The 70,166-nt window shown below is 45.4% G+C and overlaps 4 protein-coding genes across 5 annotated transcripts; 2 read left to right on the top strand and 2 right to left on the bottom strand.

Annotated features, from left to right (window-relative positions):
• Nucleotides 1-9,454: 9,454 nt before the first annotated feature.
• Nucleotides 9,455-13,562, top strand: GIP (gastric inhibitory polypeptide; the record flags this gene model as incomplete). The annotated part of the gene is made up of 5 exons (XM_082861584.1): nt 9,455-9,540; nt 11,000-11,146; nt 11,705-11,794; nt 12,541-12,642; nt 13,553-13,562. 5 exons carry the CDS (start codon nt 9,455-9,457, stop codon nt 13,560-13,562), a joined length of 435 nt encoding a protein of 144 aa, XP_082717710.1.
• Nucleotides 13,563-18,001: 4,439 nt separating this feature from the next.
• Nucleotides 18,002-25,629, top strand: SNF8 (SNF8 subunit of ESCRT-II). Its single transcript, XM_082861050.1, has 8 exons — nt 18,002-18,101; nt 18,462-18,512; nt 19,995-20,133; nt 21,271-21,375; nt 22,009-22,081; nt 23,031-23,172; nt 24,238-24,312; nt 25,357-25,629. Exons 1-8 carry the CDS (start codon nt 18,048-18,050, stop codon nt 25,492-25,494), a joined length of 777 nt encoding a protein of 258 aa, XP_082717176.1. The 5' UTR covers nt 18,002-18,047; the 3' UTR covers nt 25,495-25,629.
• A 126-nt stretch (nt 25,630-25,755) lies between these two features.
• On the bottom strand, nt 25,756-41,864 carry UBE2Z (ubiquitin conjugating enzyme E2 Z). Its single transcript, XM_082861049.1, has 7 exons — nt 41,454-41,864; nt 39,396-39,468; nt 37,279-37,466; nt 34,833-34,944; nt 32,124-32,236; nt 31,242-31,332; nt 25,756-29,263 (listed from the first exon to the last, which is right to left on the bottom strand). Exons 1-7 carry the CDS (start codon nt 41,765-41,767, stop codon nt 29,093-29,095), a joined length of 1,062 nt encoding a protein of 353 aa, XP_082717175.1. The 5' UTR covers nt 41,768-41,864; the 3' UTR covers nt 25,756-29,092.
• Nucleotides 41,865-51,035: 9,171 nt separating this feature from the next.
• ATP5MC1 (ATP synthase membrane subunit c locus 1) lies at nt 51,036-53,884 on the bottom strand. 2 transcript variants are annotated; one of them, XM_082860616.1, is made up of 5 exons: nt 53,785-53,884; nt 53,151-53,198; nt 52,150-52,227; nt 51,574-51,752; nt 51,036-51,253 (listed from the first exon to the last, which is right to left on the bottom strand). In XM_082860616.1, exons 2-5 carry the CDS (start codon nt 53,187-53,189, stop codon nt 51,139-51,141), a joined length of 411 nt encoding a protein of 136 aa, XP_082716742.1. In that variant the 5' UTR covers nt 53,190-53,198; nt 53,785-53,884; the 3' UTR covers nt 51,036-51,138. The 2 variants fall into 2 exon arrangements, with proteins under 2 accessions (XP_082716742.1, XP_082716741.1); XM_082860615.1 differs by having other exon boundaries at nt 53,715-53,799.
• Between the last annotated feature and the right edge of the window lie 16,282 nt (nt 53,885-70,166).

Below are 70,166 nucleotides of genomic sequence, written 5' to 3'. Positions count from 1 at the left end.
GTGGGTTATAGATGAAAGTGGTTAAGAGAGTAAACCCTAAAAGTCTCAACATAATGAAAAAAATTTTTTCCTTTTTTTAAAATTTTCTATCTTTATGAGATGATGGACATTCACTGAACTTACTGTGGTAATCATTTCATGATGTATGTAAGTCAAATCATTATGCTGGACACCTTGAATTTATCCAGTGCTGTATGTCACTATACCTCTAAAACTGGAAGAGAAAAATAAAAATGAAAAAAAAAAAATAAAAGACACACCACAGACTGGGAGAAAATTTTTGTAAATCATATATCTGTCAAAGGACTTGTATCCAAAGAACTGTCAAAGGAACTCTCAAAACTCAATAACAAGAAAACAAACACGCCTCCCCGCAAAAATTGGCAAAAGATTTGAGCAGACATTTCACCAAAGAAGATATACAGATGGCTAATAAACCCACGAAAAGATACTCAACATCATTAGCCATCAGAGAAATGCAAACTAAAGTCACAGTGAGGTACCACTACATACTTATTAGAATGGCTAAAATTTAAGACTGACCATATCCGGTTTTGGCAAGATGGTGGAAGAACTGGAAACTTCATGCAGCTGTTGGGAATATAAAACATTACAACCACTTCAAAAACAGTCTGGCAGTGTCTTAACAAGTTAAATATACCCTAATCCTAGGTATTTACCCAAGAAAAATAAAAGCATTATGTCCATACAAAGACTTGTCCACAAGGGTTCAGAGCAGTTGTTTTTTTTTTTGCAGTACGCGGGCCTCTCCCTGCTGTGGCCTCTCCCGCCGCGGAGCACAGGCTCTGGATGCGCAGGCTCAGCAGCCATGGCTCACGGGGCCCAGCGGCTCTGCAGCATGTGGGATCCTCCTGGACCGGGGCACGAACCCGTGTCCCCTGCATCAGCAGGCGGACTCCCAACCACTGTGCCACCTCGGAAGCCCCTTTCATAGCAGTTTTATTTGTAATAGCCAAAAGCTGGAAATAACCTAAATGTCTAACAACAGGTAAATGGATAAACAAACTAATATAGCCATACGATCGAAGAATATTACTCAGCAATAAAAAAGAATGAACATCCTGCCACAATGTAATTGAATCTCAAAATAAGTATGCTAAATGAAAGAAGCCAGACAAGAAGAGTACATACTGTATGATTCCATTTATATAAAATTCAAGAAAATACAGACAGATCTACAGTGACAGAAAGCAGTTCAGCGACTGGACAGAGTAAATAGTAAGAGCGAGAGGCTCAAAGAAACTTCTGAAGACAGCAGATATGTTCCTTACCTTAGCTGGACTGATGGTTTCATGGGAGAAGACACATGTCAAAACAATCATTTGTACACTTTAAATTAAATATGTGAGTTAATTATGTGTCAGTTTTACCTCAACAATGCCATTAAAAAAATCCCAGCACTGTGGAGGGAGTGGTAACTTGGAAAAATGACCATTTTCCATCATCATAGTAAAGATAAGTTCACACAAGAATCATCAAAGGTGTTAAATAAGTCTGAGGGTGGGGGAAGCCTGATGAGGAAGAGGGTATGTGCATTGTCCTAACATGTCTCCGTGTACACTGCTTATTAGTTTAAGGAGAAAAATAGTAACTGTACAGTGGGAAAATCCAACAAAACTTTGGGTGATCAAAATTATCGTCAGTTATGGGAAGGCGGAAGGCGGAAACATTGTTCCTCCAGGTGCAATACCTCGAAAAGGACACACTTTCATTTTCTAGTGTTCTGGTCAGGATGCATAACCTGAATCTCAGACAAAACCAAATGGAGAAACATTCTATAACGTGACTGGTCTATACTCTTAAAAATGTCAGTATCATGAAAGAAAGAAAGGCTGAGAAACTGATTAAAGGAGAATAAAGAGACATAATTAAATGCAATACGTGAGCCTGGACCTGATCTAAGAATGGAGGAAAAATACCTGAAAGGATGTTATTGGGAGAACTGAAAAAATTGTAATATGGACTGTATGATTTATATCAATGTTAAATGTCTCGAATTTCGTAACTGTACTTATTGTGGTTAGATAAGTGAATATCCTTGTTTGTAGGAAATGTGGGTGAAAATATTAACTGGTAAAGGAGCATGATGGACATAACCTACTCTCAAATGTTTAAAAGATACATAATAGAATGATAGAAGAAGAGTGGCAACATATTGAAAGTTGGTGAATCTGTGGGTATATTGGAGTTCTCCATATTATTTTTGCAACTTCCCTGTAAGTTTTAACTTATTTCAAAATAGAAGGTTTTAAAAATCTCCAGACAAATGACACAACAGAGTCTCTGGGAATGACACTGAGGCACTAGGATTTTAAAACTCTTTCCAGGTAGGGTTGCCAAATTTGGCAAATAACAGTACAGGATGCTCACTTAAATCCGAATTTCAGATAAACCACAATCTTAACATTTTTTAGTATAAATACCTCCCATGCAGTATTGCTGCCTACCCAAGGAAGTACCCTCTTGGAATGCAATTCTTCTTTTATTTCATTTTATTTTTTTTATTTGGCTGCGCCAGGTCTTAGTTGTGGCAAGTAGGATCTTCGTTGTTGGCATGCGGGATCTTTTTTAGTTGTGGCATGCGGGCTCTTAGTCGAGGCATGCAGGATCTAGTTCCCTGACCAGGGATCGAACCCGGGCCCCCTGCATTGGGAGCGCAGAGTCTTAACCACTGGGCCCCCAGGGAAGTCCCTGAAATTCATTCTGATACCTGTCCTCTGCTAGTCTTGTAGCATATCAGAGACATTAACTTGCATTATCCTCCTTCAATATCTAACATCATCTCCGTTTCTACTCTTGCAGTGAGATAGGGACTGAGATAAATATAAATAGATATTAAATGGCCAGAGTTTATAATGATGAAAAGAAACACTTAATGAATCTAGCATCTTCTATACTAATGATAATGATGGTCAACATTTTTTAACGTTGATTATGCATATGGTAGCCAACCTCTAAGGTGGCCCCCAATGACCCCGCCTCCTGGTATTCACAGCCTTGTGTAATCCCTCCCACATTGTGCCAGGGTTGGTCTGTGTGACCAATAGCATACAGATGAAGCGATGGTATGTTGCTTCTGGATTTAGGTTTTAAAAGACATTTAGGCTTTCATCTTAGGTGCATGCCCTGCCTCTGGGGGAAAGAAGCCATGCGGCCAGCAGCCTTATGAAGAAGTCCACGTGGTGAGGAACTGACGCCTTCAGCCTACAGTCATGGGAGTGAGCTTGGAAGGTGATCTACAGCCCCAGGTGAGTCTTCCTTTGAGACTGCAGCTCAGCTGACATGAGAGACCCTGAGCTAGAACCACCCAGCTAAGCCGCTCCCAGATTCCTGATCCCCAGAAATGTGAGAAATAAATGTTCTTTGTTTTAAACTGCTAAAATTTGGAGTAATTTGTTACACAGCAAAAGATAACTAAGGTATCAAGATATAATGTAACATAATGTATCATCTAAGTATACATGCTTCCCAAGATAATTCTTTGAAGCAGGAACTATGACATTCCCCATTTTGCAGGAAGGTAAACTAAAGCACAGAAAGGGCACGTTGCTCCAAATCACCCTACCAGGAAGGATAGATGGATCTGTCTCCAAAGCCCTCCCTCACCCCTACTCAGGAATTTCAGAGCCTTCCACGATTCTGATGCTGGGCTGAATCAGCCTGACCTTATTATTTCATCTTATTTAATTCTCACCATAGAGTGAGATAGGGGAGGTAATTCCAGAGAAAACCACCAGCCAACACTGGCAGGAAGCCCTCAAGTTAACAGGACACACACTTTACACTTACCTATAAGCTAGGCAGAGCAGATTTTGTTTTCTTAACCCCAGTTTAGAGACAAGTAAGCTAAGACTCTGAGTGGGTAAGGCCTTCGCCCAGACAAAGCCAAACAACCCCGGGAGTGGTGAGCAGGTAGAGCTGGGCTTGAATACTTCTACTCCTCTCTCCATCCTACCAGGCTACTCCCTAATCTAACTAATGAGGGGCATGTTTTCTGAAGTTGCAGAAGGCCCTCCCCATACACACTGCAGGAATGTGTGTGTGTTGTGTTGATGGGAGGGTGGGGGGGCTCACTGGGGACCCTGGAAACTACTTCATCCTTCATGTCCCCGTTCGAGGAAAAGCAAGGGAAAGCTCTCACTTTTCACCCCTCTCTTCACTCTTCACCCCTCTCTTCCTTTCCCTGGGGTGTGCTCCCACCTGGGAGAGAGAGGGAATGCTGCTCTCTCTGGGAGGGCCAGTCCTTTGGCCTTTTACCTAAATGCCAATCCTTTCCCTCCCTGGAACTGAGAACCTGTGTCCACCCCCTCCCAATTCTAACTCTTCACTGCTGTTCTCCCGTGGATTAGGCTGCAATTACTAAGGACTGAGCTCTTTTCTCGACAAACAAAACAGACCAAAACCAAAACAAAACAAAAGACAAAACAAACATACAAAAAGCAACCCTTTGAAAACAGCAAGAGGGACTGGGGTTAAAGCTAAGAGGGGACTTCCAAACCGATCCCCTGTAGCAGATGGTCAAGAGAGGCTGTAGGTAGTATTAGGTTGGCCAAAAAGTGCCTTTGGTTTTTTAAGTAAAAATAAAAGACACATTTTTCATTTTCACCAAGAACTTTATTGAGCAACGTATTCACCCTTTTGTTCCACTACCTTCTGCCATTTTTCAGGCAACTTCATAATTCCATTGTCCCAAAACTTTTTATCTTTTGAGCAAAGAACTTTTCCAGGTGCCTTTTACAGTCTTCCAGGGAACTGAATTTTTTTTTTCATTAAGAGGAATTTGTAAAGACCTAAATAAATGGAAATCTGAAGGCGCAAAGTCTGGTGTATGTGGCGGATGAATCAGAACTTCCCAGCCAAGCTGTAACAGTTTTTGCCTGATCATCAAAGAAACATGCAGTTTGCGTTATCCTGATGGAAGATTATGCGTTTTCTGTTGACTAATTCCGGATGCTTTTCGTCGAGTGCTGCTTTCAGTTGGTCTAATTGGGAGCAGTACTTGTTGGAATTAATTGCTTGGTTTTCCAGAAAGAGCTCATAATAGAGGTCCAATCCCACCATATACACAACATCACCTCCTTTGGATGAAGACCGGCCTTTGGTGTGGTTGGTGGTGGTTCATTTCGCTTGCCCCACCATTTCTTCCATTCCACATTGCTGTACAGTATCCACTTTTCATCACCCGTCACAATTTGTTTTAAAATGGAACGTTTTCCTTACGTTTAAGTAAAGAATTGCATGCGGAAATAGGGTCAAGAAGGTTTTTTTCACTTAACTTATGTGGAACCCAAACATCAAAGTGATTAACCTAACCAAGGCGGTGCAAATGATTTTCAACACTTGATTTCGATATTTTGAGTATGTCGGCTATCTCCCGCGTGGTATAGCGTTGATTGTTCTCAATTAATATCTCGATTTGATTGCTGTCAACTTCAACTGGTCTACCTGACCGTGGAGCCTCATCCAACGGAAAATCTCCAGCATGAAACTTCACAAACCACTTGTGACACTTTCGATCACTCACAGCACCTTCTCCATACACTGCACAAATCTTTTTTTGCATTTCAGTTGCATTTTTACCTTTCTTGAAATAATAAAGCACGATATGCCAAAAATGTTGCTTTTTTCTTCGCACAAAAATTCACCAATTTTGGTGTCTTTTTTTAAAAGCACGCTGATATGACACCTGTCACATAAAATCTAACAAAATTGTTTTGAATGAAGTTAAAGACAATTAAGCACTACTAGAGCCATCTTATGGAAAAAACTGAATGAAACTTTTGGACCACCCAATACATACTTTCTTTAAGATCCTTCTGGAAAGTATCTCTCTTGACCGGAGTGGTACTGGAGGCTGAGTGGGTAATAATGTCTGGGACTACCCCCGTGTTTGCGATGTGACAGGGGAGGAAAGATGGAGGTGGTCCTTCTAGGAATCAGGAGAGACCAGATGACTCAGCAGAGTTTGTCAGGGCTCCAGTCACCTCTTGTCTCCTCTTCAGGAGAAGAATAAAATCTGCCACCTGGTGTAAGTGAGCTCTGAGAGGGATGTCTGCTTTCTGAGTCAGCCGGTGAGCTCGAAGAGCAAGTGAACTTCTAAAGCAGAGTCCACGGCAGGGAGGCTGCGGCCAGCCCTCTGGATCACCTTGTCTTGGCTTCAGAGACTGGCCTGGAATGTCTGTGGTGGCCCTGTGGGCCTTGAGGACATGGTGAGTCACCTCTGTGAGCTGGAAGAGCCAGCAAGCCTCCAAAGCTCTTCTGCTGCTCCAGCTCCCGGGGCGCCTCAGTCCAGATGCCAGGAGGGTCTGGGAAGCAGCACCCTGGGTTCTCCTGCAACAGGACTGCCATCACCCCCTCCTGCGCTGATTCCCTGACTTCCCTGGCTCCGCAGACACCCCAGCCCCACAGACGTTCTCCACCTCTCTGGGCCATCAGTCTTTGTATCTGGGCTTCCAAACAGTGAGGAGCATTTCCTGCTTCCCCATCCCCTGTGTCCATCTGATCCCTCACATCCTAGAAATTCTCCTCTGTGGACTGAGGCTCTGCTCACTCCCTGCCCTGCCCCCACCCCTGCACTGCACTGGACTCCACACACCAGGGCACCACCCATCGTGGCATCGACAGGCTGGTTGGGTTGCCAGTTGGGTTTATTGAACTATTTTAAGTCCAGCAGGCCCTTCTGATCTTCAGAAACTTCCCAAGGCCATCTTTCCCATTCCCTGGCCTCCCAATACGCCGTGCGGGGTTGGGGCTCTAGGTTCCCCTGGGAGTTTGGTATCTTCTCTGATCTCCTTCCCTGGTCCTCCCCACATCTGTCCCTCCCCCAGGACCCAGGCCACATTTCTCCCTAATCTGTCCATTGTTGGGCATGAGAGCCCCACATCAAAGGGAAACAGGGAAGGGGGCTGCAGAGAGGTCGCTTCCAAGAGGAAGTGGGCTAGGGACCAAAAGTGCAGCTGGCCTTCAGAGCAGCTCACCCCCAAACGAATCCCCAGAGCACCAGGCAGGGGTTCAGGGCTGCTGGGACCCATCCCAGAACCTTCCTTGACTCTGGTTTGGCGTGAGGCTTACGGGTCCCAGGATGATGTCCACACGTTTTGGATATGCTGTGCCTCCGGCAGTGGGGCTCAGGTTTCGCACCAACCCTTTCGAGGCCATTTACTGTGCTGCTCAGCAGGAAGCAGGACCACAAGCAGCCTCCGCACCCTCTTTGGAGGCCAAATCTGAGTTGGTGTCTAATCTCTGCCCATTGATAGCTAGGAGATGGAATCTGGAGAGCTTGCCCAGAGAGAAGTTTTTCGAGACGGTGGAAAATGGCTGGTGGGTCAGGGAGGTTTCCAGGAAGCAGAGGTGAGTGACCATCCTAGTCAGCTACCTCTCATCCCACACAAGCACTTAATTTCATGCTGGACCGGCTCCCAGGCTGGGGAGTTGACCTGGAAAGGAAAGTGGCCTTTACTCAGCCCCGCAGCTAACAGGCAGGGCAGGAGCGGGGCTGTTTAGGGTTCAAAGTACCCACAGAGAGTGGAGAGGGAAGAGCCTGGGAAGGAGGCCTTGGGGGTCGGCCAAACGTGCAGGCTGTGCCCCGCCCCTTCCAGACTGAGAGCGCTTGGGGACAGAGCCATGCACTAAGTGCTTGGAGAAAGGCAAAGGGTGCACCTCAAGGAGTCTCCAGTCTGAGGGCCCCGGGTCTGATCGAGGCACAGCGCAGCCTCAGAGGCCCCACTCTGATGGCAAAACACAGGGGCACATACTTCTCTCTTACAGGAGAGCAGAGCATTGGAGGAGAGAGGCTTGGACCTCATAAATCCTTACAGTTAGAGTTGTAGCTGGCCCGCCTTCCTCTGCGTCCCCACGGTGTACATGTGCCTCTTTTCCCCACCCTGCCTGCCCCTCAGCAGGAAGGCAGCTTGAGTAGAAGTTCTCAGTTCACCGGCTACCACCAGGAAACCCCCATCCTTCATGTTCCCTCAACCCTCTGCTCCATCACTCTCCCGCCCTTTCCCCAGGCAGCTGGACACCCCCTAGATATCGAGCTGGAGACACTGCCACATTGACAAAGCCGCGGGCCACTGTGGCCCCTCTCTCTCTGACCCAGGAGTAGTCTAATGTCTATGGCAGTGCCCTCCCCCCAAGTTAGTGTCACCTTACCCAAGCCTGCCCTCACCAAGGGCACCCATACTTTCTAACCGAGGGCACCTATAAAGGAAGTGGAGGAATACTGCGCTTCCCTGCCCAGAAGGGAGGAGGGGGAAGAAGAAAAGGGGCACTTAAGGTACCCTGCCCACAGGCCAGGTCCAGAGAGCAGCTGGAGATACCCAAATGTTAATTACCAATTAGCGCAGTTCAGGTGGAAAGGGCAACTCTATTACGTGTAAAATGGACTTAATGTGGCAGGAGCTGTGGGATTAATTTCTTGAGATAAGATGCTTTTAGGCTAATCAGTAGGTCTGTGATATCTGGATATAAAGGAGCCGGGGCAGACATTCTTGAGACAGGTTCCAAAGAGCCAGAAGGGAGGAGGAGACCCCTGCCCTATCTTTCTTCTGGGAGAGCCGGAAAGGAAGGCTGGTAAGAGCGCAGCTGGGATGGGGGTGGACGTGGACGTGGACAGGACACTGGAGAGGAGGTGGGTCTTGGCACCCCTGAGGTGTTTGGCACCCTAGCCCCTCACTTTCTTTTCCTCTGTGAAAGAAAGAAAAGGTGGGGCTGAGGGTTCCTTTAACACCCAGGTGACAACGCAGGAAAATCCACACATCTGTAGAGCTAGCTTTGGTGTTCAGGGCTTGGGAGGAAGGCTCCTAACTGTTCTTCGTCTCTGCTGAAGATGCCCTGATGAAACGGGGCTTGCCCTCGGTAGAAACGTCGGACATCCCTAAGTGGGGATAGTGAAGGCTGGGGGGTAGGGGTTCTACTTATGGTTTTCACTCAGGCCAAGAGGGCTGCGATGATTTAGGTGACAGCCAATCTGAGAGCTGGAAGGCTGGCTGGTATGAACTTTGGAGGCTCTGAAGGGAGAATCTTGCCAGTCCACATGCCTGTGATGTCTAGCCACAGGGGCCAGGAAGGGGGCTGTCCCTGCACACAGGCCTTCACTGCTTTTTCCTGCCAGGATCACCCCCCTGCTGCCCTCCTCCCACCCCACTCAGACTCCACCTAAAAAACAAGAAGCAGGTCCACTCTCATCCAGGCTCCATATCCCTTCTAATGTCCCTTCTAACTCTAATGCCAGCTCCTCCCACCATCCCCAAGGTGTTGCTCTAGCCTCGTAGAAAAGCTCCAACTCCCGGGGCACAGGGACCCCCAGCTTTCAGACTCCCCACAGGCTCTGGGGCACCAGGAGTGTGCGGCCATATCGCCTGCTTCCTCAGCACAGGGCTTCCACCTCATGCTGGTCCTTTTCTCTCTTAGCTCAGGAAATAACCATTGGAAGATGCTGGCCATGAAGACCTTCTCTCTACTGCTGGTGTCCCTGCTCCTGGCATTGGTGCTAGGAGAGAAGGAAGAAGATCACTCCAGGTTGGGGTGAGAAGGAAGGGGTCAGGTGCCGGGGAGGAGGCTCGGGGGGTGACTGGGTTCTATTTTCAAGGGGGAGGTGAGAAAGGGAGGAATCCCAGGCCAAGAGGAAAAATGCTCGACGGAAAAAAACTTTTCAGCAGTCTGAGTGCAGAGTGAGGCTAGAACCAGGGAGTCTTTTTTTTTTTTTTTTTTTTTTTTTTGCGGTACGCGGGCCTCTCACTGTTGTGGCCTCTCCCGTTGCGGCGCACAGGTTCCGGACACGCAGGCTCAGCGGCCATGGCTCACGGGCCCAGCCGCTCCGCGGCACATGGGATCTTCCCGGACTGGGGCACGAACCCGCGTCCCTTGCATCGGCAGGCGGACTCCCAACCACTGCGCCACCAGGAAGCCCCAGGGAGTCTTTTTTACGAGCTACTGTTGTAGCTGGAGAGAGTGTGCTTAGATCTCTGGAAGGACTTCTCAGTGGTTAAGTGTCTGAAGTGGATGATAGCATCTCCCTTCCTAATGAAAGCCTTAACCAGTCACTTATGTGTGCATTTGATCAAATTTTACAGCAGGCTTCCTGTGTGCCAGGCACAAGGGACATACCTGAAGAGTGGTCCACAAATGCCACCTGCCCTCGTGGAGCATATAGGCCCAAGGGGAAAGCAGACGAAGAACCATCTAGGCAAAGCTTCAAACTGTCATGAGCGCTGTGAGGAAAAGGCAGGGAAGATTATGAATGAATATAGCAGGGAGTTCTGTTTGTGTGTTCGGGAGGCCGAGAGACGTGTCTGAGTAGAGTTAGGCCTTCTCATATGCAAGGACAAGCCATATGCCCCTGTCAAGTTGGCTAAGTTTGAGATGCAGCTGTCACACGTATACAAGGACAGGCAACATCATGCAGAACTTAAAGACCATAGACCTGGACCCAGACTACCTGGGGTAAACCCTGGATCATACCTACACTGTATGCTAAGTTAATCTCTTTCCACGGCGGTTTCCTCACTTACCAAAGGGAGATATACATAGTGTCTACCTCCTTGGGGTGGTGCGAGGATTTAGTAAGTTTCTGTATTAGAGGGCTTGTAGAGGACCTGACTCATAGTAAGTACCGTTATATGAGAGCTCACTATTAGGAAACTGAGAACCAAAGAACTGAATCTGGTGGGGCCAGGGCAAGAGGAGCAAAGGAGAAAACTGTGGCTCAGTCCTTAGAGATGAGGGGGACCCCTGATCTTTGCCCAGAAGCAGAGCCTCAAACACTGAGGATGCTGGAAGTGGGTGCTTGAGCTGAGGATAAAGCCCCGGGGGCTTGATGCATGGACAAGAGGGTGTGTCCATAAAAACTGACTCCCTAGAAATGGGCTGCTTCCTTTCCAAATAGCAGCCTCCTGCTGGTGACAATCATTTATCTTCGCACCCTCTGCTCCTTCTGTGGCATCCTGGTTTCCCTCTCTCTCCCCTCCCTGCCCCTCAGGTTCCACACTAAGGCCGGCGGCTCCCAACCACGAGCCCCCAGGTACGCCGAAGGCACTTTCATCAGTGACTATAGCATCGCCATGGACAAGATCCGCCAACAAGATTTTGTGAACTGGCTGCTGGCGCAGAAGGGGAAGAAGAGCGAGTGAGTCATGCGTGCCCTTCCCTGCTCCCTGTGCCCCCGTGTGATGCACAAGGCCAGGTGGCACTTTTCGCTTAGGTGCTGCTGGGGAGCTGGACCGCATGGCGGCCCTGCCTGGGACCCTGGCTCAGGCAGCAGTCTGGTCGGGGGTTGGCGCAGGATTTGGGCAACTTTCCAATCCTTTTCTTCTAAGAGGAGCGGTCGGGAAGATGTGTGGGACTCACAGAGGATCCCCGGGGGGCTGGGGATGAACCAGGGGAGCTGAACTGCTGCCAATGACTACTTGGTGGCGGCAGCTTCAGACTTTGGAAATAAGATAAACTGCTTTCATCGTTCTTCTCTATGCAAAATCTTCTCCCCTGCCCTCACTGTTTGGCCAGCATGGTAGCTCCTGAAAAGCTTGTCACTGATAGCTGAAGACAAGCAGCGGGGAGGCTGAGTAGAGAAAGAGGTCCCCTCTGCTCCTTGGGTCGAGGTACCAACAGATTGGAGCTTCTCTGGGCTGGAGAACATCTGGAGTCCCGCCTGGCCCCACCCACTCCCTAATCTTTATTTTACCAGCTGGAAACACAACATCACCCAGAGGGAGGCCCGGGCCCTAGAGCTGGCCCATCAATCTAACAGGAAGGAGGAGGCAAGGGCGCAGCAGGGGTGAGTCAGCCCACAGGGGAAGGGGAAGGGGGTCGGGGGGGTGCCTCTTGACCCCACCTCATTGTTCCCTCTCCCAGACTCCAGAGCAGGGCTAGGCCCCAGATAAGCATCCCCTTCTACTCAGAGTTCAAAGAGGGGTCTTCACAGAACTCCTGGAGGACAGCCCAAGCCTAAGGGAAAGCCTGGGAGGAATGGGGGTGGGGGTCCTGGGAGGGAATCTGGGGCCAGAGTTTCTAAGGTGGATGACTTAGTGTGCAGAGTCACCAAGTCCAGGAGTGGGGCACAAAAGAGACCTCGGAGACTGGCTTCTCCACTTCTGCCTGCCAAACTTCAGGAAGGCTTTTGTGAAACTGGGACCCTCTGAAGGCCAGTCCCCTGCAATCAGTTACCCCGTCTCTGTAGGAAGCTGAGGAATTGATGACACAGATCCTTCTAAAGAGTGAATATTCCCAAAGTAATCTCTTGGGGTTTTGGAATGCACTCTGGGACACTTGGAGAGGTGGATGGGTGGGATGTCTCCCACCAGAATTGTTTGTCTTTGCCTGTATGGAAGAGCCTATATTCCCTGGCCGACAGGTCTGGGTGGAGCTTTGAAAGCTGAGACAACTGAGAGGCAGCTGTGTTGACTCGTACACCCCACCCCCACCCCACCTTGTCCCACCACGTTGGAGTCCCAGGTCCGGTATTTACTCTCTCTGGGTGGTGCCCAGGCTAAAGGCGCCTGCCTGAGGCTTTCTCCTTTGTAGCTCCCTACCCAAGAACCCCAGTGATGACGGTTTGCTAAAGGATTTACTGATTCGAGAGCTGCTGTCCTGGATCGTGGATCAGATGGAGCTCTGCAGGCTCAGGTGGGAGTTTGGTAGCTTTGGGCATCTTGCATAGTGGTTGTGAGCTCGCACTCTGGGGTCAGACACGGGTTCAGATCTTCACCTCAACACATGCTGACAAATTACTTAGACTCTCTGAACCTTGGGGTTTTTGTGAAAATTGGGGCTACTTAAACCACTTCATGGGATTTGGTGGGGTTTAAATGAGATAATTCGAGGAAAAGGCTGAAATCAACATCTGCAGAGTACTAAGAGTTTGGTAACCTTGCCAGTTATTAGTACCACTTGCACTTCTTCCTCAATTTCCTCCAGGTGAGATGCTGCTCTCACCTGCCCTACCCACCCGAGCCCATCCTAACCTTAGCTTTTCCTTGGTACCGTTGTGCCATGGCACCTTCTCAGCGATGGAACCCCTAGAGTTGGAGGCATGTTGCCCTTCTCTGTAGCTGCTGCTGGTCTCAATAGTCCTCAAATCCTCCTCCTAAGCTAGGAAGTCTTTCAATCTATTATGTCTCAGAAACAAGGGATGGCTCAATACCATGGAGAGATCCACCCACCCGAATGGTGAGACAGGACACTCATTTAAGATGCAGACACCGAGGCACAGAAACCAAAACAAATTCAGACTTCGGTGCTGAGAAGTTGAGGGACTGAGAGCACAAATCTGGGATGGCTTCCTGTAAGAGGGTTAGAAGGAAGAGAGGCATGTGACCCGAACAATGGAGAAGAGAGTATGAGAAAATCTCCACAGGAAAGTGGGTAACAGTCTCTGTGCTTTTTGGAATCATTTTGATTACTTATAATTAGAGAGGTAATTTGGAGGTAGGAGCGGTTGAACTATGGCTGGGTGCCAGGATACATTTACTTTGCTACCTTTAAGCCGATACTGACCCTCTCTCCACTGCTCCACTCCTCTCTCCACTCTGCACAGGTTTCAGTGACTCTGACCAAACCCAGCTCAGAACTGGACTCTGTCCTTCACTTACTCAGCTCCTGCCTCAGCTCCACCCCAGGATACCCCAAAGAAACAAAACCAAGTTCAAGCTGAAATAAATCTTTGTGCCCGTTGTCAAAACATATTCACGTGTCTACTGAGCACTAACTGTTCATTTGTCTTCGTGTGTGCGCCACCCAGTGAAAAGCAGATATGGCTCTTACCCATCTGTTAATTCATCTATTGTTTCCACGAACACTTACTGGAAACTTAACACAGGCAGAGACTGCGCTGAACGCTGGGTATACAGCAATCATGGAAACAGACACAATCCTTGTCCCCAAGGGGTTTACAGTCCAGTGGTGGAGACAGACTTTAATCTTTAAACACAGAAACACATTAATAACTACATAACATGCAGAGTTATGTGAAGAAACACTAGGGAGCTGTGAGAGGACAGAGAAGCCTCATCTAGATGGAGTGGGCAGTCAGGAGGGCCTCTCTGAGAAAATGACGTTTAAGCTGAGTGAGATTTGAAGGATAAAATGGCCAAAGGGTGACGGGAGGCTTCATAAATATTAGCCAGTGCTATGGTTGCACAGCAAAATGGGCAACGGTGAGAACGGCACAAGTAGAGACGGGGCAGGTGGGCAGAGGTAGGGCCTCAAAGGCCATGTTAAAGCTTTGAGAGTTTATCCTCAGTGCAAGGACAAGTACTTGAAGGATTTTAAGCAGGGGCAGGTCAGAGAAGATCTATTTGCATCCCCGAACAATCACACTGATGATGGTGAGAATGATATTGAGATGAAGAGGGATGAATGTGGAAGAGGCTCTTAAGGGATTCCAGATTTCACACTAGGGAGTTGCCAGTGAAGGTGAAGGGAAGTGGGAGAGCTCAGTTTGTCCAAAAGTCAATACCTCTTTCTTCCGGTGTTTAAATGTTTATCCACCTCAGCATGCTGCCTTCTCCCAGTGCCCTGCATCCACAGAAGACAAGGCTGTCTCTCTTTCCCGCTTAGTTTAGGTTACCTTTGCCTAATGTCCCCTCCTCTCCCCTTGATCTAGTCATATTTTAGCATACTAGAGCCAAACACACCTAGATTCAAATCACTCTCTAGGTCTGTGACTTGGCAAGTTAGTTCCTCTCTCTCTCTGAAGCTCAGTTTGCTGTCTGGAAAAGATTAAAAAGTACTCACTTCATAGGGTTGAAGTATTTTAAAATAATGCCTGGCACAAAGTAAGTGGTCAATAAAAGTTAACTTTTGTTATTATTATTCACACACTTAAACCTCAGTTTAAAAACACTGGGGTATTAGTTTAAAATCAGGGAGTGGCAAACTGGATTGGCTGAATGGCTGGGCCAGTAACCTAAATAAGCAAAGTGGGGTGTAAAATAAGGGGAAGGATTGGGACTGTGAAAATGGAAAAGAAATGTGCCCCTAAAGGTATTCTGATGACCAAACAAAACTCTTTGGAGAACTGAATTTGCCTGAGGGCTGCCAGTTTGCAATCTCTTCCAGTTCTTAACATTTTGGGCTTCCTCTCCTCTAAACTAGAGTTCTAAGAGTGTGTACCACACAATTTAGAGCATGCCTTTGCTCAGAGGTTATATTTTAGTGATTCTCCATGACAGAACTGATTGTATTGGGGAGGAGTTCAGATCTATATTTCTGTAGTCTTGGGTGTCTCTGTGAATCAGTGAATCTGTAAGTGTTATTAAAAAAAATGTTGTACGACTGTCTCACTATGGGCCAGGCATTAGTGCTCAGGACTTTCGAGACGCCATTTTTTTTTTCAACTTTTGGTTTTTTCTTTTTTTGGCTTTTATTCAGATTTAGAAACATCATTTTAAAAAAGTCATGGTGATCTCATTTAAAGCCTCATCACAGTCCTTCGAGGTAATGATAGCATCATAGCTGTCAACCGTGCACTACACTGCCTCCCTGAGGCAGAGAGTTAAAGCCCATGCTCTTAGCCACTCTGCCATAAGGCCAATGACTCACTAGTCACTTAAAGCAACTGAGAGCATCTGTGACGGTCACATTCAGTGGTGCACCGGGGCAGAGTGCTTCTGAGAGCCATTGTGAAACTGTCAGGAATTCTGTGAGCAGGCTGTAAAACCATCCATAGCTTGAAACAATAGCTCCAAAGGCTGTTGTCAAAGTATTTACACTATGGAAATTGGCAAATGATATAAACCAGAGCACCGCCCTCCCAACCTGGAGAGGTGATTGTTAAACATTTACCAGCACATTACTGGTCAGCATACTTTCTCTTACATTATAGAGGAGAGCAAATGTGTCTGAAGAAGGGAATGAACATGTCTGCTTGAGGGTGGCAATGAAGTTTATCAAGGGTCAATGTGTGTACCTCAGGGAGTATGTATGTGTGCATGTGAGGGTCTGAATAGTTAAATCTGAAGTCATGAGTGTGAGTGAGGGATCAGTGTGTATACCTTAAAGAGTCATACAGTGTGAGTCAGAGAGTGAGAAGTGAGGCAGGTGGGTCTAGATGGTGTCAGTGGGCACCTAAGGGATGGAGTTTTTGTGTTAGGGAGTGGTGTAGTAAGAATATGAAAATATGAGGTCAGTATGTGCATACATGAGGCTAATGCATTTTTCATAGACAGGGTATAATGGAGGAAGTCAATGTGTATGAGAGGGTGTCAAATGTATGTGTTGGGAGGGGACAAATCTGTGTCTGAGAAAGTAAGTTTGTGTTTAAGGGGGCCTATGTTATCTGAGTTTAGTGTCTAAGGGTATGTATCGGAGTGAATCTGAAGGTAGGACTATGATAGCCTAAATAATTGTTTCAGCCTTGGTCGTTCTTTCAAAATACAGAAAAACACAAATAACAGTGCTAAATATTTTTAGCAAGATAGAGCATTATTTCTCTTTCTCGTAAACACCCAGAGGCAGGCAGCCCACAGCTGGTGTGACAGCTTTTGCTCCATGAAATCCTCAGGGACCCAGACTCATTGGCTCATGGCTCCACCATCCCTCAAGGCCCAAAATGGCAACTAAATATCCTGCCACCGATCTCTCTGCTCCCATCCTTTTTTTTTTTTTTTTTTTTAGGTTGCATGGTGCAGCATGCAGGATCTTAGTTCACCCACCAGGGATCGAACTCCTTCTCTCACCCCCACCCCCCTGCCCCCTGCCACATTGGGAGCATGGGGTCTTAACCACTGGACCACGAGGGAAGTCCCTGCTCCCATCCTCTTTTTTTCCTTTTACTTGAAACCTCTCTGGTAACATTATTCACATCCATGGTTTTGCCTTGATCTGTAGCCCAGTTCTTTCTGTAGAACTTCATACCAGTACATCTGAATGACAATTGGCCATCTCTCCCGGGATGTCTCACAGACCTCAATTTCAACATTTTCAAAACCACTCTTATTTCCTCAGCTTCATCCTGTGGTCTCTTCCTACCTCTCTCTCTGAACGGCACCACGCAGTTGCCCAAGCCAGGACATTGAACATCCTGCTAACTTTTCCCACCCACTCTGCCCCCATCTCATCAGTTTTACCATCCCATTTTCTTACTTTGTCCGGAATCTGCCGCATTCTCTCTATCCTTTCTGCCACCATCTTAGTTCTGGCCCTCATCATTTCTACTTTGGACTGCTACAACTGACTTAAAGTTAAGTCTAGGTTGCCACTAATTTTCCTATAACAAAATTTTGATATTATTACTCCCTGACTTAAACCTCCCTTGGCTCCCTTTTTTAAGACTCAATAATGCTATGGAAATCACCTATGGAACTTCCTAAACACACAGATAACTGATTTCACCCCAGACCGGATGAATAACAAACATAGCTGATACTTATTTATGTGCCAGGCATTGCACTAAATGCTTTGTTATATATTTTCTGGCTTAATTCTCACAATGACTTCATGAGTAGGTATTACTCTTTCTCAACTGTGGAAAATGGAACACAAAGAGGTTAAGGAATTTGCCTTAAGTTACTGGACCATACGTAGTGGAAGTGAGCTATGGAACCAGGTAAACTAATTCCAGAGTCCAAGTTCTTAACTGTAAGGCCTTCCCCAGTCAGAAGCTCTACGTGTGATTCCAAAAGGCAAGCTCCATTAGCGTAGAACGGACTGTTTTATGTTTAATATGGAACGCTCGGCGCCCAACTCAGCGCGTCGCACGCAACAGACGGCCAGTGAGCAGCGGCGGACCTTCACTTGCAGGCTGGGGTGGCGGTGGGGGCAGTCGCATGAAGTCGAGAGGGTCCGAGGCGTCCACCTGGGTGGGGAGCGCTGGGCCGCAAACAGTTTTGCGGATCCCGGCTGGAGCGCGAGGCGGGGCCGCCAGGCCCCTGGCGGTGGGGGAGTTCAGCCGCGCGGCCGGAAGTCTGGGCGTAGCTTCCGGCGCGCGGAGATGACGTCCAGTTTGCGCATCCGCGTGGGGGAGCTGGTGGAGGATCCCGGGACGCGGAGACCCGGGGTCCCGGCGGGGTGGCCCGCGGGCCACGGTGGGGATGCACCGCCGCGGAGTAGGAGCCGGCGCCATCGCCAAGAAGAAGCTTGCGGAGGTGAGGGGAAGGAGGCGGGCCCTACAGTCACTCCAGACCCGCGAGAGACAGAAGTCTCTCCGCGCAGAGCTCTGTACCCTCAGATCGCCTCCCAACAGAATCTGACGCGGGTTTCTCGGTCCCGGGGAATTGAGTTTCTCCAGCTTCCGGTGTATTGGAATGTCAGCATCCCTAGATCCATCAGCCCTTTCCCCCACTTCCCCCAATTAGACTACAGTCGAGTCGTCTATTCTACTTCCTCACCCCCTCTCCCTAAGAAAAACCATTTGCGAGACCCTCTTAATACCTCTGCGGAGGCAGTACAAGTGGGCGCCCCCAGCACCCACTCTCTCAACTCATCCTGGTCTATTTGTCTGACAGGCCAAGTATAAGGAGCGAGGGACTGTCTTGGCTGAGGACCAGCTGGCCCAGGTGAGTGGGATGGAGGGCTCCAGACAGCAAGGGAGATCCGACAAGGCTGGGCAGGACACCTTTGATATAAACCAGATTGTTTGGATCGAACTAAAAATAGGGCATTTGGCAAATCCCAGTTTCTGGGCTGCTCAGATCATTTAGGTGACTTGCTGATAACAATGATAGCTAACATCTTTGAGTGATTACCTACTTGTAGCGTCCCAGGCACATGTCCATTTTCTTTACATACACCGTCTTGTTCATTCCTCCTGACAATCCTATCAGGAAGGAACTCTGTTCTTCGCACTTTCAAATTGAGGGCACTGAGGTGTTAAGTGCTTTATCCAAGGTTACATGGGTAGTAAGTGGTAGAGTTGTTTGATTTAGGTCTTTTGGGTTTTTACTTTAAATGCCTAAGAATAACCTGAAAATATTGCCTAACCTATGGCACCCACCACCATCACATCTAGGTGCATACCAGAAGTGTCAGTGATGGGGGTATGGCTCCTGCAGTTTCCTTCTCTAACACTTCCCTTTTCTGTACATGCCCTGTTGTTTACTCAGTTATTTTGCCTGGTGAAGAAGAGAAGGAGGCAGTGAGGCAGGGAAATGGGCCCTTGAACTGAGGAAAATAAATAGACACAGGGTGTGCTGTTCAAAAGCTCCCACTCAGGGGAGATAACATGCAGGAATCAACTGGAAATGGTGATTATAATAATGTGTAAATTTCTAATATGTTGGAAATGAGGAGATGCTGGGCCAGGAGTGGTTATTCTTGGTGAGTTGAAGATAGGTTGTTAATTAGGGAAAGAAAAGGAGTAATGCAAATGGGAAGTCAGAATATCCCCAAACCAAAAGTATTTAGCTTTAGAATGTACTCTGGTAGAGCCACATCCCTTCCTCAGAGATTCTTTATCTATGGTTATCCCCAAGGAGGTTCTTGACTCAGAGATTAAAACAACACACCTAATTCATGCCAGGCTTCCTTTCTCTCCTATCTAGCCTTTCTGTCAGTGGCTGAAGATTTCCCACCGTGTGAATGCTGCAAAATTATTAGGTGCATCTTCAATTAATTAATTTCATTAGATTTAAAAAAATTTTTATTTTATTTTTGAGTTTAGTTGATTTACAATGTTTTGTTTGTTTCAGGTGTACAGCACAGTGATTCAGTTATACATATACATATGTCTGTTCTTTTTCAGATTCTTTTCCCATATAGGTTATTACAGGATATTGAGTAGAGTTCCCTGTGCTATGCAATAGGTCCTTGTTGATTGCACCTTCAATTTAATAACATTTTTTTCTTCTGGGAAAAAGAAAAGAAGCACTTACAACAAGCGAAATATAATTAATGCTGTTGTATGTTATATAATGAGAGTTCTTAAGAGAGTAAACCCTAAGAGTTCTCAGCACAAGGAAAAAAATTTTTTTTCTATTTCTTTAATTTTGTATTTTGTGATGAAGGAAGTTCTCTAAACTTAACTGTGATTCATCCTGCAGATGTCAAAGCAGTTGGACATGTTCAAGACCAACCTGGAAGAATTTGCCAGCAAGCACAAGCAAGAGATCCGGAAGAATCCTGAGTTCCGGGTGCAGTTCCAGGACATGTGTGCCACCATTGGGGTGGATCCTCTGGCCTGTAAGTTGTCTGTAGGGGTCCAGTGTTCTTCTAGGGTTGCTAAGGGACAAAGCTCACCTAGTTGTTGTCACTACTGTTGGGGCGTCCTCTGTAAGGGCCTACAGGGAGATCCAGGGGATGTTGTCTTCAGGGAGTCCCTAGCAGGATGGCTGAGTATCCAGTTTGATGGGAAAGATGGAGAGGTTGGAGTGCAGGCTGAGTAGCCAGTGTACGTGATCTTCCCTGGAATGCTGTGCTGTGGAATTTTTTATGACTAGTTTTCCCTTTGTTAAAAAAGTTTTGATAAAAGTAGCATGTATTCAGGCAGTCAGTCAACAAAGGAGAAAAAAGAAAACGAGAAAGTGGAAGTCTTCTGACCCTGCCCGTAATTGTAGAGATAAAGTACTGTTAACAGTTTAAGGTATATCTTTCTAGACACCTTCATCATATTTATAAACTATTTTTTAAAAATATATGGGATTGGGCTTTCCTGGTGGCGCAGTGGTTGAGAGTCTGCCTGCCAATGCAGGGGACACGGGTTTATGTCCCAGTCCGGGAAGATCCCACATGCCACGGAGCGGCTGGGCCCGTGAGCCATGGCCGCTGAGCCTGCGCGTCCGGAGCCTGTGCTCCGCAACGGGAGAGGCCACAACAGTGACAGGCCCGTGTACCGCCAAAAAAATATATATATATATAAAAATATATATGGGATTATGCTGTAATTATTACTCTGTAACTTGCATTTTTTACTCAATAAAATATCTTCAATGGATTTTTGAATGCCAGGTCTGCATATTCTTTTTCTTAGCCTGTCTAGACCATATGTCCCATTATATTTCACTGCATGCTTTGGGAAAGGAAACTCACTTTTATAGTATCCTGAGCCAGAGTTAGCAGCCAAATAGATTGCCCACCTTTAGAACTGTCTGAACCTGTTGTTTAGTAGGAATTACCAAGAGTCAGATTGTGTTGAGGATCCTGAGTTGTAAGTGGAGCAGAAGGACGTAAGGCTGGGCAGAGAAGACTTCCCATAGAATAGATGTATTTTTTTAAGTATATGGGCTGCCGAAGCAAGCACTAGAATAGATGTTTTAATCTAGCTTTGAAAGAAAAGATGTAACTATTGAATAACCTAGCTTTTGTTTTTCTGTCTTTTAGCTGGAAAAGGATTTTGGTCTGAGATGCTAGGCGTGGGAGACTTCTATTACGAGCTGGGTGTCCAGATTATCGAAGTGTGCCTGGCCCTGAAACACCGGAATGGAGGTGAGGGTGGCTCGGTCCTGGACTGGGCTTTGGGCTTCTCTGAGAGGGAAAAAATCTTGAAAGATGATCTTTCCTATCCTGCAGTCTGCAGGCCAGTAAGGTCTTGAGAAGCTGTTAGGTCCTGAGAAGTATCTTAGTGCTTCATGATGTTGAATCCATGACCAGTCTCCATGGCCAAGGGTAAATCTGAATGATTATCTCTATTCTCCAAAGGTCTTTGGCCAGGAAGGCTTAGCTCCTAGTTGTTACAGAACATATAGGCAGGTAGGAAATAGGCCTTTTTCCCTGATAGATGATGTGTCTGGGTTATGATTTTCTCATTAGTAACTATAGGCCTGCCCTGCTTCTCCAAGGTGTGGTGATGTCAATGGAGTCTCTGTGCTCCCCAGAATGTTAGCTTTAAAACGATCATTCAGTGATATCATCTTAATAAGCACACTGAATGGTCTGTGTTGAAGTTAAGAAATAAAACTTAAACCTAGTTAGAAATCATTGGCTATAGACAGAAATCATTGGCTGTAGACACAGCCTTGGTGTCAAGAGAGCATTTACAGATTTTCAGAGATGCTGTCTTTTTTTTTTTAAAGTCATAAAGGTAATCCTTCAACTGCTTTCTGTCCCCCTCTCCAATAGGTCTGATAACTCTGGAGGAACTACATCAACAGGTGTTAAAAGGAAGGGGCAAATTCGCCCAGGATGTCAGCCAGTAGGTTTTGCCTTCCAACCCCTTGGAGTATAGAAAGGTCTTTAAAAAAGGTGGAAATCTTTTCTCCTTACCACTCGTTCGTCTAGGCTAGTTTAGGAATCATTTTTATTCCTCTTCATGATCAGAAGAAATGTTTTTATTTTAGAAATCTGAAAATAGAGATATAAAAAAACAAAAAACCCATTATTTCTCAACTGAGATATTACAACTGTTAAAAGTTTTGGTAGATTTCCTTCTAAGCATTTTTTTCATGCATAAAAATGATGTGGGTGTGTGTATACGCTTTTTTTTTTTCTTCTTTTTAAACATACTTGGGGCTGTATACACTGTTGACATTATTTGTGGTCAAGGAGACTAGAGCTGGCACTGAGAAAGGCTGGGGAAAGGAGCTGGGCTCTGAAGATGGGGTGTAAATTGACCTGGTTCACTAGCCTTTGTGTGACTCCAATTTGAGAAAAGGTAAAAAAGACTCTCAGTATGTGGGCTGGATATGTGGTCTACACATTATCTTGTGGGTTTTCTTTAATTTCAGTTAGTTGTCAACTAAGAAATCAAAATCTGGCACCACTGGGCCTGAATTTCCAAATGGTGGCAATCAGCTGGGTTGCCCCTTTCAAGTCTCTGTTTTGCCATAGTTTACAGTACTCCCTATTGTCTCTTAAGTTCAGCTCACTTATTCACATTTCCTGATGGGCTCCTGGAAGCATATTTTTTACCTCTGTCTGGTATTGGAATGGTTTGCCAAGTGGAGAGCCTGACTCATACCATTTCCCTGGAATGCCCAAGCACCATTTGGTGCACTTTGACCCTGCCTTTTTACTGATGTAGTTAAATGTTGTGCAGTCTTTTGAGTCTTCAGCCATGGTATCCTGCCCAGGGCAGAGCTGAAACTGCATTGTTGCTAGGTCTGGTCTGCCAAGGGTCTTTAAGCAGCTCTTCCTCACCTCAGAGACGACCTGATCAGGGCCATCAAGAAGCTAAAGGCACTGGGCACTGGCTTCGGCATCATCCCTGTGGGTGGCACTTACCTCATTCAGTCTGTTCCAGCTGAGCTTAATATGGATCACACTGTGGTGCTGCAGCTGGCAGAGGTACTGGTGGGCCGTGTGTGTGTGTGTGGGGGGGGGGAGGGAGGGAGAGAGAGAGGAGAGAGGGAGAGAGGAAGAGAGGGAGGGAGGGAGGGAGGGAAGGAGGGAGAGGGAGAGAGGAAGGGAGGGAGAGGGAGCGAGGGAGGGGGAGGAGGGAGAGTGTGTGTATGTGTGCGTGTGTGTGTGTGTGTGTCCATGCGTGCATGTGCATGTAGAGGCAGTCTGGGAGGGGATTTTCTCATCTCCTCCCCTCCATCACTCAGGTGTTTTGCTGAAACTGTCTAACGGATGCACTACTCAGACCTGTGCTTGTCCAGCAGGCGTTTATTGAGGAGCTATAGTGCAAAGCACTGGGCCAGGCTGTAGGAGCATATAAAGATGGGACCATATAGTTCCTGCTCTCAAGGAGCTTACAGTCTAGTGTAGACAGACATGCAGACCACTAACTGAATTTCCTTGGTGGACAGATTTTTTGATGTCTTCATAAAACTGCTTTATGGATTCTTTGAAAAAATGTTTAATCTCGTTTGCCATCCTCCTGTTCCTCAGCAATGCCTTAAGCTATATCATCTTCCTCGAAATCCTTATGTTTTTAGGGAAGACATGTTCAGTTTTCTCAATTCTGTAATGTAGAATAGAACTAAATGAGGGAGGGGACTTTTCTGGATTGGGGAATGGTTAGGGTGAGGCAGGACAGGGGCTGAATACTTAAATATTTTAGATTATGAACAGTTTATGATGATCACCATTTCTTCCTATCAGTTAATCATTCTGAATCTTTCCTTGTCACTTTAGAGTTCTCTGGTAAAGTCTACATTAATATTTTAGTACCAGGGACTCGACTCTGCTTTTTAGGACTGAACCCCTCAACCTACCTCTGTCATCCTGAAAGTCACTTCTCTCTTGCTCTCTACTGGGACCTCTAAACATTCTTCTGTGCTCTCTTAGGCTTCACCCAAGGGCAGTTCCCCCTCCTGCCTGGGTAACTTAATTGTCCCTGGGCAGATGCTGGATTCTAAGGGAAAGCACACTCTTAACTGACGCAGCCTCCATTCCTCCTTCCTTCAGAAAAGTGGCTATGTGACTGTCAGTGACATCAAAGCCCGTCTTAAATGGGAGACGGAGCGAGCGCGGCAAGTGCTGGTATGTGACTCTTGGAATGGCCCAGAAAAGATGGGCCCCAGATGGGAGGAGGAGGGTAGACAGGTACCACACAGGCAAGAGCTTTGGCCTCTCTCTCTCTGCTGACTTCTTGCCTGGAAGGCTGCTGCTGCCACACCAGAAGTAACCCCAGCATTTCTCTGAAGATGGCACTGAGAGGTAGAACTCACAAAGGCAGGCTTCCAGCCCTGGCACATGGGTACAGCCAGGCTGCCACTGCCACTGGGGAGTCACCAATGCCTCTCTCTGCTGACCTGTAAAGCCTGGTCAGATGGTTAATGTGGCTTGTACTGGAAGTAACACTGTTAGTACAGAGTGAAGGGAATTATTAACTACTGATAACTACATTGCTATAATTATATACTATTATAGTGCATGTTACATATAGTTTTATATATACACATTTCATGGTACTAATGAAAGACTGATGTTGTGAAGAGGGAGTGGCATGAACACGTAGGAACCCTGGCTTTCAATACCTTTCTCCTTACCCAGGCAGTTGAACTATAGGCTTAACTTCATCTGTGAAGTGGGGATAACAAACATTTAATGATATTGGGTAGAACCAACCCATCTGGAGCATACTTCCAGCTATAGGAACTATGAGTCCATTCTAATACTAATATGGTTTTTCTGTTAACTTTTCCAAAAAGGTTTCCCCCTAGCTGTCTGTTACTCCATAAGTTAACTGAAAGGTACTGATCTCCATTTTGTTTTAGGGAATGCAGTTAGTGATTTGCTCAAAGCCATACAGCAAATATTTCTGTAGCCCTTCCTTCCACAACATCCCACTTTGTCGTTATCCTCTTTCCCAGCAGCACAGATTAAGCAACTTGGTGGCATTTCTCACACCTCAGGCAAAGAGCTAGGCTAAACAAATCATTCTAATTTGGCTGTGTAAATATGTGAAGGCACTCGTGTAGATTTAGTTTGAAAACCCCACTGAAGCCAAGATAGGTTTGAGGATTATCTACCCTACATTATGTAAACTCCCCTTTCTCAGTTGATTTTTCCTTTTTCTGCCAGGAACACCTGCTGAAGGAAGGGCTGGCTTGGCTGGACCTGCAGGCCCCAGGGGAGGCCCACTACTGGCTGCCAGCTCTCTTCACTGACCTCTACTCCCAGGAGATTACAGCTGAGGAGGCCAGAGAAGCCCTCCCCTGACTGGGAATGCGGAAGGGGGCACAGCAGCAGGCAGGGAGAAGAGGGAGGAGCTGGTGGTGAATAAAACCTCGACAACTTTGTTTTAAAAAAGAACCAAAAAACCAAAAAAATTCCAATTTTTTTCTTCCCCCAGTATTCTTCAGCCATTACTTTCTTTTTTTTAAAGTGCCTTCATATTGCATCTTTATTGGAGAAAACCTTTTTTATCCGCTAAGGATAACCTGAGTAACATAGATAACAGTGAACATGTATAAAATGACTTGCACAGGTCATCTATAAGTTCATGGTAGAGCTGGGCCTAGAATGAAGGCCTTCTGTCTCCTGGCTAGACAGTCTAGTTTCTGTGGCCCTGAGACATAAATTATAGCCTCTGTTAATTCAAACCCCTTCCTCATAAAATGTTCCTTATCTCAAATGAGCAGGCCCTAACGGACCAGTAAATAGTCACCCTTTCAGTCTCTTCCAGCTTCCTTTGTAGAGGTTCCAGGTTATGGCAGCAGACCTAGCTACGAGTACGAAGGAAACAGAGGTCAATGTTAAATCGTGGTTACAGAAAAGAAAATTTAATTTGAGGGGAATTACCAATAGTGGATGCAGTATTTCTGAAATTCCTTACTACCTTTTCCTCCTATAGTGATCATCAGGTCATCCCTCTAACCTCAGGGGTGGGAAAGGGAATCATTTATTGAACACCTACCAGACACCCAGTTTTATATACACCTTGTATAGTCCTCACAACCTTAGAAGTTAAATAGGTGTCCTTAACTTTGGCAGGTGAGGAATCTAATTGACCAGAGGCCACCACCTTAAGCAGAGCCAAAGCTAGAGCCTAGGCCCACAGGCCCCCCGGGCCCACGCTTTCCTGTATGCAGCTTTGCGTGGCACAGGTTGGCAGGACATTTTGTGTATAATTTCTTCCGACACACATGGTCAGCGAAGAGGAAAAGCCTCTGTAACAGAAAGCAAGAGCCTTCTATAGCAAGTAGAGAAGGTGATGAGCTGGGAGGCCAGCATTAAGCCCCGTCTTCATGGTCTGAATTCTGAATTCCTAAGAAGGGGTCGTTTGGTATCAGAAAACTGAAAACCCAATGGTTTGGACTATCCATACTAAGACACCTTTCCCTTAGCAAGGGGATATATAGCCTGAGCCCATCTCTACCTCTGCCTGTCCTTGAGGACAAGCTCACTTCCTGAACAGGTATTTCTTTCAAAGCAGCCGAGGCTAAGATGGCATTCCTCTCCTGACTGCCAAAGTTACAGCCTCAAAAAAAGGACCTTATTTCTTACTGATGGGAACTTTTGCCACCAGTAGTCCTGCTTCCACCCACACCACGTAACCCAAGTTTTTGGCTTCCACTGAGCACTATCTTTATCCCTGACAGTTTCAGGCCTAGGTGAGAGGTGTGGCTGTCAAAACAATCCCGTTCTTCCTTTTACACAAACCCTCCCACACCCATAGGCGCTTCCTCCTTCTGCCAAAACAAACTTTATTGCACCAAAAAGAAAAAAAAAAAAAAACAAAAAACTTCATTTATGTACAGTCAGATATAAAGACATCTCTTTAACTCCTGTGCATATATTTCCTCAACTCAAGATTAGGACGTAAAAGTCAGGCTAGTACGCCAGACATGCTCTGCCCATGGCAGGACCAAGGAGAGGATTGTCACTTGAAAGTGGGAACACTTAAATGTATGACAGATAACACTGGACCAACAGACCAAGGGCATTCTTCCAAGCCCTGTACTAGCTCTGGGAATGGAAGAGGGAAATTGGAAGCAGGGCCCCTTCTTGAGTCTTCTTGTGAAGAGGCCCAGCCTTCAGGTTTCAAAGCTATACTTCTGTCCCCCAAGCCCACTTCCTGTCCAGTTCCTTTGCTTCCTGCCCTCCCAAGTAGGACATTCTCCTTTGCGCCCAACCCCCTTCCCAACTTCCCCAGGAAGTCTCACGACCCACGAGGCAGAGGCCTCTCTAGCAGCGGGCAGAGCAGGTACAAGTTATCCTCTCCCTTACATGTGGCTGGATACTGACTGAGGCCCTGTGTCATGTGGATCACCAATACCCCACTGGGAGACCTATCAGTAAGAATCTGGAAAGTACAGGAGAACACATCAAAAAGGGGAAGGATGGGTTCCCTTGATGCCCAGCGTCACAGGGCACCTAAAGTACATTTTTCTGAGCCAACCAGATAAAGGATCACTGCAGCTAAATAGAGAAGCGACACAGCCAGGCAAACACCCATCAGAGTCAGTGACAAAGAGCAGTTGGGGGTGGGGGGGAGAGAAGGAGAGGAGTCTTCACAGAGTCCCAGCCCCAATCCCCTCTGCCGTTGGCCACCCTTGCTCCCCACAACTCCCTGGGCCTTTTTTTTTTTTTTTTAAACTGGTACACGGGCCTCTCACTGTTGTGGCCTCTCCCGTTGCGGAGCACAGGCTCTGGACACGCAGGCTCAATGGCCATGGCTCACGGGCCCAGCCACTCCGCGGCATGTGGGATCTTCCCGGACCGGGGCATGAACCCGTGTCCCCTGCATCGGCAGGCGGACTCTCAACCACTGCGCCACCACGTAAGCCCCACCACCACGGAAGCCCCCTCCCTGGGCCTTGAAGTGAGGAGGGGGACTACAGGCTGAGGTGAAAACACACAAGGACAGCCAAACAAAATACAATAGGACTAGCATCAGCCTCCCCCCTGTACCCCACCCCCAGGAGTAATACCCTCATTGTGACTAGTATTTATGAAAAATCTGTAAGACTGTTCTACGTAGTGGCTCTAATCCCATACACACAACAGTTGTCTGCATTGGGAACTTTTCAAATCGGTGATTGCGGGAACAAACGGCAATTCAGCTTCTTATGGTGCCTGTGCAGGCTTTACCAAGACCTTGGTTCAGGCCCAGTCACATTTACCTTCTGTCTTAAATCTAGAATGGGTGAGGGAAGGGGGGGCAGAGGAGAAAGGTGCTCAGGTGCTAGGTAAAGCTTACTCATCAGCAGCCTAGACTCCACCACTGTTCCTTCTCTTTGGTCTGTCTAGAACAGTGACTATAAATTAGGAAAAACAAAATTATGCTGGCCTGTGGGAAATGATGGGGGTAAAGAGGCAGGGAGGAAAAGGGCATTGGGAAGCCCTGCTTCAAAACTGAAGACAGACAGACAGACAACCACCCAGACTGCTTAAGTGTCACAGACAGCCCCCCACCCCAAGCTCCCTTCCAGATATCCCCATAAATCATTTGGGCACACTCCCTCTAGGAATTGCAATTTCTGTCTCCACCTGTCCCTAAGGAGCTGGCCCTGTGGAGAGGTGTGTTGGTTGTTTTGTTTTTGCCAGAGGCCCTCGCCCTAGGTGCTCCTGCATAGGTACCTTGGCCCCTGATATGGGATGAACACAGCCCCAGATGCTCGAGAGCCAAGGAGGTCAGATCGGAAACAGCCTCCCCACTTCCACACCCTGGGATCCAAGCTTGCTTGGTTCTTGCCATCTTGCGGGATGATGTCACATTTGGAGGGAGATACACAAGTGCCTCTCCATCCCTGGGGTGGGGGGAAGGGACTTTGCTGGGACTCTCGAGTGGGGGGAGGGGAGAGGGGAGCAGGGTCTAAACCCTCAGGCTCCCGTGCAGGTCTGTCTCTGTCCCAGACGAGCTGCTATCAGAGTCCATTTCGGCGTTCTCATTATGGAGCCTCTCCAGCACTTTCTGACGAATCAGTCCCAGGCGCATCAAGAGGGACTGGTAGTCAAAGTGGCCCCGCTTCTCTCCAAAAGGGTCCTGTGGGGGAAAGGAGACAAGCGGGAAGGAAGATTCAAGTCTGGGTGGCTCACCCTAGACAGAGCAGCTTTAGGCCCACGTGAAACACACGCTCAACTTCTGAGCATGGGGACAGAAGGGGGCATAGCACAGAGAGTTCCCAACAGCAGACAACATCATCTTTGTTTAGGAATATTGTGGCACGTTCACCACCCCAGATAGGTCTGGCTTGGGCCAACATTAAAATGTGTTTGCATTTCCCCAAAGCAAGCCACTGTGCAGAAGGGGGACACAGTAACGGCGAGATAGATAGGGAAGAGAAATTCAAGACCAGGACTGTAATCATTAAGTGTGCTGGTGTTTTCAATTAACCTCATACAAACTATATAAGGGGAAAATTACCCTTCATTCCCTATACTCAAAAAGGGTAATTTGCTTTTCTGAGATCACAGGCAGGTCTAGAAGGAAGGAGTTCTGACTTCGGATAAGCACCTGCCCTCCTCCCCACGGACCAGTCATCACATTCCTGTCCAGGTTTCTGGGCATCACTCCAGTCCTTGTCACTCGAGATCAAAGATAACCAAACATTACGTGGAAAGGGGTTAACTGTCCTTAAAGTCTCAAAAATAACTATGGGTGGGGTGAAGGGTATAAAAAAAGAAATTTAAAATGCTAAATAAGGATTATGGCAGCAAAGTAGCTTGCCCAGCGTCCAAACAAGTGGAGACCTCTTTCCTTGGCAGTTACAAAAAGTCCACGATTTTCCCTCTCACATAATGTCTGCTTCTCCCACCTAAACTCCTTCCACACTTCTGCTCACACATTACCATCATGATCAAGGGCCAGTGGATGTAAGTCAGTCTCTTGTGACTACAGCCCATACTTTTCACATTTGAGGGTTATGTTCTCCCAAAACTGAACTCCACACTTACTCTGGAGCTGTCAATTTCCCAAATCTTCCTCCTTTCCTCACTGGCTCCATTTCCACCCATTCTCCGCCTTCCCAGATGCTGCTCCTCCCTGCCCTTCCCTTGTCATGAGTTGGTTTTCCTTCACAGACTGAATATTAGAAATGCTGCTGGATACCAGCAATGATAATTCCTGATGGGGAACAAGCTACAGCATGCATCATCCTTGATATATTCTCAGAAAAGGTTCAGGAAACAAGTCAGCCTTGAGCTGGTCCTGCCCTTTGAGTTTAAATGCGGGACATAGGAGGGAAGTCCTTGAAGGGAGGATAGGGAAGCTACCATCTCTGAGCAGCACCTGAGGAAACAAAACAGTTACTCCCACTGCTGGTGGTGCTGGGTGGGTGGGAACACAGACCAAAAAGAACTGGAAAGAACCTGAAGAGGCTTTAGCCACTTATCCAAGTCACCACTTTTCTAAGCAAGTAAATGATCCAACATACACAGGACTGGCCCTTCAGGACAGGAAGATCCTCAACCAGTTGCTTATATTGGATCCTATTTACAATTCGGTTTAGTAAGAACCTCTTCTTTTAATTAAGCAAGCCTAAATTCTGCATTCTTATTGGAAGCAGAAGCACATTCCCCCAGTAGAGGCAGAGAATGAACAACTGGTTACCATCCTTGTATTAGGTTCTTTCAACAATAATTGCACACCCAATGTTTCCCTAAGCATTTCTTCTCTTAGCACCCCCCTGAGCTAGGGATGGAATTCCAACAGATGACTCTCATAATCCCTAAGTTCTGAGAGGGCTGAATGTTCTCGGTTTGAAAAGACTACTGACCAAGAAGGGAAGGAATTCCAGGCTAGAAAGCAGGATGATTCAGATTCTACTCTTGAGTACCTACTTTATGCCAGGAACCTAGAACCAACTCCATATGACTTCAGTCTCTCTCTGGGCCTCAGCTACTCAATGCATCAGGTTCCTTTGGGCTCTGCACTCTATGAGAGATGTGGATGTCACCCTTGTGAGGGGGGTTTACATGGTCTGTTGTGAGGCCTCTGGAGTCAGCAGCGGGGGCTCTGTTACCTGCATAGTCTGGCCTTGAAGGTGCAGACGATCTTTGCAGGCCACCTCGTAGAAGTCATAATACTCCAGGAAGGACTTCTCCATCACCCCTCTGGAAAACAAGCAAAGCAGCTTCACTTAGGAACAAGAGGGGAAGGCACCACCCCTTCACCATCTAACCTTAATGCCAAACTCAGCAGCTAGAGTTTCCAAGACCAGATTTGGTTTCCTACAAAGATCTTTCAATGGAAAATGGAAAAAGAAACAGCTGACTGCCCATGGTTGATTTCCCTTATACACTAAGGATTATAAAATGAGAGTGACTGTTAATACTGATCATTTGAACTCCAACTTCAACTCATGACTTTGCTCATTCTCATTCGTTTTCCACAGGCCATCCCTAATCCCAAACCTTACTCAAAATTCTCCTAGATACACCTGAAACACTGTAATCAACTATACGTCAATTAAGAAAAAAGAAAGAAAAAACCGTTGCCCCCCCATTTCCTAGAAAAGTTTGTTTCATTAACTCTTTGCTCATCTAGTTTTTAACACCCAGAAATAAACTTGAACCCTAAGAAATGGGTTTATTATGAAGTACTCTACACCTCATTTGGCTGTATAACAGTTAAGTGTCTTTAGTCAAACAGGGGCTCCCTGAAGGCATGGACTATGTCTTTCCCATCAGGCTCGGCACTCTCCAAGAACCGAAAAGCTCTCTGAACTTCCTTTTGGGTAACCCCTTGGTCACTTGCTCTTTAAAAGCATGAACCACATCTTTCCTTTTTCTCTCTCTTTCTCTGGTGCCCAACACTGGACTTTGCCGCAAAGGTTCTCAAATGTATGAACAAGCTCAATATCCAGAAGGAATACCAATACCAAGTGGGCTCTCTTCACACATACCGTAGGGGTTCAGGGCAGGGACACTTTCCTTCCATCATGTCACAGACCGCCACTCTGATGGTCTCATGCCGAATACATTCATTGTAATTTTTGCTGTCTCCTGGATGTCTCTCCTATAATGTGACAGACACCACAGTATCCAAGTACAAAATTTAGGTAAAAAGAAAAGCCAATGGGAAGAGATTTTAGGATTAGTATGGGGTACGTGACCCAAGCAAATGAACTAAGAGGATACCTTTCCCACTATATGGCAGATCCATGAAGAGCAACTAAGTCCTTGAGACCACTCACCCCGCCCCTCTCCCCCCACATACCAGTACCCATCCTCTGTTATGGGTCATTTGACCTATAAGCAGCAAACCACATCCATCAAATTTCCCTAAGCCTGAAATGAAAGGCCTCGCAGGAAGGATTAAGTGGGAAATAACCATGTATAAGAATAATGGTGGGACAAAAAGGTATAAATGATGCTAGGAGTCTTAGCCTGAAAAACCTATAGATACCGGGATGCTTCCTGGTTAACTCCTTTACACATCTGTGGATTCCACCATCATTGAATTCAACTATTGTCTATCAGAAGTAGAACCTGAAGTTTTCAAAAGAAAAAACTCCGAACCTGGTCTGGAGAGCTGATAGGAACATGTGGGCGTGAACAGACGGGAGCATGGCGTTCCACCCTTTAACTCTTCCCTTGTTCCCCCCTCCCACCACCAACTCTAGTCAATCAGAGCCTTGGCTCTGATCAAAACATGTAATGAACAGGAAATACACACATGCCTTCAGCCTACCACCACGGTTCCCAATGTGCACCACAGCGAAATCACAAGGGCACTGTGGGATACTGTAAACTTTTTGAGGAAAACCACAGTATTCAACACCTGTGAAATTCCATGCAAACTACTACCTTGAGATAGGTAGTTCAGTTTTTTTTTGTTGTTGTGGTACGCGGGCCTCTCACTGTTGTGGCCTCTACCGTTGCGGAGCACAGGCTCCGGACGCGCAGGCTCAGCGGCCATGGCTCACGGGCCCAGCCGCTCCGCGGCATATGGGATCTTCCCGGACCGGGGCACGAAGCTGCGTCCCCTGCATCGGCAGGCGGGCTCTCAACCACTGCGCCACCAGGGAAGCCCTAGGTAGTTCAGTTTTAATGTTGAACTGTATTACATTCCTTTTGATGACATACTGTTTTCACGAAGCTGGATTTTCAGTCACTACTTTAGTAAATAGCAAGTAGCATATGAAAACAGGAGGGAACAGAAATGAGGGTGGTGGCTCTGGTCTGATTCCAAGATTTTAAAAGTTGTATGGCACTGAACAGGTGTACACATCCTATTATTAAGTCAGTGTAGTCATCTGAGAAGGAAGTAAGTTGTTTGGACCTAACTACTTAACAAATGGAACAGTGTGGCATTTCTTTCTGCCTGGGGAACTGTGAAAAAAAAACTACCAAGACAAGGGGGTTCTGTGAACCAAGAATGTTTGGTAGTTTTAAGAATAAAAGTCCCATCTCTTGAATTTCCAAACAAGACGTAAAAATCAGGTCCTTGGTTAGCCAATGAAGTCCGTTTCCATTTCCACCTACTCCTGAAATCACATTCACTATTTGTTTGAAAGGATGGCTTAGGGAATAATTTTTGTTCATTCCTTTTTTTTTTTTTTTAACCATACGCGGGCCTCTCACTGCTGTAGCCTCTCCCGCCGCGGAGCACAGGCCCCGGACGCGCAGGCTCAGCGGCCACAGCCCACGGGCCCAGCCGCTCCGCGGCATGTGGGACCCTCCTGGACCGGGGCACAAACCCATGTCCCCCGCATCGGCAGGCGGACCTCCAACCACTGCGCCACCAGGGAAGCCCAATTTTTGTTCATTCTTAAAGGGTATTTCCCTTTGTTTAGGACTACAGAAGAATCACCAATGTTAGTGTTATCTCAAATAGTTTCAAAATGAATTAAGCCGTTTTAATCATTTAAACTGAATTACTGTATCTTTTGATAATATCACTGGAACTCTTTTCCTGTGCTCATGAGTAATCTGGAAGGGGCTTTGAAACAATGGAAGACTTTGGGCTCCTGGGACTACATCCTGATCTGTGTGTCCTTGTGAAAGTTAACTAACCTCTCCGAGTCACCATTACCTCGGCTGAAAATGGGGATAACATTTATCTTGCAGAGTTAGTATGAGGATTAAATGAGCAGTTACATATAAAGTTTGGAAGGGGCTGGCATATAGTACAGCCTTGGGAATTATGGGTTTTCTCCACCTTCTGTTTGGCAGCACTGACTAAAATACTCTTGCCCTAGCCAATGACTGTTCCTGTGGTTCTGCAGGTAACAGTACTTCACAACTCCAAAAGAAAGTCTGGCTCAGCAGTAGTCACTAGGGAGCACCTTAAAGGGATACTGGGGAATGGAGGCATACAGAAGAACACACTGGCTCCAAGAGCCCCCAAAACAGACGCAGAATCAATTTCCAAATGACTCCACTGACTTTAATCCAAGTCAAATGGAAATAACTTGACAATGTTATTGTAATAGGGAAAAGAAATCATTATTAAGGCACACACATGCCAGCTTCTTTCTTCTCCCACAGTGACGAGTTTAATACATGGGGCTGAGCCAGGTCAAAAACAAAACAAAAACCCTCAAGTAGATCTTTCAGATCTCTTAAAACCCAATATTCTACACCCCAAAGCTGGGCCCACCGGGCCTTACCTGCTCAAAGCCAGGTTCATTGTGATAAGGGTTCTCAGTCATCAGGGACTGGATGGAGATGAGCACGGAAGAGATGCTCTGGGCTGGGCTCCAGGCAGGGCCAGTCCATGTACTGCAAAACACATCAGAAGGAAGGGAAGAGGGTGAGGCAGAGAGAGACGGAAAAGGCCCTACAGAAAGACCAGTGTACGAGTACCCCGGGGCCTGGAAGCACCATCATAAGTGACTCACTTTCTCTTTCACTATTAATACTCTGGAATTTCCCAGCCTCCATCTCACCCTCATTCACCAGAAATCACTCAACTGCCTAATCCTCTTATCAAGTGTCACAAAAGAGGGCAAAGTAAGCAAAGTAACTTTGAAGGGATTTTCTTTGGGCTAGGAGAGAAACAGTAGCCAGGGAAGGTTCCCTTCATCAAAATGAAAGAAATAAGGTAAGAAAACAGCTCCAAAGGCAAGCTAAATGTTAACCTCTATGGATCTTAAAGAGCTTATTTATTTATGGGTGGTGATGGAGTCAGAGAGGAGAGAGAAGTTGAGCACAGAGGCAGAGAAGGGACTGAAGCTCCCTGGTTAGAGGCCATGTGGTGGGGTTGATGATCGGGGATCCAGCTCTCTATCAAACCCCCAAAGAGTGTCAAATCCTCTGAAAACTACAGAACTCTGCCAAAGGACAGAAAGGGAATAAGGGGCACTTCTAGAGTGTGGAGGGTTTGAAAATAATACATGAACAACATCTTCAACAACAGAGAAACACCAAAATTGCTCCTCTCTTTCGTATGCCTGATGGAATGTTGGGAGAAGGAGGGAAGCTTGGACATTAAGGACATTTATTTTTAACTCAATTAATTGAAGAGATGGCACCTGAGCTGGAAGCTGAACACAACCTGAACCAGGACTGCCTTGTTCAAGTTAACTCGCCACTTCCCTTTCCCTGCTGGCCTTGAGGGAAGGCCAGTAAGTAATGGGGAACAGTAACTTCCTCAGAGCTCGCTCTTCAGTGCCTCTCAACCTCTCTTCTCAGCTTCGGTTCCCCAGGAACCCTAGACCTTGTGCTCTCAGAAGCATCTAGTATTCGGGCATTGAAGTCAACAGGGTAAACTCATTCAATTTCTTTTGTAAGTCAGCCCAATATTTTTTTCTAGGTAGGGAGGAAAGGAATGCAGCTGTTAAAGTGAATAGTCAACTAAGTACGCATGGGAATTTTCTACTCTGATTCTTGACGGCAAATTTTCAAATTCAGAGTAGCTTCTCCTTTTCCACCCAATACTTCTGCCACTTTTACCCCACCATCTTACTTCCCCTGTTTCTACCGTGAACTGATGTTTGCTCGAAATAGTTTTATATTGGCCTAATGAAGGAAAACCTAATACAAAAACACTTACAAGAACAGCTTTCATACAGAAACAACAACTAAGTTTCCTTACCACTGTGGTTTATATATACCACTATCCTTCCAGCACAGACAATCCTATACCCTAACGAGATAAAGGACTTCTTTAAGGACAACCTCCTTCAAAGGACTTTCTCACTGCCGCAATCACAGAACATATTCTTCGATCTGAGAGAATTGGGCAGAGGGAGAAGTTTGTTTCAGCTGCCTTTTCCCTACACAAACCTAATATATTGGATTGGACAGGAAGAAAGAAAACAGTATCACCAGTCTGGGCAACTTTCTTAACTTCAACTTTTACTTGTTCTATGCCCCAGGGAAATTCAGACCACACTAAAAAGACCAATTCAGAATATGCTAGAAGATATTTCCATTCTGAATTTTTAACCCCCGAAGGAGATTAAAAGGGAATGGATGAGAACTACATGAAGCAAAATCTTGGTAGCACCCAGAAACAAAAATGTACTTGAAACATCTGTGTTTCATATCTGATGTGACTTCCAACCTCAGACATTTTTCATTCAGTTGCTAAAACATAATCATCATCATCACCACCACTGCCTCCAAAGCCACTCACGAGAGACTCAGGAATAAGACATTCACAGCCTTGAATGGCACAGGATCTGCAGCCTTTCTCAACCTGCTCAGGAGAGAATTAAGCCCTGATGCCCTAAGGGAGTGGTTCTCCAACAGTTTGCACCAGAATCACCTGGAGAGCCTGTAAGACAAAGACTGCTGGCCCTACCCCCAGAGTTCTTGATATAATAATTCTAGGGTGGGGGCCCAGACTCTACATGGCTATAAATTCCCAGATGCTACTGCTGCTCAGGGTGAACCACTTCACTAAGGCATCCACTGTACGTCATGAATTAACTTCTTTTTCTGCATCTAGAATGACAGTAATCAAGTACCATCCAGGGGAGAATTGAGGAAACAGTCACTCCAATCATTTTCTGTGTCCTGTGATTCAAATGAGAAACCCTGGTTGATGAAGGCTGGCCTAGAGTAATATTTGCTAACAACCAACTTGGCCACTTAGAAGTCTCCTCTTACCCTAGAATACTCAAGCAGACTTTCCCATTGCGGTAGAAGTTGGGGTTAAACCTCACTGTGTTATTGCCCGTTGTCATCAGTTTGACCCGAGGTGGGTGGATGGGATAGTCGGGCGGACACCGAAACACGAACAGGAAGAAACCCCCTTCATAAGGAGTGTCAAATGGGCCTGTGATCAATGCATGAATCTGCAAAATAAAACCCCATCTCAAAATTGTGAGGTGATGTCCCATCCCAAACCCTCCTGGCTTCCACTTGCTACCCACGCCAGAAGCAGGACCTTCATCTGAATCCATATTCCATATCCTCACCATGAAAAATGAATAGCCTGTGCTCACTCACACCAATAAATATTTTTGGAATTTTAAGAAACCCCATTACAGTGTAGTGGCATCTTACTCAGGGGTTACATTCTAAAGTTAGAGCCCAAGGTAAAAATTGAATCTAGCCAAAATCACCCTTGAGTGTCCCTTAAAACTCCCTTAAAGCATGTTTTTTGTTTGGACTTCCCTGATCAGTATTTTATATAACAAATGGATAGAACACCAACGTGCAAAACATAATATACATCTGTAAAATATTGTCCTAGCATGCTTAATTTTAAGAAATCAATACATATTTTTACTGAGCACGTATGTTTGGATTTGCCTAGGTTAAACATGCGTACGATGCAACTCCACACTCCATTTATGTGGCACAAAGGGGAGGAGATGAATGGAAAAGAAGAAAGGGATTGGAGGCCACAGCACTAGTGCCAATCACAGGGCAGAGCTGAGGGTTGTGATGGAGGCCTACAGTATCTGTCTCCTCCGCAGAGGATCAAACCTACTGTGGAGGATGTGGCTCAGGCAGCATCCAGCTGTGTGAAAGATACAAAGAAAAATGGGGAAACTCAGGGTCCACTCGGAGCCACAGACTATCCCCAGAACTTTCCCCAACACTGTAGGTTAATAATAATATAAAAAAATCAGCAGCACTTGAAACAAAATGCTAAGTTCTCTTCCTCCAGCTGTGATTTATTGAACAAGACTTCCCTTCTTGAAGGGAAGAAAACCTAACTGACTCAGTTATATTTCTTCATCTACAAAGGCTCCTAGGCACTTAAGTCTACTCAGAATTTAAACAGCAAGAGGAAAAAGGACCTGCAATCCAATGCCTCTGTCTATAGTCCCCACCTTGCCCTGGTGGCATCCTATGTTATCTTTTAGCCTTCAGTCATTTGGAATAGCAAGCTCAAATGGTATCAACATGACATCAATTCTGGGACCCCAGGGACTAGCATATTAACACTAATACTTGACTAAGAACAAGATGTCCCAGGAAAAACATTTCCAACCACATAAAAAGAAAAAAATCAATTTAAAGGGAAACCTATTCAAAACAAAACAGACACACAAATAATACCAAATCTGAATTTTTACTATAAGAAATTTGACACTAAAAGGAGTTTTCATTTAAACAACACTAGATTTAGGTAATCTGATTTCTTCCCGATATCAGTTTAAGTAAAAATTCACTTCTCAGGGTAGAGCAATCAATGACAGAGAAGTCTAGGTATCTATGCCAGAGGAATTTAAGCTTTCTCTTGTGTCTGTGTGTGGACAAGAGAGGAACGGTCTTTGGGGTGGAAAGGATATTCAAAAGCAATCAGTAAGGACAGGAGCCTAAACAAGGCCCTGTAACTACAAACACTGTTCACTCAAGCTTGTCCCATCCCCAACCTTCTTGGCATCTGACTTACAGCACCACACTTAAAGGTCAAGAGTGGCAAGATGGGGGAAGAGTTGGCTAGTACAATAGGGTGACCATATAATTTATCATCCAAACTGGAGCATTTTTGAGAGGTAAAGAGTGCTCTATTAATAATCAAGCTTGGACAACAGGCATAAACTGGGCTTTTCCAAGCCAACCAGAACCTTTTGGCACCCCAAAACAGATACCTGTTCAAGGCTCTGTTCCACCTCACTGTGTGACCTTGGGCAAGCCACTTACTCTCTTGGGGTTTTGATTTATTCATCTGTGTAATCAGAGATGTGAGCTGGATAATCTCTTTTAGGCTCTTTCAACTTTATGGGCCCAATTTCCCAATAACCCCCAAACCCCACCAAGGTACATACCTTAGTCATGTCAACAGTATCAGGTACAACGAACATTCCTGGAGGAGGCTCCTTATAAATGGACATGATATCCCTGTATAACACCAAGAGGAAGTGGGGGAGGGAGTGAGGGAGAGGAGAAAAAAGGGGAATCCCTTGAGCAGGACAGTTGTTATCACCTCAGTGAGGCCAGGGTTCGAGAAAGTGGTGCTTGGTACCACAAACGTTTGCACCGTCTTGTTGGCTAAGAAATCTCAGCTGAGTATTTGTCAGGCAAGCAGAGAGCAAATTATCATCAAAGGGGCATTGTTTCCTCAGGGGGAGGGAAGGGAGAGGGGGAAAAAAAAAATCAGAGATCCCAATGGTATCCAATGTCGCCCTGGAAAAGCCGCATCCCATTTACTCACTTCCTCCCACATGGCACTTCACTCACTCCCCACCTCCGAGATTCCCAGGGACTACGGCTGAATGCTACATGAAGATTTCTTGGTAACTGGGAAGGCATAGTCAACTCCACTAAAAAACTAATTCCATAAACCACACAGTGGACCGTTGTTAGCACGGGGATTATATGAAGCAAGTGAGCTAGCAGGGAGCAATAATGGCCTTCTTGCCCAGGAGACTAATAGTGTACAGACCTCTTCAGGTTGGGATGGGGACCCTCTGAAATTGCTGAGAATCTCTCAGGTGGAGGATGACATGAAGTCATTACTATAGAAGATGAGAGGACTTCTAGGTCATAGCTCATAAACTAGAATGGATCAGTTGTGAGCAAGGGCCTATAGGTGGGAAATCTAGGGACTTGCTACGGTACAGAGGGACATAAAAAAGTGCAAACAAGTGACAGAGTGGAGGAAAAGAAGTATTGGCAGAACTCAGAGATATGTTAGGATTGGAAGACTGAAATGGCTGAAGGAGTACAAGAGTTGAGGAGTGCTGAGTTTCTCAAGTTAGAGGTGGCAACCTTGATGGAGTTGGCAAACTGTGTCAGGCACTGGGCCAGGTACTTTACACACAGTATGCTGTTTAATTTTTAGTACAACCTTGAAAGTAGGTAGAAACATCTGAAAGAACTTGGAATGTGGGTAATGTGATTACCTAGATGAGGATGACTGTGATGGTGGCATGGGGAGAGTCTGGCTATCAGCAAACAGGTTTCAGGATTAATAGCAGCTAAAAAGCATTCCCTTTTCCTATGTGATAGGTACTATGCTAAGCAATTTCACAAAAACATTATCTATTAAATGGTATGATCTGAGATCAGTCACCCAAGAAATAAGCACAGAAGGGCCTTGGGCCTTTGTTCCTATATTTCAATTGGGTACATTTGCTTCAGAAAGTAAATCACATGACTCAGAGGAAAGAATACAGAAAAGAAAGTCTTGACTGGGATATCACAAGCCAATGTGAGACTGGGTGGGGGGGCGGCAGGGGGATGGAAGCTTGAGTTCCTGGAACAGGTGTGAGAGTAGAGAGCTTTGGGGTTCTGGAAAAGTGGTTCAAGAGAAGGCTGCTGGCATGCGTGGGAAGCGACCTAGACTTGGGTAGGGGACTCTGTGGAGGGGGTTGAGGAGGCCGGGAATAAAGCCAGGATGGCCTGACGTCTCAGGCCGGGCAAAGCAAGCTGTGTGTGTGTCTTACAAATGGGGCTCGGGAGGAGACGACGCAGGGGACCGCTGGGTGGGGCCTCCGGGCTGCATCTAACAGGGCTGGGGTGGAGAAGGGGGGAGAGGGGCGGTGCGGAGGGCGGGAGGGGGTGTTACTGAAGCGCCGAAGGGTCGGGTTTCGGGCGGGAGGTCGGGAGGTGTGGGGGAGGGTGTCCGGACTGGAGACTGAGGGCTCAAGGGAGGTTACCGAGGGGCGGGGTCGGACCTGGATACGCGAGGAGGGGCTTGGTGCGTGTGGGGCTGGGGGCGGGGGGAAAGGGGACTTGGATCCCGACGCTCCGGGCTGGCAAGACGTGGGCTTGGGAGCTGGGCCACCGCGAGGGCAGTGGGGGTGGTGGTGGGACAGGGTGGGGGCGGCGGGGAAGGTCGAGCCCCGGAGCTCGGGGCTGGGGGAGGAAAAACCCCGGCTCACCGCTTGATCCGGAGTAGACACTGCGGCGCGGTTCGCTCGCCGTCCCAGTCGGAGCTGAGTGTGGGGTCCCAGTGGCTAAGCAGCGCGGCCCCGTGGGCAGCGGCCGAGGGCGGGAGCCCGGGCAGCGGAGCCAGGCCGCTCCCTGGCCCCCCGGCCCCGCCCGCTGCCGCCGCCGCCGCCCACACATCCGGCAGGAAAGGCGGCCCGAACCCGCCGCCGCCGCTAACGCCAACAACACCGGCGACGCCGCTCGCCCCGGGGCCCGCCGCCCCGGCGCCTGCCGTCGCCGCCTCCTCAGTCGGACTCTCCGCCATCGCTCCTTCGCTTCCGGGACTGCTCGGCAGCACGTCCGCCGACCAGAGCGGCCGCTGCTCCCTCCCGCTCCCCGCACCACCGAGAGCGGGGCCAGAGTGTCCCCACCCTCCGCTTCCCCGGCCTGGGCGGTGTTGGCTCCGCCCACCCCCGCCCCGACCAGCGAGAGGCGCTCTGCAAGAGCGTCCACCCACAGTCCTCCAGGGCGGGCGGGGGTCGAAGCTCGCCGGCCAAGCGAGGGTACTGGGCCTGCGCGGCTCCCGCGCTTTGCGGGAGGAAGTTCTGAGGCGGGTACGGACTCCTAGGTGCAGTTGAGGACCCAATTCCAAGGAATATTTTAGTTTCAAGCGTTGAAAGGGGAGGAGAGGAGGACCATTTACCACATCCAGGAAAGCGACCCTCTGACGTGCCCAAGGGGTAGGACTGGGGATCCAGCTTCCTTGTGGGGAGGTGCTGAGTAGAGGAGTTGACCCGCTTAGGGCCCTTCCTGTCCTAAAGTCTCTGTGATTTATCCTTCCTGCACCCTCACCCACGGAGGGCAGGCTGCCATTGCCCCCTGCCTGCAACAGGACCAAGAGGAAGGAAGGAAGGAATCAGGAACTACGAGTGAAAAACTACCTCGTTTTAGAGTTTATTCGATATATATTTATGAAGGGCTTGCTAAATGCCAGGCACTTTTGCTAGGCGTTGCCATAGGGATAATAAAACAAACCTAGAGAAGATTGGTAAAAAGAAGAAAATCAGACCTCCTGACTCTAAGCTCAACATTTCTTTCCACAAGGCCTTGAATATGCAGGAATCAAGGGGCTGTGAGTTTAAATCCTGGGAGGATTCCTCAGGACTTTACTGAGATTAAGCTGAAAAAATACAAGCCATCAAAAAACCAAAAACAAGCCATCCAAAAAAAAAGCTTTCCCTTTTTTCCCTATCAAGAGTACAGGATCGGGACTTCCCTGGTGGTCCAGTGGTAAAGAATCCGCCTTACAATACAGGGGACATGGGTTCGATCCCTGGTCGGGGAACTAAGATCCCACATGCCACAGGGCAACTAAGCCTGCGTGCCACAACTACTGAACTCGTGCACCTCAACTAGAGCCCCCGTGCCGCAAACTACAGGGCCCATGCGCTCTGGAGGCCATACGCCACAGCTAGAGAGAGAAAACGCGCCGCCACAAATAGAGAGAAGCCCGCGCGCTGCAACGAAAGATCCCACATGCCTCAACACAGATCCCGCGTGCCGCAACTAGGACCCAACACAGCCAAAAATAAAAAAAGTAAATAAATAAATAATAATTTTTAAAAAAAAGAGTACAGGATCATAATTTAACACTCCCAGCAAGACCTCGGGCAGCACTCAGTAACCAAACATACTGATACTTCTGTAGCAAAGCATATGAATATTCATATTAATTTGGGTACACTTATGAATATTCATACAAAACCAGACGAATAGCCTCACTTTTTTATTTTTAAACTTTTTTTATTTCTCTAATGTTGTATCTATTTATTTTTATTTTTGGCTGCATTGGGTCTTCGCCGCTGCTTATGGGCTTTGTCTAGTCGCAGCGAGCGGGGGCCACTCTTCGTTGCGGTGCGCGGGCTTCTCATTGCGGTGGCTTCTCTTGTTGCCGAGTGCAGGCTCTAGGCGCACGGGCTTCAGTAGTTGTGGCACAAGGGCTCAGTAGTTGTGGCACGTGGGCTCTAGAGCGCAGGCTCAGTAGGTTGTGGCTGACGGGCTTAGTTGCTCCGCAGCATGTGGGATCTTCCTGGAACAAGGCTCGAACCCGTGTCCCCTGCATTGGCAGGCGGATTCCCAACCACTGCGCCACCAGGGAAGCCCCTAGCCTCACTTTAGATTACGTTTTGCCGGCAAATTTGTTTCTTAAAAAAGAAGTCCTGTTTTCACAGCTTTATGAATTTTCCAGCCAGGGACTGTGGAGTTGAGTGATAATAGCCAGCATTTATTGAGAACTAAAATACTGGATTTTTAGTTAACATTTATTGAGTGCCTAATAGGTGCCAAGCGCTTTTTTTTTTTTTTAACACAAATGGATTTTTTTTTTTTTTTTTAATTTTTGGCTCCGTTGGGTCTTCGTTGCTGTGCGTGGGCTTTCTCCAGTTGCGGCGGGCGGGGGCTGCTCTTCGTTACGGTGCGCGTGTTTCTCATTGTGGTGGCTTCTCTTGTTGCGGAGTACGGGCTCTAGCCGCACGGCCTTCAGTAGTTGTGGTACACAGGCTCAGTAGTTGTGGCTCGCAGGCTCTACAGCGCAGGCTCAGTAGTTGTGGCACATGGGCTTAGTTGCTCCGTGGCATGTGGATCTTCCCGGACCAGGGCTTGAACCTGTGTCCCCTGCATTGGCAGGCGGATTCTTTTTTTATTATTATTTTTAAAATTTTATCTTATTTTTAAAATTATTTTTGGCTGTGCTGGGTCTTCGTTGCTGTGCACAGGCTTTCTCTAGTTGCGGCCAGCAGGAGCCACTCTTTATTGTGGTACGCGGGCTTCTCATTACAGTGACTTCTCTTGTTGTGGAGCATGGGCTCTAGACGTGCGGGCTTCAGCAGTTGCAGCACACGGGCTCAGGAGTTGCAGCACGCGGGCCCTAGAGCGCGTGGGCTTCAGTAGTTGTGGTGCAAGGACCTAGCTGGTCCGCGGCATGTGGAATCCTCCCGGACCAGGGCTCGAACCCGTGTCCCCTGCCCTGGCAGGCAGATTTCCAACCACTGTGCCACCAGGGAAGTCCCTGGCAGGTGGATTCTTAACCACTTAACCACTACACCACCAGGCAAGTCCCGTGCCAAGTGCTTTGTATGTCTTATTTATTCCTTTCAACAAACCTATGAAGTAAGTACTATTATTAGTCCATTCTGATAGATGGAACAAGAGAGGATTACAGAGGTTCAGTCATTTACATGGGTCACAGTGAGAGCAAGCCAAATCTGTCTCCAGAAAAAACGTTCTGACCACTATGTGATACTGTCACAGCTTGGAACTCTCTCCCACACTTATCACATTGTACCTTGTACTAATTACAGTCCTTTGGTACCTGTTGCTTCCACCCCCTACTCCCTCCTGCTCCCCGTTCTTCAGACTCTAGATCGTGTATTATCTATGAATCCAGCATGGGGCCTGTCACAGCTTAGGTACTTAACATGAAGCAAAATGAATTGATACAATATTTTATACAGATTTCATATTTTATTGGTATAGCGTTTTACCACTCTATAATATAAAGATGCCTAAATATCTCTGAAAGGATATGCAAGAAACTGGTAACAGTGGTTGCCTCTTGACTGCAGACAAGATGGGGCAAAGGGCATATATATATATATATACACATACACACACACAAACACACTTGTACCTTTTAAATGTTGTGCTGTACATCTATTGCCTATTCAAACTATATATTTCATTCATTTTTTAAGGATTCTAGAATTTTTCTTGGGTATTATTTACTTAGTAAGATGGTCAAAAGTCATTGGGTAACCTCACGCAAAGAAAAACACTACTTCATAGCTTCTCCATGGCTACAGACTGCAGAGGCCCATAGGGGGCCCATGGGGTGAGAGGACTCCTCAATGGGTCCCTTACTTATTATTGGACCATTGTTTTCAGGTACAAGGTCCATCAGAGATGGGACAATGAACAGAAAACCACTTACCTCAGATCCAGAAAAAAGAGGTTCAACCTTTGATATGTACCACTCTGCAAATATCCTCTTTGAGCCTATTTCTGCATCCATAGAATGGTGATAATTACGACCTCTCAGGGTTTTTCTGAGGATTAAGTGTGGCATTTTTAGAAGTGTTTTGCAAAGTGGTAAGCACTGTCCAAATAATTGGCACCTCACTTGCCCATGTGCCTTCTCTCCTCTGGGCCTGTGCCCATATTTTCCCTACCTGGAATACGCTTTCCCTTTATTAGGGAAAATCCTAATTATTTAAAGTCTCTAAGCTTCTATTCTTCATCAGTAATACTGATAAAAAAAATAGTAGCTATAAAGAAGAGATAATGTGATGATGAATGTGCACAATACCTGGCCAAAGCAAGTGTTCGATAATAATAATAATTATTATTATCTTAAATTTTACTTATTTATTTTTGGTTGCATTGGTTGGCTTCTCTTGTTGTGGAGCATGGGCTCTGGGTGTGTGGGCTCAGTAGTTGTGGCACATGGGCTTAGTTGCTCCGCGGCATGTGGGATCTTCCCGGACCAGGGCTCGAACCTGTGTCCGCTGCACTGGCAGGTGGATTCTTAACCACTGTGCCACCAGGGAAGTCCTGGAAGTCCTGTGTTCAAAAATTATTAACTCTTTAAAAAATTATTTATTTTATTTTTGGTTGCATTGGGTCTTTGTTGCTGTGCACGGTCTTTCTCTAGTTGTGTTGAGTGGGAGCTACTCTTTGTTGCGGTGCTCAGGCTTCTCATTGCGATGGCTCCTCTTGTTGTGGAGCATGGGTTCTAGGCGCGCAGGCCTCAGTAGTTGTGGGACACGGGCTCAATAGTTGTGGCGCATGGGCTTAGTTGCTCCGAGGCATGTGGGATCCTCCCGGACCAGGGATCAAATCTGTGTTCCCTGCGTTGGCAGACAGATTCTTAACCACTGCACCACCAGGGAAGTCCCAATAATTATTAACTCTTATTATTCTTACCTTCAAGCCTGGCTGTAATATTACTTTCTCTGCCAAGCCTTAACACCCCCAGGCATATTATTAATATTATTAGTCATTTTTAATTACTCCATCCTCTGAAGTAATTCATACCTTTATTATAGCACGTACTGGCTTTTTTTAAAAAAAATAAATTTATTTATTTATTTTTGGCTGCGTTGGGTCTTCATTGCTGTGTGCGGGCTTTCTCTAGTTGCGGTGAGCGGGGGCTCCTCTTCGTTGCGATGCGCGGGCTTCTCATTGCGGAGGCTTCTCTTGTTGCGGTGCACGGGCTCTAGGTGCGTGGGCTTCAGTAGTTGTGGCACGCAGGCTCAGTAGTTGTGGCTCACGGGCTTAGTTGCTCCGCGGCATGTGGGATCTTCCCGGACCAGGGCTCAAACCCGTGTCCTCTGCCTTGGCAGGCGGATTCTTAACCACTGTGCCACCGGGGAAGCCCTGCTTTTTATTTTAGTAGTTTGGTTACTCATCTGTCTAGCTACTACATATGACGTCCTCTAGGGCAGTAAGCATGGAGCACCTATCTTGTATCTCCAGGACCTGACATTCAGTGAGTATTGCAGAAATGGTAAACACAATGGAAGTGTTTGGTAGCCAGGTGCCCTTCCCCTGGCCACGGATCTTTAAGATTTCACCTCCTCTTCCTCAGAAATGCCTATTTTCTTTCCAAAGGGCTGGCCAAGCTTGTACAAAGATTCACCTCAAGGTCTAAAGGGCTGCAGCTGCTTGAAGGACCAGCTCACCAACTCCCAAGGGAACTCCAGAAGGCCTCTAAACTGGGAAGAGGAAGGACCAGGGAGAGGCTAGCAGAACTTTGTGAACTGGCATTGCTTAGTCCAGTGCTCACTGACTTTTTCAAGGCAACACCTGGCTGCTTTTCCCTGGCAGCTTGGCCAGAGCGCAAGAGTGTGCCTTCTGAAGCCACTCCCGTGGCCTCTTGGGATGGATGACACAACCAAGCTGTGTTCCGACAGGAAACTGGACCCAAGCCTCGCTCTCCTCCCCAGCACACTGGACTGCATTGAGCCATCTCTCAGTGCAGCAAAGGTCGGTAGCACCTTGCTCATGGCAACCTGGCAAGCACTCTCCCCCAGGACAGAGACCAGCAAGTATCCTGATGTCAGGTCACTGCTGTGCTTCAACCTTCTAAATAGATACATCATGAAGATCCTTCTCCTCTTCCCCAAGGTCTCTCTGGAGCAGTCCTTCCCCTCCAGGGCCTAGCCTTTTGTCTTGGGCTCAGTGCCAGGAATAGATGAAGAGTTCCCACCCAGGTCACAAATTGGGGGCTAAAAGGAAAAATCAGAACTTGGACTGGGTGTTGGAGGCTTCTGATTATAAGTAATAGCTATATTAAAATTTTTAATAATACACGTATTATGTGTTATCTCATTACATATCTCAATACATCTTTATATTACATATAATACTGTACATGTATATTAAAAAATACTGTACATGTATACATTACATATATTATCATTATTTGCATACATTTACCTGTATTATCTTACTTTGTTGTCACAATCACTATGAATTGTTCTCATCCCCATTTTACAGATGGGGAAATCAAGGCTCAAGAGAGATAATTAACTTCATAGTTAGGAAATGGCAGGGCTGAGATTTGCACTCCCCTCTAACTCCCAAGTTTATGGTCTTTGCCACCTTGCTGAACTCTTAAGGCAGTGGTTACTCAGTGTTTTTTTGGTCATTACCCCTCTCCCAAGAACAGTGCACCTCTGTATGCACTCACAAATATTTCGCGGTAAGCAAAATGGTCCCATCCATGGGCCACAGAGCTTAGATAAAGAATCTCAATGGTAATGGACTAATTGCCTGCTTGCGGGTGGGAGCACATTCTCTCTTTTTTTTCCTAGTATTTCTTTATTTGGCTGCTCCTAGTTGCGGCACCTGGGATCTTTTAGTTGCAGCATGCGGGACCTAGTTCCCTGACCAGGGATGGAACCTGGGCCCCCTGCATTGGGAGTGCGGAGTCTTAGCCACTGGACCACCAGGGAAGTCCCGCACATTCTCTCTTGACTCTAGAGTTCCATGGGCCCACCAACCACATTCCCAACCCCGCTGATTTGGATTTGAAAGCCCAGCAATTCCAAAGCTGTTTGGAACCCATGATGAAGGGAAATTCTTACCAGCCCCTTGGGAAAAAAATAAGTTCCTGGAGCTTCACAGGAAGGAAAAGGTAACCATCTTCCCTGGGGGCTGCCCCTTGATTACCACCAAAGGGTAGTGACCTGGCAAGGATGCCAGCCTGACATCCCAAAAGGTTACTGCATTCCATTTGCATAACAGCATTACCAGTTAATCCATTGCTCCCTTGGTGATACCTCAGCTGCCACTTCAACCTCAGTCTGATTCCTTCTCTTTGGCCCTAAGATTCCTGGGCTCTGCTTCAGGTTCTATCACTGGGTTGCTGTGGACAATCTTGAGAGTTACTTAAGGTGAACAGACTAAGAGGACAAGTAGCAGGTTACAGTAGACCAACAGTTCTCAACCGGGAGTGATTTTGCCCCAGAACTAGGAGACATTTGTCAATCTTACATTTGGCAATTGGTTGTCACAACTGGGGGAGGGGAGGTTGCCACTGGCATCTAGTGGGTAGAGACTAGGGATGTTGCCAAACATTATCAGACAATGATTTATCTGGCCGGGAATGTGCCAAGGGTGAGCGATCCTGTGGAAGAAGACCGTGATTGTTGAATATTAGGTGGTCTCGGATTGAAATCGTTGCCCTGCTGTACGACCTTGAGCATGTCACTGTATCTTGGATGAGTCAGCACAGTGATTAGAACACAGGTTCTGGAGTTTGAATCCCAGCTTTACTAACCAGCCGTATGACCTTCACAGGATTCCTCACCTCTCTGAATCTCCCTCATTTTCCTTAACTATAGAATGACTTATTTCATAGGGAGGTTGAAGTTATTCATTGAAAATGCTTACCACCATGCCTGACATACAAGTGCTCAAATGTTAGCTCACGTTATTACTACCAACACTAGCCTCCTTGCTTTTCCTCTTCTATAGCACATAGCTTCTGTACCCACATATTCAATAATTTATGGCATTGTTCAGTATTGCTCCCACTCTTGATTTTTCAGCATTCCCCAAGACTCCTAGGAGGATGCTTAACACCTAAATAACTGCACGACTATCTTTATTTATTTATTTTTGGCTGCATTGGGTCTTCATTGCTGCGCACGGGCTTTCTCTAGTTGCGGCAAGTGGGGGTTACTCTGTTGTAGTGCGTAGGCTCCCCATTGTGGTGGCTTCTCTTGTTGCGGAGCACAGGCTCTAGGTGCGTGGGCTTCAGTAGTTGCAGCATGCGGGCTCAGTAGTTGTTGCTCGCGGGCTCTAGAGCGCAGGCTCAGTAGTTGTGGTGCACGGACTTAGCGGCTCCGTGGCACGTGGAATCTTCCCGGACCAGGGCTTGCACCGGTGTCCCTTGCATTGGCAGGCGGATTCTTAACCACTATGCCAACAGGGAAGTCCCATAACTGTCTTTAAATTGCATTAAATTGAATCCATTCTTATTGACTCACATTTTTTGGTGTTTTAACCCTACTAAGCTGCCCATCAGCTGGAAGGTGTTAACAATTATTAGGAATTTTATTTTGGTTTCACTAGTTCAGACTTTTGCAGTAAGTTGAAGTATCGGGTTTTCAAAAAATGGGTCCCATATTTGAGATAGACCATGCCTACTAGCACCCCTGAGTTCATTCTGTGGATATATCAGCTTAGCTTTCTCTTACCTGGGTTATCAGTCCCACGTCAGGCCAAGTGGGGGGCACCTGCTGGGTACAGACTGAGAGCACAGGATGATACCGTGAGGAGCTCTCTAAGCAATTCATTTGTTGCTTCACTACCCCGCAGCCCCCAAACACCCTTTTCATCCCTAGCAAAGCTAAGATTGTAAATTCTCCAAGAACACAGACCATGTCCCTCATCTGCTTTATTCAAGAACATTTAGGCACTCTAAGAAAGGAAATGAAACTTACAGGTGGAGCTAAGTGCAGGCAGATGGAGGCCCACCTCCAACTCTAACGTGCTATACAACTTCTTTGGGACGAAGTTTCCCCATCTGTGCCACCTTAATTGTGTGGCCAAAATGAAAACAGATGGCACAGCACAGCAGGTAAAAGGTTTAGGCTGGCCCGAGGCGGGGGGGGGCCGGGAATCTCCAATTCTGCCACTTTCCAGCTCTGTGACGATGGACAAGTTATTTTGCTTCCCTAAGCCTCAGTTCCCTCATTTGCAGAACAGGTGTAATAACTGCACTTACAATTCATAGTGTTGCTGAGATAAAAAATGCAAAACACTTGGTAAAGAGCTTGGTGCAAATTAGGCCCCTCAAAAATGTTACATATTATTACAGTAAATTTGAAGGGAAAAAAGCACCAATTATCATTAGACAAATCCGTGTTCCCTCCTGTGGGAGGTGTCATTACAGTCATGGCAGTGCTACTTCTCAGCGCTGAGAAGTTCCTAATCACCAATAGTTCCTGACCCAATCCCATTTCCTCGTCCCACCTTTCTATGAAGGTCCTTCCCAAGGGCAAAGCACAGAGGCGCAGGCACATGAGTTTAGAGAAACATTGTGTTTAATGGTAAAGCTTAGCACACTCTAGCACCGGGCATGGCCTGGAGTCGAAGCAGCAGGGGTGGATAGGTGACCTTCATGGAGCCTCACATGGCAAAGAGGATGAGGAAGGCGACCATCAAACAGAAGAGCCCCATAGCTTCAGACAGGGCAAAGCCCAGAATGGCATAGGAGAAGAGCTGCTGCTTCAGAGACGGGTTCCTGCCGGGGACAGAGACAGGGAAAGGAAGGGGTGAGGGTATGGGTCATGGGTGGTGGTGGAGGACTCAAGTAGGTTAGGTGAATGGATAGTGCTGAAACTGGGAGAGGGCCTAGCTTGCATATATCCCGGGGATTGGACAGGCAAGCAGAGTACCACCATGGTAAGTTTAAGTGAGCCAGATTGGAAACTTATATTTAAATTCTGAGAAAACAGGAGGTAGATGAAATCAACACAATGCTAGAAGGATCTCTTGCTGAGGCTTCCTCCAAATAAGATGGAATTTATAGTAGAAGACGCTCTAGGCCACCCCACAACTTACCTGGCATAGCCAATGATCAAACTGCCAAACACTGTTCCAATGCCGGCCCCTGAACCAGCCACACCAACTGTGGCAGCCCCAGCACCAATAAACTTGGCCGCTGTGTCAATGTCCCGGGAGACAACACTGGTCTGGAACTCCCGCCTGGCCACCTGGAGTGGGACACTGCTGTAGGAAGGCTAGAAGGAGGGGGAGAAAGAGGGAAGTAGAGAAGGAAAGAGCGGAAGAAGGGAGATAGTGAGGCTCAAGGACAGGTGGCTGACTCCACCCCTCACCCCACCCACCTGAGCTCGGAAATTGTTGGCAAGCTCTTAGCAAGTACAGAACGCACAGACTGCAGAGCATGCTTGGAATTAGTCTTAGGGTCCGTTTCCAGAAAGGACTAGGGAAATTTCGTGGGGTTCATGATAAACCCAATTTCACTTTTGCAAGTTTCTCACCTACAATGCTCACCTTGAGGTACTTAGAACTATTAAAGCACCACAGACTCTCCTCCCACTTTGGCCTAAAGGCAACTGAACAAACTTAAAGGAACTTAGTCTGGGGAAATTCTTAAGAAGGCCCAATCTCCTTTACCTGTTCAGATGGGATCTCTGGCCTACTCAGAAAGGAGGCAGACACAGGCCTGCTCAGACCCCTGGTACAAGAGCGGATCTATAAAATCAGAAAGACACATTTCTCCAAATCAGGCAAGAAATCAAAACAAAACAAAAAATCCCCCTAACTGCTGAGCTTCAGTCAAAAATGACTACAAATATTATAAATAAAACAAGTCCAAGGTATTTCAAGGTCAATTAATGTGTTACTGTTGCTACCAGATATGCCCACACCAGAGACAGCTGTCCTGAGACCCTGGTGTAGTCAGCAGTGGCAACCCTTCCATTTAAAACTGGGTAACAAAGTTCACTTCTATGAGCACAGCCCTTAATCAATATCCCAGAATGGAAAAAAACAAAACCAAAACCCCACACTAACATCAAACCAAGTACAGGAAGGGTTTGTACCCAGACCACCAAAGTAATCAGAAGGGGAAAATCTTATTTTGCTAAAACTGTAGTCACTGTTATACACCCTGAATGGAGTGAGCCAGTAAGCCTGGTGAGGCTCCTGAAACAGTCACCTAAGCAGAGACTCCTGTAACAAGGCTTTCTTGAACTATTTCAAGAAATATAACGTAGCAGTTGTGAAACTTGGTCGAACATTAGAATCACCTGGGGAGTTATAAAAAAAATACAGATGCATGGATTCTACTCCCATAGGGTGCAGCCTGGGCATCAGGAGTTTTAAAAGCTCCCCAGATGATTCCAATGTACAGCCAATGTTGAAAATCACTGTTTCAATGGGCTAACTATGGCCAAGTCAGACTGGGGGTAAAGGTCAGATCCAGACTCTGACCACATTGCAAAGCCAAGATAGCTTGGTTTACAGGCTTAAATAATCAGGGGTTAACTGCATCCATCCTACTGCTTCGCTAAAGGGGCAGCATCATCAGAATGCCAAGCTCCTCTCAGTTCATTCATTAAACACTCATGGTTCCCACACCTGGCGCTACAGAGCACCCGGGAGCCGCAGCTTACCAGAGCAGGAGGAATGAGTAGTGCCCTGGTGGTCTGCATTTTTTCGGTCTGCAGAGGAAAAAAAAAAAAAAAATCCACTGACAGCCTGGTTGTTTGCTTACAGTCGCGACCTTCGGTCGTCCCCTTCACCCCGCCCGTCCTCCCTGGACCACGGTCTTCCTCGAACCATGCCCCAGCTGAGGAGGCCATTAGAGGTCAGAGGCACAGCGCAAATACCCTCTCCACCACTTTCAGCGCGACAGGTCTGCAAAGGAAGGTCACGGAGATCGGAAGTAAAGGAAGGAGGCCCGAGCCCCAGCCGGGAAATGATACCCAAAGAGGATGATCTGCCGGGAAGACTGGGGAGGCAGAAACTAGGTAGGTGCCGTTCAGGGTCCTGCCCATTTCACACAGCAGTCCACGGCCCGCCTCAGCCGGGACAGTAAATTGCTCATTACCGTTGGTAACTAACATTAATTGTTAAGGTTACAGACGGCCATTGCCTTTCCCGGCCCTAGGGGCAAATGCCCCACCACACAACCCAGCCACATCCCTGCCGATAGCTGGCTTTCGGCCCCAGGTCACCTGCACTCCCACTGCCCTGCTGCCCCTGCTCGGAACACAGCGCTCGCCCGGCTCAAGGTGACTGACTCACCTCCGGGCTTTAGCTCTAGGACTCAGCGCTCAGCTCCCCGGCCCACGTGTCCGGGGGTCCCCCCACTCTCATTGGCCGCAATCCCCCCGCGCCCTCATTGGTTAACATCCTCGAGTCCTCCTTTCTTATTGGTCTTCCGCAGCTTCTTCCTCTCTCTCCACAGGAGCTTCGTGGCAGTTCCCGCCTCCGTGCGGGTAAAGGCGGGGTTTTCCTCCGAGATCTGGCTTCCGATTGGCCGATCCCTGAAGGGCTCGATCACAGAATCGGCTTGACTCAGAGGTTCTATAACCTCCCGCACAAAATGGCGGCCAAGGTGGAAAGCAGCAGAAAAAGGCGTGGGAGAGATGACCGGTCGCCTTACACAGAGAGACACATGACCTTGGACCTTAGCCTTCATTCGAGCGCTCGGGCCCTGAGGCGCGTTGCATGTTGGGATTTGTAGTCGGGTCAGAGGCCCTAAGGGCGGCTGAGATCCCGCGAGACGTTTCTCCCCAGGCTGGGAGAGCCAATGCCTTTGCAGCAACTCCCGCCCTAGTGTTTTGTGGGAGTCTTGCTTCCGCCAAGAGGCGCAAAGGCTACCTGCCTCCATGTAAGTTCTCTAGTGGGTGAGCGCAACTTTGTGGGCCTCTGCCAGTGTTGAGCAGTCATGAGCTAGCAACCAGTAGTTTGCTTGTTTTTTTAAAGTATTTTTGTATTGTTAAAAACAACATTCCAAGGACAAAACGCGTAACACCCTGATAAACAAGCAAAGGATGGGAAACAGGCAGAAGAAATATAAATTGAAGGGAAGAATCTGAAACTAAACTATAAAAAGAAATAGAAGTTTAAACGCAACTTTTCTCACTAAATCAAAAAGCAGAGTTCTTTTTACTAATGTGAGCCAGGCACTTCTGTACTGCTGGTGAGAAGTATGAATTAGAACTTTTCTTGAAAGTGATTTGGTAATGTTTGTTGAAAGGTTTTGAATGGTCCACCCTCTTTGACTCAGAAATTCTCGAGGAATTGAGAGCCTTTAAACTCCCTATCCTCTTTGACCCAGGAATATCACTCATAGAAATCGGTCTTGAAGAAAAAAATCAGAAATGCAAAGATTCCCTTCAAAGGATGTACATTGCAGAATTTGTTGAAATTGGAAACAAGTAAATGGTAAACGTTAATTAAATTGTGATATTTTCACTTGATAAAATAAGCAGACACTGTAAATTTCCTTCCTTCCTCCCCTTCTTTTTTTTTTTCAGCTTAAGTAATAAAAATTTATTAATTCCTGGGATGGTGGTTGTGGCTTCCCAACCTCAAGAGAGGAACAACCAACACTAGGAAATCATTGAGAAATCACACAGTCCCAACACCCCTGGCCAACATAGGGAGGAAAGTCATTCCCCTGAAAATGGGTCAGTTCTCATTATTCCAAGAAGTGTTGGGAGGACAGATGCTGAGGGGACCATCACATGTTGCTGGGGGCAGGGTGGGCGTGTGCTGGACCCCGAACTGGCTCCTGAAAAACCAGGGGAGAAACAGATCCACTTCTCTGGGGGCTGAGTTCTGGGTCACCAGGCTCATTTCTTACCCTTGATGAGGTTGTCACTTCCCTGGGTGTAGGGAAGTGACCTACACTTCATGTTGTAGGTTCAGCACAAGGCTGTCAGCAGTGAGATAGATACGGTTCTGTGATGTGGCGATTGTCTTGGAGATGTTCTGTGCTGCCCAGATCTTGTGCAGTTTTGATGTAGCCTGGGTTCTTGCTCAGTGCTTCTCCGAGGTGAGCACGGTGGGTTCAACAAGACCAAGTCTCAATCCCTGACCCTACCCTTACTACCCCCATCTCCCCAGCCATCCTCTGGGCTCTCAGATCCAAGGTTGCATTAAGGTGGCTCGTGCTTAGCCCTACTTTGGTCCCTACCTGTGAACCCTCCCTGTGGGCAGCTGCCAGGAACAGGAGGCAGCATCAGAAATTGAGGCAAGGCCTGTAAAACCATGTTTCTGGTTTTATGTTTTATACTGAGAAAATTTTCATGATGTAAGACAAATTTTGAAGATTTAAATGCAGAGCTGTATGGCATTGTGAAAAAAATGGAAAAAAGATTAAAAAATAAAACAATAGTTAATTCAGTATGGTATAATAAGGTTGATTTATATTTTTATGAGTATGTATTAGTTTTTTTTTTTTTGGTTGTGTTGGGTCTTCGTTGCTGGGCAGGCAGGCTTTCTCTAGTTGCAGTGAGTGGGGGGCTACTCTTTGTTGCAGTGCACAGGCTTCTCATTGTGGTGGCTTCTCGTTGCAGAGCACGGGCTCTAGGTGTGTGAGTGTCAGTAGTTGCAGCACGTGGGCTCAGTAGTTGTGGCTCGCGGGCTCTAGAGCACAGGCTCAGTAGTTGTGGCACACTGGCTTAGTTGCTCAGTGGCATGTGGGGTCTTCCAAACCAGGAACCAAACCTGTGTCCCCTGCATTGGCAGGCGGATTCCTTTTTTTTTTTTTTTAATCTGACTTCAGCCAGATGTACTTTTATTTATTTAAAAAATTTTTTTAAATTAATTATTTTTGATTGCATTGGGTCTTTATTGCTGCATGCAAGCTTTCTCTAGTTGTGGTGAGCAGGGGCTACTCTTTGTTGTAGTGCACAGGCTTCTCATTGTGGTGGCTTGGCTTGTTGCGGAGCATGGGCTCTAGGCGTGCGGGATTCAGTAGTTGTGGCTCACAGGCTCTAGAGCGCAGGCTCAGTAGTTGTGGTGCATGGGCTTAGTTGCTCTGTGGCATGTAGGATCTTCCCGGACCAGGGCTCGAACCCGTGTCCCCTGCATTGGCAGGCGGTTTCTTAACCACTGCGCCGCCAGGGAAGTCCCTGTATAAGATTTATAATAGCAATATATTAACAATTATGCTAATCTGGAAAGTCTGAACTTTGGACTCTTAGAAAAAATATTTTAAGATTGAGATTTAAGGTATCCTGCAAGAATGGTACAATGGAAAGAATGTGGAGTTTTGAAATCACACAGACTTGAGTTCCTATCATGGCTCTATCATATAACTAGGTATGTCTGTCTCCCAGCAGATTACCACATCTCTTTTGGCTTTAGTGTAATAAGCTACCATTTACCATACGGCAAGCATTGGATTAGGTGGATTCATCTGTTACATGATTTAAGCTTGACAACAGCCTTTTTTTTTTTTTTTTTTTTTTTTTTTTTTTTTGCGGTACGCGGGCCTCTCACTGTTGTGGCTTCTCCCGTTGCGGAGCACGGGCTCCGGACGCGCAGGCTCAGCGGCCATGGCTCACGGACCCAGCCGCTCCGCGGCATGTGGGATTTTCCCGGACAGGGGCACGAACCCGTGTCCCCTGCATCGGCAGGCGGACTCTCAACCACTGTGCCACCAGGGAAGCCCGACAACAGCCTTTTAAGTGGATATTATTATCCCTATTTTACAGATTACCCCCCATGTTACAGAGCATCTTTTTTCCAGTTTGGAATATTTGGTAAGAGGTAAAGTCAGTATGTGGACCCAGGTCGGTCTGGGTCCAAAGTGCTTAACCATCAGCTCTTGAGTCTCCCTAAAACTGGGGAACCTGTAAAACAGGGTTAATACTACTTACCTTATAGAAATATGAGGTAAAATAAATGCCAGGCCTAGGTTGGTGTTTGGTGAATAGTCCCTGTCTGTTACTACTCTAGGACAAGTTATATTTTCGTGTGGAAATCCCTAACTTTGTCTACATGTTTTAATTATTTTTTCATATGCAGATTTGTCACATAGCTCTACTCATAGCTTAACTTCAACATTGCCAAGTTTATCCTGTGACCTGCTGGAAATCAGGTATTTCAGTGCCATGTTTAGGACATGAATTTTGGAGTTAAATAAGCAGGATTCAAATCCTGGCAATGCCACTTACTGCTGTGTGATTTGGGGCAAGGCTCTTAACCTCTCTAGTGCTCTGTCATCATCTATAAAAAGGAGATACCCCTTTTTCAACAGAATTGTTATGAGTAAATGAGATAGTACATGTAGAGCTGCTCCTTTAATTATTGAAGTAAAAAGTACTGGTAAACGAGGAGGGGCTGTGGGAAGTGGAAGGAGGTTAGGAAACCTCAAACCCAGACCTGACATCTTGGGGGTTGTACTAGCTGGCTTGGAGGAGGCCCAAAAACTTCTGTGGGAACTCTGAGAGGATTCCTGAGTAGGCAAAAAAGCTTTTTTCTTATGGTTACAAAATGATTTATTAGAGATATATTTTCTTATTGAGGTATAGTTGACTTATAATGTTGTGTTAGTTTCAGGTGTACAGCACAGTGATTTGGTTATATATATATATATTTGTTCTTTTTCAATTTGTTCTTTTTCTTGTTCTTTCTCCTATAGATTATTACAAAATATTGGGTATAGTTCCCTGTGCTATACAGTAGGTCCTTGTTGGTTATCTATTTTGGTGTGTATATGTTAATCCCAAACTCCTAGTTTATCCCTCCTCCCTACTTTACCCTTTGGTAACCATAAGTTTGTTTTCTATCTGTGGGTCTCTTTATGCTTTGTAAATAAGTTCATTTGTAGGCAAAAAAGCTTTTGATGAAGGTGGCAAAGGGCAAACTTGTGGATAATAATACCAGCAGGTCCCTCTTTCCAAAGGCATTTCTGACTCCTCAAATCTACCTCTTCCACCCAGAGTCTTACCTCAGATCGTCTCGCTTTTCCTCTTCCTTTTCACTCTTCCTTTAGGAATTCAGTTTCACTCTTCCTTTAGGAATTCAGTGCAACAAACATTTTTGATCACTTGACAGCTCCAAGCAGTGCACTTGGTTCTGGGGGAACACAGATGAATAGAACCAGTTTCCACACTAAGGAAACTCAGTTAACAAGAAAATAAATAGGCAAATAAATACTAAGAACTAGTATCTTAAGGAGCACTACAAGAAAACTTCCTGCAAAGTACAGAGGAGGGAGGTGGAGAGAACCAAGGAAGAACTTTTTGGAAAAAAAAATTCTGGGCTGAGATTTGAGGATAAACATATGTTAGCTAGATATATCAAGGGAGAGAGTGAGAATGGATGAAGATATTCCAGGCAGAGTGAATGAGATGTAGAAACCCAGGAGAGTTGGTGTGGCCAATTTTAGACCAATCAGTCATGGCCATGGGACAGCAGAAATATGACTGCTGTACTCCATTTCTGGCAATATGGCCAGACTAAGTATTCTGAAAATCCTCCTGCCACAACACCTAAAAATGCTACATAAATATAGCACACATATTTTAAAACGCATAACCTTGTTTCTGACAGCTAAAATAAAATATATTCTATATTATATCCAAATTACCAATTTCCCACAGTCTGAAAATAATATCTCCTCTGCCAAATGACCCAGGTGGTGATGATATATTCTGTAACAACAATAGTAACAAATATAAAGGGAGGTTTTTTTTGGGGTGGGGGGAGCTTTTGGCATAGATGATTCATGGTGATAAATCCTAGCTTTTAAATGCATAGCTGAGCTCACAAGAAAGTAACGAGAGTCCCTAAGGACACAAAAGAAAGAGAGAACATAAAATTAGAGCAGTAAACATGTAATATTAAACTGAAGCTGCCATGACTGGGAATATAGTGGGATAGGGAAAGGGGTATCAGTCGCAGCAATTAAGTGGCTTGGCTCTTAATCGCCCATGGGGACAGAAGGATTTGGGGTCTGTATAAAATAAGGAGTTAAAATTGAAATTTGCAGATAAACCTAAGATCCTCAAAAGGCTACACCCTTTGAAGGGTGGACTTCAAATGTGGACTACCATCCACAGGGAGGTAACAATGAAGCTTGTGTGCCTATTCCTGGCTCTCAGTGGGAAAAGAAAAACAAACAAACAAACAAAAACTTTCCTGAGAATTTATAGTGACAGGACTATATGTTGGGTTTTGGATTCAAATCTATACCCTGGGTCCAGGAATGTCCAGGCTAAGGGACTGATATTGAAAGCTGTTCTAGACAGGGGATGTCCCTGGGATGAAACAATGTCAAACTCCTCTGGACCCATGCAGGATTCTCACAATAACTGAAACATAATCTCCATAAAGAAACAGTCCACAATGAGCGAGGATCAGCAAACATAACAAACAGCAAGAATTTCAGATAACACAATATTCAGATTGCAACTCAACTATAAAAGAGGCAACAAAGTATAGTGATTAAGAATGTGGACTTTAAACCCAGACTGCCAGGCATTCTAGTCAAGGCATTCTACTTACTATCCAGGTGATCTTGGGCAAGTTGACTAAGTTCTCTGTGCCTCCACTTCCTTATACAGGGTTGTTATGAGGATTAAATGAATTAATATTTATAAAGTACCTAGAAGAGTGCTTGGCACATAGTGTCACAGATGCATTTGTTATTATTTAAAACTAAGTATGTTTACAATGATTAGGGACATAAGAAAAAATCAAGATGGTATAAAAAAGAACTTGCAGGTTTGAAAAAGAAATAAATGGGGGGCGAGAGGGATAAATTAGGAGTTTGGGATTAATATATACACGCTACAATATATATAAAATAGGTAACCAACAAAGACCTACTACTGTATAGCATAGGGAACTATACTCAATATTTTATAATAACCTATAAGGGAAAAGAATATATATATATATATATATATATATATATATGACTGAATCACTGTGCTGTACACACGAAACTAACACAACACTATAAATCAACTGTACTTCAGTAAAAAGCAAAAATAAGTAAATAAATGAATAAATAAATAATAAAAAAGAAATGAACAAAGAAAAAGAAATGAATGAAACAAAAAATGAAAAATATAGTACTTGAAGTTAAGAAAAAACTTAATGGATAGGTTAAACAAAAGATTAATGAGAGCTGAAGGAAAAGTCAGCAAACTGGAAACAGGTCTGAGAAAATTATTCCTATTGAAGCACAAAGAAATAAAAGATCAAAAATATGAAAAGGAGGTTAAAGGCCATGGAGGGCAAAATGAGAGCTAACATCCACCTAATTAGAATATTAGAAGGAGAGAACAGAGAGAATGGGAAATAATAAATATTGAAATATAATGGTTGAGACGTTTACAGACTGATAAAAAACATGAATCCTATAGTTTAGAAATCTCAACAAATCCCAAGTAGGATAGCTATAAAAAAAGAAAAATCCCATTTCCCATTTTAGTCAAACTACAGACCACTCTACAAAGAGAAGATATTAAAAGTTACCACAAAGAAAAACAATTTGTCTACAATAGAAAGTTTCACCGAGAAGGTAATATTTGAAAAAGTCTTGAAAGAGGGGCAATAAAGTATGAGGATATCTGGGGGAAACATATTCCAGGCAGAAAGAACAGCAAGTGCTGTGGCAGAAGAATGATTAACACATTCTAGGAATAGGAATAGACCAGTTTGAATAGAGAGGAGGGAGCAAGGAGTATCACTGGAGATGTAATCAGAGAGATACTGGTGGTGGGAGAGGAGGGCTTGTAAATGTTAGCTTTATAAGAATTTTGACTTTTACTCTGAATGAAATGGTGACTCATTAGAGGGTTTTGAGTAGAGGAGTGACATAGTCTGACTTCCGTTTTAAAAGGGTAATTCTGAGAAAATAGTACTGACCAGGATAGGCAGGGACCCCAGTTGGAGGTTATTGTAATAATCTAGATGAGAGATGATGTGGCTTGGACCAGTGGAAGTGGTAAGAAATGATAGGATTCTGGTTTTATTTTAAAAGTAGAGACAACAATTGCTATTAATGGATGATGAGAATGAGAGAATGAGAGCAATTAAGAACGACTCCAAGGTTTCTACCTTGAAGAGCTGGAATAATGGAGTTGGCATTAACTGAGATAAGATTTGACTATGTTTAGAGCAGGATATTTTTGGGAAAGTGGGATTAGGATTTCAATTTTACCATATTAAGTTTGAGGTGACTCTTACACATTCAAGTGAGGACAAAAAGTAGGCATTTGAATATATGAGTCTGGGGTCCTGGAGAAGTCTGGGCTTGAAATATGTATTTGGAAGTCATCAGTAAGTAGTTAGCATTTATCACACCTAGACACGTCAGAGCCAAACTGTCAAAAGACAAAGGCAAAGAGAGAAACTTCAAAGCAGCAAGAGAAAAATGACTGATCATGGACAGAGGAATCTTCAATAAGATTAACAGCTGATTTCTTACCATAAAGTATGGAGGCCAGAAGGTAGTGGGATGACATATTCAAAGTGCTGAAAGATCCAGTGGTTAGGATTCTGTGCTTTCACTGCCAAGGTGTAGATTCAGTCCCTGGTCGGGGAACTAAGACCTCACAAGCTGCGTGGCATAGCCAAAACAAACAAACAAACAAACCCTGTTAGCCAGGAATTCTATATATAGCAAAAATATCCTTCAGAAACCATAGAAGGGGGGCTTCCTTGGTGACGCAGTCGTTGAGAGTCTGCCTGCCGATGCAGGGGACACAGGTTCGTGCCCCGGTCTGGGAGGATCCCACGTGCTGCAGAATGGCTGGGCCTGTGAGCCATGGCTGCTGAGCCTGCACGTTCGGAGCCTGTGCTCCACAACGGGAGAGGCCACAACAGTGAGAGGCCTGTGTACCACACACACACACAAAAAAAAAAATAGAAAAAATTAAGACATTCCTAGATAAACAAAGACTGAGAAAATTCACTACTAGCAGAATTGCCTACAAGAAATACTAAAGGGAGTCCTTCAGGTTGAAATGATAGGAAACTAGACAGTAATTCAAATCCACATGAAGAAATAAAGAGCATTAGCAAAAGTAAATACACAAGTAAATGTAAAGTATTTTTTAAATTAATTAATTAATTATATTTATTTATTTATGGCTGCATTGGATCTTTGTTGCCGCGCATGGGCTTTCTCTAGGTGCGGCGAGCAGGGGCTACTCTTTGTTGTGGTGTGCGGGCTTCTCATTGCGGTCGCTTCTCTTGTTGCAGAGCACAGGCTCTAGGCGCGTGGGCTTCAGTGTTGTGGCACGTGGGCTCAGTAGTTGTGGCTTGCAGGCTCAGTAGTTGTGGCACACGGGCTCAGTAATTGTGGCTTGTGGGCTCTAGAGCGCAGGCTCAGTAGTTGCGGCGCATGGGCTTAGTTGCTCCATGGCATGTGGGATCTTCCCGGACCAGGGCTCCATCCCATGTCCCCTGCATTAGCAGGCAGAATCTTAACCACTGCACCACCAGGGAACTCCCATAAATGTATTTTTGTTTGTAACTCTTTTCCTCTTTTACCTGATTTAAAAGACAATTACATAAAGCAATAATTATAAAGTTGTGTTAATGGGGTTTATAATATCTAAAGAGGATATTTGTATGATAATAATAGTACAAAGGGGGGGGAGGGAATTAGGCTATACTGGAGTAAAGTTTTTGTATGTTATTGAAATTAAGTCGGTATTAATCTGAACTACATTATTTTAAGCTAAGATGTTAATTGTAATCTCCAGGACAACCATTAAGAAAATAACCTTAAAAAATACTGTAAAAGAGACAACAAGAGAATTCAGATGACATACTAGAAATATCTATATGATACAAAAGAAGAAATTCACAAATATGTGGAAATTAGAAAATAAACTCCTAAAAAACCAGTGGGTCAAAGAAGAAACCACAATGGAAATTAGAAACTACTTTGAGATGAATGAAAATGAAAACACAATGTACCAAACTTTATAGGATGCAGCTAAAGCTGTGCTTAGAGGTAAATTTATAGCTGTAAACACCTATATTAAAAAATAAGGAAGGTCTCAAATCAATAACCCAATCTTCCACCTTAAGAAACTAGAAAAAGAAGGGAAAACTAAATCCAGAGCAAGCAGAAGAAAGGAAATAATAAAGATAGTATGGAAATAAAGGAAATAGAGAATAGATAAAAATATCAACAAAACTAAAGATTGATTCTTTGGAAAGATTAACAAACCTTCAGTTTGGCTAACCAAGAAAAACAGAAGATAAATTGCTAAAATCAGGGATGAAAAAGGAAATGTCAGTACTGACCTTACAGAAATAAAATGGATTATAAGGGAACACTGTGAACAATTATATGCCAACACATTAGATAACTTAGATGACATGGACAAATTCTTAGACACAAACTATTATAACTGACTCAAGAAGAAACAGAAAATCTGAACAGACTTATAACAAGTAAAGGGACTGAATTAGTAATTAAAAAAAAATTCCCAAAAGGAAAGCTGAGGCCCAGATGGCTTCACTAGTGAATTCTACCAAAGGTTTAAAAATTTTTTTATTTGTTTGTTTGTTTGTTTATTTATTTAGGCTGCATTGGGTCTTCGTTGCTGCCCGCAGGCTTTCTCTAGTTGCGGTGAGTGGGGGCTACTCTTCACCGTGCTTGCAGGCTTCTCATTGCGGTGCCTTCTCTTGTTGCGGAGCATGGGATCTAGGCACGTGGGCTTCAGTAGTTGTGGCACGCAGGCTCAGTAGTTGTGACTCACGGGCTCTAGAGTTCAGGCTCAGTAGTTGTGGCACATGGGCTTTGTTGCTCTGCGGCATGTGGGATCTTCCTGGAGCAGGGATTGAACCCATGTCCCCTGCATTGGCAGGCGGATTCTTAACCATTGCACCACCAGGGAAGTCCCTCTACCAAACATTTAATGAAAAACTAACATCAGTCCTTAACAAACTCTTACAAAAGATAGAAGAGAAGGGAACACTTCTCAACTCACTCTGTGAGACCTATATTATCCTGATACCAAAACCAGATATTAACATCACAAGAAAAGAAAACTACAGACCAATATCTTTTATGAACATGATTCAAGGGCCCTCAGCAAAATACTATCAAACCAAATGCAGCAACATATAAAAAGAATTATATGTCATGACTGAATGGGAATGTAAGGTTGGTTTAACATACAAAACCATTTAATGCAACACAGCATATTAATAGAATAAAGAACTACATGACCATCTCAATAGATGCAGAAAAAGCATTTGACAAAATCCAACATCCTTTCATGATGAAAATATTTAGTAATCTAGGAATAGAAGGGAACATCCTCAACTTGACAAAGGTTATCTATTAAAAACCCACAACTAGGACATCCCTGGTGGTGCAGTGGTTAAGAATCTGCCTGCTAATGCAGGGGACACGGGTTTGATCCCTGGTCTGGAAAGATCCCACATGTCGTGGAGCAACTAAGCCTGTGCACCACAACTACTGAGCCTGCGCTCTAGAGCCTGCAAGCCACAACTACTGAGCCTGTGCACCTAGAGCCCATGCTCTGTGACAAGAGAAGCCACTGCAGTGAGAAGCCTGCGCACCGTAACGAAGAGTAGCCCCCACTTGCCGCAACTAGAGAAAGCCTGTGCACAGCAATGAAGACCCAATGCAGCCAAATAAAGAAATAAAATTTAATAAAATTTTTTTAAAAAAGAAAGATCTTGGCCTATTTATTAAAAAAAAAAACCCCCCCCCCCACAGCTAACATCATACTTAATAGTGAAAGACTGGAAGCTTTCCCCTAAGATCAGGAACAAGACAAAGATTTCTGCTTTACTGCTTCTATTCAACATTCTATTGGAAGGTCTAGCCAATGTACAGAAATTAGAAATGAAAAAGAAAGAAAAGATATCCATATTAGAAAAGAAGTAAAACTATACTTGCAGATGACATAATCTTGTATATAGAAATTCCTAAGAAATTCCCCCAAATCTATTAGAACTAATAAGTTCAACAGTGTGGCACAGCCCAAGATCAATACATGAAAATCAATTGTATTTCCATACACTAGCAGTGAACAACCAAAAATTAAATTAAGAAAACAATTTTAATCACCTGAAACTAACACACATTGTAAATCAACTATATTCTAATAAAAATTTTTAAAAGAAAAAGAAAACAATTTTATTTACAATAGCACCAAAAAGAATAAAATGATCAGGAATAAATTTAGCAAAATAAGTATAAGGCTTGTACACTAAAAAGTACAAATATTATTGAAAGACATTAAAGAAGACATCCCAGGTTCCTGGGCTGGAAGACTTGCATTTTTAAAATGACAGTACTCCTCAAGTTGATCTACAGATTCAATGCAATCTCTATCAAAATCTCAGCTGACTTTTTTTTTGCAGAAATTGAAGAGCTGATGCTAAAATTTATGTGAAAATTCAAGGTTCCCAGAACAGCATAAACAATCTTGAAAAAGAAGAACAAAATTTGAGGACTCATATCTCCCAATTTCAAAACTTTTACAGTAAAAAAGAAAAGCCCAACCGCAGCAACTCAGCCAAAAAACAAAAAATAAAACTGCAATGAACTACAGCTTCACACTCACTATGATGGCTATACTCAAGAAGACAAATAATAAGGAGTGTTGGTGAAGATGTGGAGAAAACAGAGCCCTCATGCACTGCCGGTAGAAATATAAAATGGTGCAGCCACTTTGGAAAATAGTTTGGCAATTTCTGAAAACACAGAATTGTCATATGACCTAACAATTCCAGCTTAGGTATACACCCAGAAATGAAAGAGAAATCAAAATGTATGTCCATAGAAAAACTTGTACACAAATGTTCATAGCAACTTTATAGTCCCAAACTGGAAACAACCCACATTTCCATCAACTGATGAATGGATAAATGAAATGTGGCATATCCATACAATGGAATATTATTTGGTCATAAAAAGGAATGAAATACTGATAAATTTTACAACATGGATGAACCTTGAAAACATTGTTCTGGGACTTCCCTGTTGGACTGGTTAAGAATCTGCCTTCCAATGCAGGGGACATAGGTTCGATCCCTGGTTGGGGAACTAGGATCCCACATGCTATGGGGCAGCTGAGCCCACGCACCACAACTAGAGAGAACCCCACGCACCGCAACTAGAGAAGACTGTGCGCTGCAATGAGGATCCCGCGTGCCGCAGCAAAGATCCCGCATGCTGCAACTAAGACCCAACCAACAGCCAAATAAATAAATATTAAAAAACAAAACAAAACAAAACATTATGCTTAGTGACAGAAGCCAGGCACAAAAAGCCACATATTATGTGACTCTGTTTATATGGAATTTGTCCAGAGACAGGATCTGTAGTGGTTGCCAGGTGCTGGAGGGAAGAAGGTGTGACTGCTAAAGGGTATGAGGTTTCTTTCAGAGTGATGAAAATGTTCTAAACTTTTTGTGGTGCTGATTGCACAACTCCGTGAATAAACTAAAACCTTTGAACTATACACTTCAAATGGGTGAATTGCATAGTAATTGAATTCTGAAAAATTTTAAAGAGATTTAAAAATATATATTTTAGGTTGCACAACAATGTGAATGTACTTAATGTTACCGATTTGTACATTTAAAAATGATTAAAATGGTAAACTTTGTTATGTACATTTTATTTATTTCTTTTTTTTGCGGTACGCGGGCCTCTCACTGTTGTGGCCTCTCCCGTTGCGGAGCACAGTCTCCGGAAGCGCAGGCTCAGCAGCCATGGCTCACGGGCCTAGCTGCTCCGCGGCATGTGGGATCTTCCCTGACCGGGACACGAACCCACGTCCCCTGCATCGGCAGGCGGACTCTCAACCACTGCGCCACCAGGGTAGCCCTGTTATGTACATTTTACCACAATTTTTAAAATATGTGTAAAAATTAAACAAAAATTGTGTATCAGAACACACACACACTACAATATGGAGGAAAATATATCCAAGTGATATGTAAATACTATTAAAAATTTTTTTAAATTGAAATATAGTTGATTTACAATGTTCTGTTAGTTTCAGGTGATGTAAATACGTTTGTTTTCTTTTTTTTTTTTTGGCTGCGAGGCATGCGGGTTCTTAGTTCCCCTGCAGTGGAAGAGCCGAGTCTTAACCACTGGACCGCCAGGGAAGTCCCCAAGGTGACGTAAATACATTTTAATGGCATTTCACAACTCCTAAATAGAGAACCTAATAAGTCTGAAAAATACATTTGTTAACAATGGTTGCCCCTGGGTTTTTAGTTTATAAGTAACAATGCCTCAATTAATCTTTTTCTTTTTTGAATTGTATATAATGAATATATATTACATTTACTTTGAAAAATCAAATATATAAATTAACAATAAAAACATACCTTTCGGTTAAAGTTGAAAAAAGAATGAGTGTAGATAGAGAAGTCCAATCTTAAGAGGTCAGGGAAATGAGGGGAAGTAGCAAAGGAGTCTGAGAAGGAATGGCTCAGGAAGTAGGAGGATAATTAGGCAAAGTGGTGTCTTGAAAGTAAAATGAAGAAACTGTTTCAAGGAGAGAGTGATCAACTGTCTCAACTGCTGCTGATAGGCGAATCAGTGAGAACTAGGCTTTACTTCTGGGTGGAGCAACCTGGAGGTCATTGGTCAACGTAACAAGGAAAGTTTTGTAGATTGGTGGGAGTGAAAGATGATTAGAGTGGGTTTGAGAACAGAGTTATTTGTCATAATTTTAAGTGACTGTTTAACTAAAACTTACTTTGAGGGACTTCCTTGGTGGCCCACTGGTGAAGGCTCTGTGCTTCCACTGCAGGGGGAAAGAGCTTAGAGAGCTCTTAGGATCAGGACAGATTCATGGACACTTGGTTCATTTATGCAGGTGCAGTGCCAAGACCTTTTGGAGTACTAGGCGGATTGCATTCCATTTTGTCCATAACTGAGACCTTCAGTTTAAGGATCTCAGTCATTATCTTTGCACAAAATTCTTGCACTTTCTAGCCCAATGCCTCCCTCTCTCTTATGATTTAAAAAAAAAAGTCAAATGGTACAATTTATTTTTTAAATCAGTTTTGCATCTCCCAGCATTTTGCTGACCAAGACACATTCATATAAATTTACTGAATTTTTTCTAACACAAAGTATTCCTAAACATACATGCTCACATTAGCATCAATTATAAGGTACATTTCCCTACATATTACTGACCATACAAAATCCCAATTTTAATTCTGATTAGTAGTACCTACCAGTAACCACTACTCATATGCAATAGTGGGAAAGGAAAAAAAAAGGAGAATCACATTAGTTATTCTTAAGAAAAGGGTTTAGTGGGAGGCCTCCATGAAAGCACCATACTTGGCCACTGGTCCAGGGCTGTGCTGTATCTTGCTGGACAAGTCTGTATAGGTAAATGATGCAACAGCAAATCACATTGGCATCATTGTATAACTCACTTCTTGAGCAGTGGAGTGACTTCCTTGGTCCCTATGATCTACCTGCTTGGAGGACTTCCTTTATATTGATATAACCAGCATCCTTCAGGACTGCTTCAAAGAGGACCAGTGGGTAGGGTCTCCTCTAGGGAAACATCTACTTCCTATTATTGCTGGTATCATTTTTATGAGGTTTGGGATCGAGTCTTCCTGTAACATTGGTTTAAGAAAATCTCAGGCCTCTATTTGCCAGCATTACTTTTTTTTTTCTGGTACTACAATTCCCATAAAATTTTGGTGACCTGAGCATTTCCTTTGGGAGTTCTCTGCTAAAAAGTCCAAACTAAGAATCTTGTCTTTCTTTGATAATATCCAGGCCTGGTGAAGATTCAGAGCTGGGCCTGCCTAGGGGGTTCTGCTCAGCTATACCAATTCTCCAATTCATGCTTTAGCTTCAGGGTATGGATGGTGAATAATGAGGGTGGAGGTGTCTGACTTGCTCCTCTAATCTGCCCTCGAAGGTCAGTCATCCCTGCAACCTCGCGTTCCACAGCCATGGGGAAGGTCTTTTAAGATGGGAGGCAATTTCACATTTGTCCAGCAGAGGGGGCTCAATGAAAGATGGTTTGGAGAGATCTGAGGCTTGGTGGTGGTTTTTTTTTTTTTTTTCCCAACAAAGCTGTTTTCTCTTACACCCTACATTCGATCCCAGGAAACTATGATGATTCTGCTTTCAAAATTCGTCCGGGATCTGACCACTTAATCACACCTCCAATGGTACCGCTCTAGCCTGAACCGCCTTCATTCTCTCATCTGGGTTACTGCAGAGACCTCCGAACACTTGCCCAGCTTTTACTTGCTTCCTTATCATCTATCCTCATCCGACCCAGCAGCCAGAGAGATCCTTTAAGATATAAGTATACTGTGTCACTCCTCTGCTCAAAATCCTGCAAAGGCTTTCTCATTTCTCTCAGAGTAAAAGCCCAAACTCCATCCCACTTGGTCCCCCACTACCTGTCTGACCTGTCCTACAAGTCCCCCCACCCCATACCCCGCTCCAGCCCCCTTAGCCTTTTGGCTGTTGCTTGAACTCCCAGGCATATTTTTGCTCTTCCCCTTTTATGTCCAGATAACTCACTCCCTAGTTTCTTTCATGTCTTCACTCAAATCTTGCCTTTTCAATGAAGCTTGCCCTGACCTCTCTGTTTAAAATTGCAACCACCATTTCCCTATTCTCTCTCTAAATTTCTTAGCCTGCTCTGTTATTT

The sequence above is a fragment of the Leucopleurus acutus genome (genome assembly GCF_964270905.1).
Source record: "Leucopleurus acutus genome assembly, chromosome: 19".
Classification (NCBI taxonomy): domain Eukaryota; kingdom Metazoa; phylum Chordata; class Mammalia; order Artiodactyla; family Delphinidae; genus Leucopleurus; species Leucopleurus acutus.
Note: the sequence above shows the minus strand (reverse complement) of the source record. Positions and strands in the feature narration are given on the sequence as shown.

What these genes read in the sequence shown, in the direction of transcription:
- SNF8 (XM_082861050.1), top strand. Translation starts at nt 18,048, where the DNA reads ATGCACCGCCGCGGAGTAGGAGCCGGCGCCATCGCCAAGAAGAAGCTT. An exon ending in TGGTGCTGCAGCTGGCAGAG is followed by an intron (nt 23,173 to 24,237) that starts GTACTGGTGGGC and finishes TCCTTCCTTCAG; the next exon opens with AAAAGTGGCTATGTGACTGT. An exon ending in AGCGAGCGCGGCAAGTGCTG is followed by an intron (nt 24,313 to 25,356) that starts GTATGTGACTCT and finishes TTTTTCTGCCAG; the next exon opens with GAACACCTGCTGAAGGAAGG.
- UBE2Z (XM_082861049.1), bottom strand. Translation starts at nt 41,767, where the DNA reads ATGGCGGAGAGTCCGACTGAGGAGGCGGCGACGGCAGGCGCCGGGGCG. An exon ending in ATGAACCTGGCTTTGAGCAG is followed by an intron (nt 32,237 to 34,832) that starts GTAAGGCCCGGT and finishes GTCACATTATAG; the next exon opens with GAGAGACATCCAGGAGACAG. An exon ending in CCCTGCCCTGAACCCCTACG is followed by an intron (nt 31,333 to 32,123) that starts GTATGTGTGAAG and finishes CTTGTTTTCCAG; the next exon opens with AGGGGTGATGGAGAAGTCCT.
- ATP5MC1 (XM_082860616.1), bottom strand. Translation starts at nt 53,189, where the DNA reads ATGCAGACCACCAGGGCACTACTCATTCCTCCTGCTCTG. An exon ending in CAGAGATCCCATCTGAACAG is followed by an intron (nt 51,753 to 52,149) that starts GTAAAGGAGATT and finishes CCCTCCTTCTAG; the next exon opens with CCTTCCTACAGCAGTGTCCC. An exon ending in TTGATCATTGGCTATGCCAG is followed by an intron (nt 51,254 to 51,573) that starts GTAAGTTGTGGG and finishes TGTCCCCGGCAG; the next exon opens with GAACCCGTCTCTGAAGCAGC.